Below are 72089 nucleotides of genomic sequence, written 5' to 3'. Positions count from 1 at the left end.
TGTATTATATCTTTTATGACAAGAAGTTAGAATTGATCTGAGTTTTGTATAAAATCTGTACTTTTCGTTTCGAGCTTTAGTTTGGTAAATTATTTCAATAGAAAAGAACAGAAAGTAGTTCTTTGTACAAATATATACGGTTTATACATGTTCTTATATTAGGGTGTGTGTGTATTTTACTTTTTTAGATAGTATGTAAGAGACATGTATATAGATATATGTCAGATGGGGAAAAATATATATATATATATATATATATATATATATATATATATATATATATATATATATATTTTCCCCATCTGACATATCCAGCAGACAACCAATCTCTTCAACCACTCCTCTGCTGAATGTGCTTCTTTTTTAATCCTAAAAACAAAATTTGATAGATTCCCCATCTAAAAAACTTTTGAATTGAGAAAAAAACAAATTCGCTGGGTTTTGCAAATCAGAATTTCTGCATTCTACGCTTGTTGAATTTCTTTGAATTTTGGAACGTGGACTCTCCACGAGATGGGTAAACAGGAAGCACTTTGACTCTCTCTCTCAGATTCACGGTTCAAAAGTGGTATTGTGTCACCAGTGGTATTGTGCCAAGGGTCTTAGCATGGCATAAAGTTCCATACAAAACCTTTGATCTAGAATTTATCAGGGGACCCTAAAACATGATCTCCAGCAAAAAAAAAAAACATTTTTGAGATTTTTTTTTACCCGAAAGAGTCAACCTTTGCAATGGGAACACACAAAATGTATAATTAAAGGAACATTTATTAAGACACTTGAAGGCAAATTAATATTTTATTTCCGGTTCCAAACAAACACCCCCCATAAAAAAAAACATCCCTAGCATAATATTGCTTATGCTTGAAATCCTCCTCGACACCATTGATGGTTTCAAATAATTAATGCATAATCTGGACCAGTCATTAGAAATGCTGCACAAGCCAAAGTAGTCCATGGTTTCCCCATTTGACATATCTGGCAGACCACATATCTCTTCAAACGCTCCACTGCTGAATGTGCTTCTTTTTTAATCCTAAAAACAAAATTATATATATTAATATATTACTATTATAACTGCGTTGAGCTGTTGTTCAATAGAGAAAATAAGGAACAAAGGGGTATGAAAGAGAGAATGATAAATGATGTAGTTGTATCAGTATAAAATAGCTGTACTTATCTTTTTTTGGATGAATGTATGACCTTTCGAATATCCAAGTTGTCCTTCTTTGTAGTCCTAGTCTGGGACTGGCAGAGCAAGGTCATCTAGGCTCACAGATTTCCAAAATGTCCCTTGTCCTTGGTAAGTTCTTCCATGGAAAGCTTTGGATGAATCTCTTTACTTTTTCTTCATCTGGATTTTCATTTTTCAGAAGGCCTAGTATGCGGGCTGAAGATGATAGAGGAAGATAATTATTATGTATTGATATGGAAACAGATACAAACATCTCTATTTGATAATTCAAGATCCAGAAATCCAGAGACTTACCAGCAACAAAATCCACTCTAATTGTGTTCTGCTGTTTCCTCCACCGATCATAGCAATAATGGCCATACTCGAGGGAAAAAGCTAACCCTGCCTTTAGGCAAGGAGGGCTAGCATAAAGGGTGACTGGTCACGTCTTTTTTAATTTCTTGAAAGATTCTTCCTTCTTTACTCGAGAGACCAGTGGTGCTTCTTTTCCATCGTCCGGCTTGGCACCTGTTAAATTGATAATGAAAAAGTAACTGGTTAAAAGCTGAAACAGTACTACAGTTGGTAAGAATGTAAGCATCTACCAATATACCCCTGATGGCCAGAGTATCTAAGAAGATATAACAAAAAATGGAATTTGCAGACCAGATGTCTAAACTTACCTCTTATGAAGCCGACGAATGTTGCTTGTCACTTTATGTATGGGTTTGCCCGTTGAAGAGATAAAAAAATTCTTAGGATTTTCTTTTTCTTCTTTTTCTTTTTCAAACTTTTTGGTCACAGACTGTGTCCTCCTGCACCACTCTTCAACCTACAATAAATAAGACACAACGATTGGTAAAATGACAAACAGTGCAATATAACAGTGAGAAACAGAACACAAAAAGCATGGCAGTGGAAGAATGCAAAGTGGATACTCTCAGACATATTCACAACAACTCCTGGTCGCTGGAGGTGCTTTAGAACAATCAGGGCTTCAAGGTAATAAAGGACACAGTAATTCATGGTAATCTTCGTATCATTCAGGAATGAGAATAATGCCTTGGAGGGGTCTGCAAAGTATAGGAATCTGGCAACATTGCCAACCTAAAATTAGACATAAGAAAGAAATTGTTAAAAAAAAGAAATGTGCAGATCAGCAAAATAACAGAGTAAAACAACAATCACTACATACACAGGTGTGAATCTGACCTGTTGTGACCATCTTTTAATTCTTAATTCAAGATGCAGATATTTTTGGAAAGCGGACAGAATTTCGCAGTCAAATGAATTTTTTGTACATTCCTGCAGCTTTCATTCTTTTCTTAAGCTTAACGATATCTGAATCAGTCTCGTTCTAAGTCCAAAAAAAAATACATTTAGAAATTATTAAAATATGTACAAGTATTACAGCGCAGACAGGAGAACCTTAAATATGCTAATGTAAACAAACTTACTGGTCCATCTTTTCATCATTTTTCATCATGTTCATCAATGGGGTCTGAATTTGTCTCCTTATCTGATTCATTGGAGCTATAATAAAAATCAACCAAAGTTTATATTGAAAAATGCAAACATATTAAGATGTAGACATGTGTAGTTTAGATTAGCATTACATATGTCAACTATACTTACAGGTCCATCTCTAGCTCAGGTCATTTCAGGTTTCCAAATAACACACAATCTAATTATAGTATTAATAAGGCTGTGCGACCTCGTTAGCTCTTCTTTGCAGCTCCTTGGTTTTTGGTACAAATTCATGTTCATTTTTAAGAGCTGTCTGCACGTCTAATATTAAAGGACTTCTAAACAGTGGTGATGGGTGGTTAGAAGGTGCAGAAAAACCAAAAAACCCAATTTGTAATTTTCCTTTTAGGTTTAACAAAACCCTGAACGGGGATAAACCTTCATTTCCAGCACATAGCTCCTCATCACCACTATTATCTTACTACATCCATCTAGACCAGATAAACATGTCCTCTTTACAATCCCGCATTGGAAAATAGGAGGGTAAAATGTTAGAAACCTTTTCTCGGGATAAAACTGATTCCCAATTACAATCTGATCAGACACTAATGACATTGTTAAATGAATATCGGGGAGATAATGTTAAATTTCTAAAAGCTTGGTGGAATAAATCCACCTAAATGAAATACCTGGAGGATCAGATTATTCCCAGGGGCCTAAGAGTCAAATTATTCCCGGCCTTCATTACCAATGCACCCACTTTCAAACAAAGATGGGAGGATATCTTATCTAAATGTTCCTTTGAACTGATAAAATTGCTCAGCGAACATGAGGACACAATGGTCAATGAGCTCACAGAAAAAATTAAAAATGAAGAAGTCTTGTTACAAGAGTATAAAGATTGCCTAGAAGATACCTCTTTCATCCACAAGATGGATGAACACTTGGATAAATTAGAACAAGAAACGATTGCCAAGAAAAGACAGAAATTTATGAGAGATGTACATGATTTCAAAACAGGTAACATTTATAGATGGGGAAAAGAAAAGTGAAAGATACACACAATTGATCGTATTCTGAACATGATCTAACAGGCACAGATACACATCTGATGTAGAAACAAATGAAAACATTAAAGCTAATTCTGACCATCCAATTGATTCCCAATCCACCGATGATTCTACTTCTAACACAAACAGTTTTTTAGGCCTAGGAGACACAAGCGGACCAGAAGGGGATATAAGAAGGTTAAGAAACAGAGACAGATGGGGTTATCTCAGACAGAATATGTGGGAGAGAAACAGAGGGAGGGATCATTGGAAATACAAGAGACATCAGAACTAAGTGTTTATTAATTTAAGTGAACATGTATTGACAGACACACAAAAGGAGGTTCTTCAAAAAGGTCTGTCTTTTTCACCGAGTTCTAATGTCGATAAATTTACACTATACAAAGACTTATTTCTATTTTGCTGAAAATTATTGCTAAAGAAACATTTCTCCTCCAGTAATAATTCTAGAACCAATGAATTCAATCCCATATCACAATTATAAAGATGGGACAACCTATTTGATTCTCATACTGCACAACAAATACTCAATGAAGAAGACATGATGTTTGATTGTGCCTTACACGATCTATGCTCCTTACTTAATGAGGACAATGTACCCCAGAGACAGTTTAAAGCACAAAGCACCTTTACTCCCACTGGCCAAATATGTCCTGCTATACAAATATTTGGGGAATTGGTAATGAAAGACTTCAGCCTTTTACCCGATAAAGGTATTCACAATAATTTATCTCATGCGGAGAGATGTGAAATCAACCAAATCAGTGAATGGGATGATGTTGTTATAAAGGGCGCTGACAAAGGGGGAAATATAGTCATATGGCCAAAAAACATTTATATGGCTGAGGCCTTAAAACAACTGAGTGACAATATCTGCGATGAGAAACTTCATTACGACCCTACAGATGTATTTAGCAAAAAATATCACAAATTATTAAAAGATGCTAAAGATTCTGGAGTGCTAAATTTGAACCCGAGGATACCCACTTTCTACATTTTGCCAAAAATACATAAAAACAAAGATAAACCTCCAGGCCGACCAATTATATCTGGTAATGGCAACTTATGTGAAGTTGCCAGCCAATTCATCGATACAAAATGATGTCCCTTCATTTCATCACTGCCCTCCTATGTCAGACACAGGAGATGTCCTGCGAAAACTAAGACATCAGAGTAAGCAAAGAAACTATATTGGCAACTTGCGATGTTACATCGCTATATACCTGTATCGACCACAAAATAGGTATCAAAGCAGTTAATGCTTTTCTCGAAAGTGAAAGTGATTTTGGCATAGACTTCAGAACTTTTCTTTCAGACTTATTACATTTTTGTCTTAGACACAATTATTTTGTCTTCAATGACAGATACTACTTACAAACACAGGGGACCGCCCTTTGCGCCCACCTATGTCAATTTATTTTTGGGATGGTGGGAAAAGTATTGTGTTTTCTCTGAAAACACAGACCAAAGGACCTGTAGCATCAATCAATGGATATGCTATATTGATGATCTGCTTATCATATGGGACGGATCACATGAATCTCTACAGCAGTTCATCACTTTTTTGAATGACAAATTTATTTCAAATTAACCTTTTGTAGCTGATCTGCACCAAATTGACTTTTTGGACATTACTATAATAAAGGATAAAAGTGGTTTCTTACAAATAGATATATACAGAAAGGAAACGGAAACAAACTCCACATTACATTTCTCCAGCCACCTTGCATATAATGTAAAGAAGGCCATCCCAATAGTGGATAGGCCCACCCTTGGTAATTCCAACCAGAGAAGCATGGGATTTCCATCACCTGAGATACCTGTTTATATACATCTACATTAAAAGGGCACTGAAGCAGGATGTGGTCCATAGTCTCCACCATTCCCACACATTCCTCACATGGACAACCACGATCATTATACGATCATGTACTTCAGATTCCAATTAACATAGAGCTTTCCATGGAAAGAACGCCAAACGATATCCCTGAACTTATTAGGGACCCTCTGGGAATTAACTACAGAGAGCCTTGATCTTACCATCTCGTTTGGACAATCCTTTAAGGCTAGTGGTGCATGAAAGTAGGAAGACAAAACTCTCCAGTCTCTCCCTCCTATGAGCAGTTCTAATCTCCCCAACAGTCACACACCACCTCCTAAGGATTTTCAAGCCCACTGCAACATAAAGCGGGATAGTGCCACGAAGAACACGTACACTCTTTACCAAGCCACCATCTAACCAATCTTTAAGGAAAAGAGAAACCTTGAAGATCTCTACCCACAAAGGAGCCTTCTCATCTAAGAGGTTAGAAAAACTGTACTTATCAAAGGTGTTTACAAAAAACACCACAGGGTTAATCATACTAAGACCCCCCTCGCTCCTTTGCAGATAAGTAACGTTACGTTTGATGAGGTTGGACCTGTTTGCCCATAACAGTTGAAAAAACAGACCATTGATCTTTCCATAGAGAGACTCAGGCAAAAGACATATATAGCTGACATAAAGAAAGACCGGGACCAGGTAAGTTTTAATTAGATCAACCTTTTCTCTCAGGGTATATTTCAACCCCTTCCAGCGGCTAACCAAGGACAAAGCTCTCCCCATACATTTCTCCCAATTTAGCTTGGCATAATCACCATGGTCGAAAGTGATACCTAAGATCTTAATTTGAGATTGGGCCTCAGGGGAAAACATCCAAGAGGACAAAGGCAGGGTCCCCCTTCCCCAACCAAAAAGCTTCACACTTGTTCCTGTTTATCAAGGACCCTAAGGCCCTCGAATAGTCCTCTAGCACAGGAACCACGGTTTCAGCTTCCCCATCACTGGAGACTACCGTGACATCATCTGCATAGGCAGCAATCTTTAGAGCCTTACCAGGAGACAAGGGGACCCCCATCAACACGCCACCATCTAACCCCCTCAAGAGGGGATCAATAGCAAATGCATACAGCAGGGGGCTCAAAGGACACCCCTGCCTCAGCCCCGATAAGACTCCAAAGGAGCCCCCAGACCAGCTGTTCACAAGAGGGAAGCTTATAGCCCCATTGTACAAGATCTTAAACCAATTTATGAATTTCCCTGGGAGGCCGTATTTTTCAAGGAGTAACCAGTGATGATTGACTCTATCAAAAGCTTTAGACTGACCCAATGCCAGCAAGTACTTACCCCATTCACAAGCCTTACACTGCTGTAATACCTCCCAGATGCCAAGGACAGCTGAAAAACAGCTTCGGCCTTCAACCGTGCAATGCTGAGAAGGGGACAGAAGCCTCTCTGAAAAAGAAAAAAGGTGATTAAACATGACTTTTGCCAAAAGGGCTATGGGGCGCCAATTCTCAACCTTAGTCTGATCCAGACCCTTGGACAGCAAGATTAGGGCCGAGCGTCTCATAGAGGAAGGGAGTTAGACCCTCTTTCAGGGAGCTATTAAAAACCTCTATGAGATGAGGAGCCAAGAGGTCAACAAACTCCTTATAAAATTCGGCTGTTAAGACATCAGGCCCTGGAGTCTTTTTTAAATTTAGACTATCAACCGCCTTGACCTCATCCACCATTATCACACTGCCCAACTCATCAAAGGCACCCCTCACATCTCCAATTCCTGGAGTTCCACCTAGAAAAGAAGACATATTAGATCTGGAAAGTTCTTGCCCTTTTAAGAATTCAGCATAGTAATTTTTAACAATTCTGAGAATGCTAGTGGCCGAAGTCTCAAGCACCCCATCCTTCTTCCACAAGCCTTGTACAGACTTACGAACAGAAGCTTCCTGGCAATTCTGAAAAGGGTCAGGAAAGTGGTATTTATCCCTTTCCTGAACCAAGGAAGACAATTTGTCATACTGGTATTTTCTCATCAGGACCCAAACTTTGGCATCCTTCCCACCAGGGCCCCCATCAGACACTAACCTGTCCAATTTTCTCCTCAGAGATTGGTAGACACGTTCGCTATCAATCTGGATCATATTTGCTAGGCCTCGAAAGAGTCTTACTGCCTTTCAATCAGTAATTTACACACCTGTAAGCGTAGTGTAGCTAGTCCGACTGCCTCTCAGGTGCTCCGTCCATACACCTACATATACCAATGTAAATTCAAATAGGAGGACAGAAGGACAATATGCAGGATGACTGCTAATGTGCAATTTATTGCTTATCCACACGACATGTTTCGGGCGTCACAGGCCCTTTTTCAAGAGTCTTACTGCCCTCTTCTTGACCATCTCCCACCACTCAGCTTTAGTGTTGCAAAACCCCACTAAAGACACCTGGGCTTGATAGAAGTCCAAAAAGGATTGCTTGACAAATTCCTTCCCCAGAAGTGTCGAATTAAGACGCCAAAGCCCTTTACCTCTCTGAGCTGCCTGAGAGACATTTAGCAACACCCTCTCCATACAGTGATCTGAGAACTCTACCGGAATCACCTCAGGAGGCGACACCACAGAGCCATCCTTAACAAAAAAACCTATCTATCCTACTTCTACAAGTTCCCCTAAAAAAAGTGAAAGCTGTGTGGTTGGGACTGTGTCGAATGTGCACATCCTCCAATCCTGCTTCCCTAACTATGTTATTTCAGGAGATGCTATCATAACCCAACCGGCCAGCCATTCCTCCCCTATCCATGGGCCTTGAAATCACCGCTAAAAATAACCGGCTGGGCTGTAAAAAGAAAGGGCTTAATCCTGTTAAAAAGCTCTTTCCTCGCCCCTTTGGTCTGTGGACCATACACATTTATGAGGCGAAGATTTTGCCCATTCAACAGGACGTCTAAGACCATACATCTCCCCTGCTCTACCTCAACCACCCATTTGGCTGTAACCTTATTGGTCTTAAAAAGGACCACCACTCCACTATAAGGTTCGGCCACTAGAGACTATAAGGATGGCCCGCAAATCAGTTTTTTCGCTTGATGGAGCTCGGGCAGATGACACAATCTGGTCTCTTGCAAAAATAAAACATCTGCCTCAACTCGGGAGAGAAAAAATATGGCCGCATTCTTAGCACTTACAGACTTCATACTCAGCAACATTAATGGTCACGAGGCTAATTGGAGGGGGTACAGCCATTTATAGGGTGTTTAAGATGCAGCAGCTTCTGCCCTCCTCTTTATCCTCCTGTCATCCTCTGAGAATTCCCTTTTAGCGGACATGCCAGAAGGCATGCACTCCGCCTCCTCTAGGCCAATATCCTCCAAGCTCTGAATCCGAGGAACCAGGCACACAGGAATCTATATCCTCTTCACACAGATGCCTTTACTACTCTCGTGTTTCGTCCCGACTCTCCTCCTCTAAATCTACCCTCTCCCCCCATGATAGAGGCCCATATCTATATGAGGTATCAACTGATAAAGCCTCATCCCTTCTCCTACAGACCTCACTACCTCTTGAAGGGTCCAGACTCCCTTTCTTCCCCACCTTGACCCACTCACCAAGGGTAGTCTTCCCACTCCTTTCCACTCTCCTAATTCTCTCCTTGCTTGACAAACCACCTGTTGCTGGAAAGGAGCCGGGCTTACCTACAACCTTTTTCAATATCCTGTTTGTGTCAGGCTGAGAGGATCCTGATCTCAAAGGACCCTGAGACCCTCTTCCACTGAAGAGTAGGCCTCCCTCTCTGACATCCTCCTCCTCTTCCTCTCTGAGGCACCCCGATAGGGTCCCGGCCTGAAAAAGAAGAAAATAGGGGAGAAAGAAGGGGTACAGGGGAGACAAAAGCCGGCCCTAGATCTTCCTCATCTGCCTCTGAGCCTGACTGCTTAGACAACTGTGTTTCTTCAACAACCTCAACTACCCCTGCTGATAGAACAACTTCTTCCACTTGAGCTTCATCCCCTTGAGCACGAAACTCCTTATCTATCTTGTGCCAAGATGAGGGGCAAGAGCCGTAAACATGGCAAAGTTCTCTGCACAAATTACAATGTATACTCTTGGGACAAGTCTTAGCCACATGGTTCTACATCAAGGCACACTTAAGCACATCACAACTAATGCTTAAATGTCTGGTTGACCCGCATTTCCAGAACTCCCTTGGCTGGCCTGGGTAAGAGCAACAGATCAAATCTCTGCCAATGTACGCGGAATTGGGGATATGCTGAGTTACATGTCCTACCACCTTAAGGCGCATTCGCGCCCACCATCCTCCAGTCCACACACCCTTATACCCTGTCTTTTTCAAGATCTTCTACCACTTTCCCATATCTACTTAGCAAAACCTTAAGGTCTGAGGGAGGGATGGACTCATTTTCTAAGATTATGTTGACCTTAACCACCAAGGGTCTAGACATTGTCACTGTCTCAAACCCTTTAAAAGAACCGACTAACTCCATTTGCTTAAAAATGAACCAAAATGTATCCAACTCCTGTGGTCTAACAACTTATGGAGTAATCTCTAAATACACTGTTATGGACAAAGCAGTTGAGATCTTCAGCTGTAAAACCCATTTCCAGTACTTTATGCATAACTACCCTTGTAGCAGGAGGCAAGACTTCCCCTACCCACCTAAGCTGTACCGCATTCCTGCGCCTGCCAGGGTCAACTGGGTACACTCTACTTCTTCTCTGGTAACCAATCTGACCCACGCGACCATGAACTGTTGCGGAAGTCCCCAGGCGCACATTCACCCCTACATCATGCCCTTCCACATGACTCCCATGATCCACATTCCCAATTTACAGCCCCAGCATAGGCTAAACGCTTTACTTAAGCTCTAGATACAGAGCCTGCTACCGTTCTGGGCAGAACTTCCACACCATCCACATTGTCTTTAATAGCATTCCCTTCTGCCAATGCAGCAGCATCTAAGGGGACTCCCAACACACTTTCTTGAGGCGCTTCTTTATGGGACACTCTCACATCCACATCCCCCTCTCTACCACCACTGGCACATTCCTCATTCCCAGCAATTTTCAGCTGTGGACCAGCATTACCTCATGCATTCTCTCCCCCCAAAGTATTCATAGCCACAGACTGTTCAGACATAACCAAATTTACTCCAGAAACATCACTTACCCCACTCATATGAACTACTGTGTCCTCCAATGGACCACCCCCCCTATGCATCTGAAATTCAACCTCCATACCCACAAGCATACCCCCTTCCTCCGCACCTGCCTCAGGCAAACATTCTATAACTTTAGGGAGCACATCCCCCCCTTCCAACTTTCAAAAGACAATATTATTTCTGAATCAGGGGTTACAATATTAGCAACATTAACTACCACTTGATTAGCAGAATGCTGGGCAACATATGTCTTATCTGCCATATCGTTAGATGAAACAGCTGATGTTTTAGACATAGCAGGCTTAACAATCGGACCCTCAGATCTTCACAGACCCTCCTGCTCCTTAGCCTGCAACTCCTTATACTCCTCCGGACCCATATCTGGCCTTTGCGGGCTCCCCTCTCCACATACCCGCCTCTCCTTATACTCCAACCGACCCTGCAAAGAAAAAGATTCCTCCGCACCCTGAGCCATGGCCACGTCCACCACTGATGATGTCACTTCTGCGTTTTTCCTCTCTACGGTTCCGGACGCGGTTTCCCCTTAGGTTCCAGCAGAGACAGGAACTCTGCCTCTGAGGATGACAAGAATACTGAGCACCCATCATACTCTGACCTGGGGCTGAGACGCATGCTGCATCCCACCATCTTGGAGGCTTCCCTTGCTCCAGATGCTTTGAGCTCCTGCATCCTACTCTTAGGGGAAAGAATGGCTAAGAGGTTGGAGGAGTGTTTAAACTAGGCAAGGGGGGTGAGATAAAGAATTATGGGGAAGTTAGGGTAGACGGGGCAGTGGGGTTAGTAAGGGGTCATGGGGGAGGAGTGAGGGGGGCATACAGTTTACCAGCTAAGGCGGTCCCTCTGTTACAAGGAAAACAGAATAATACTAACTTAACGTATAATTCTTCACTAAGTAATGCAAATTTCAAAAGTAAAAGTGGCAACCTCCGTTGTATGCTGGCAAATGCACGGAGTTTGTCAGGTAAAATGGTATTCTGCCTATGACTAATTGCTGGGTAAGCATGAAACGCATCAGGCATTAGAGGGGATATTTCTCATGTTTTTTAACTATTGATGTAAATAAAGTATATTTTTTTACTTATCAGCATGCCTTGGAGAAATTATTGAGTATTTGGTTATACCTCTGTTTGGTCACTAGAGGTCTCTGGCATGCATACTAGTAATGTTTACTGATTCTACTCCCAATTTGACTCTAATAGGTAAAATGGGAGACCTAGAATTAATTGCATGCTCTAAAAATTATGATATAATTGGTATCACTGAGACCTGGTGGGATGAAACATGTGACTGGATTGTGAATTTAAATGTTTACACCCTTTTTAGGAGGGACAGAGGGATTAAAAATAGTGGAGGAGTGTGTTTGTATGTAAAGCCTGAATTAAAGCCATGCGCTAAAGAAATAACAATAGCTGGCACTGGTGAGGGTGTAGAATCACTCTGGGTAGAGATTTTGACTGGGCAAAAGGAAACAAAAAGAATTATCATTGGTGTATGCTATAAACCACCTCGTATAAGTGTCGAGTATGAAGCCCAGCTACTCTTGCAGATAAAAGCAGCTTCACAGCTGGGTCAAGTTGTTGCTATGGGTGACTTCAATTATCCAGACATTGACTGGGGTAATGGGGTTGCTAAGACAGAAAAAGCTAGTAGGTTTGAAAATATGCTGAATGACGACTTTTTATTTCAGCTCGTTCAAGAACCTACTAGGAATAACTCTCTTTTGGACCTTGTAATAACTAACAATACTGAACTCATCTCTAACATTTGTGTGGGTGAGCATTTAGGGAATAGTGATCATAACATGGTCTCCTTTGAGATTCTGTTGCAGAAGCAATTCTATAAGGGAGTAACTAAAACACTAAATTTCAGACGTGCAAACTTTGACGGTATAAGGGCAAACTAAAATTGCTATAGAAAAGGATATTGCAGCAAGCAGTAAAATAAAACCAAAATTATTTTTTAAATATGTTAATAGTAAAAAAATGAAGCAGGAAGGGGTGGGACCCTTACTATCAGAGGGGGGTCAGCTGGTTGATGAAAACAAAATAAAAGCGCAGATTCTGAACTCATATTTTTCATCTGTCTACACAAATGAGGAACCAGTAAGTGAAGGTTTCCTTCTTAACAGTCCCAATTCTAGTAATACAGCTAATGATGCATGGTTCACACATGAAGAAATTCAAAAGAGACTAGAACATGTTAAGATTAACAAAGGTCCAGGGCCAGATGGTATTCATCCCAGGGTAATTAGCGAGCTTAGCTCTGTGATTGCCAAACCTCTTTACTTAATTTTTCAGGATTCATTGAGATCTGGCATAGTGCCGAGAGACTGGCGAATTGCTAATGTGGTGTCTCTATTCAAAAAATGATCCCGTTCTCAGCCTCAAAACTATAGGCCAGTTAGTCTGACGTCAGTGGTAGGAAAGCTTTTCGAAGGGTTAATAAAGGATAAGATACTGGACTTCATAGCAAATCATAATACGCATAAAACCATGCTGGCACAAACTCATAGTAATAGATCTTGCCAGACTAACTTAATTTCTTTTTATGAGAATGTAAGTAGAGACCTCGATTCTGGCATGGCAGTGGATGTGATTTACTTAGACTTTGCTAAAGCATTTGATACAGTGCCACACAAAAGGTTACTGGTTAAATTAAGGAATGTTGGCCTGGAACATAGTATTTGTACCTGGATAGAGAACTGGCTAAAAGACTACAAAGAGGGGTGGTAAATGGAACATTTTCTAATTGGACCAGTGTTGTTAGTGGAGTACCGCAGGGCTCTGTACTAGGTCCCTTGCTTTTCAACTTTTTTTTTAATGACCTGGAGGTGGGCATTGAAAGTGCTGTTTCTATTTTTGCAGATGATACTAAATTGTGCAGAACTATAGGTTCCATGCAGGATGCTGCCACTTTGCAGAGTGATTTGTCTAAACTGGAAAACTGGGCAGCAAACTGGAAAAAGACTTGCCCTCCAATTTAAAGTGTACTCATTCCAATTACATGGCCTCGAAAGAGTCCTGTATTGTTATTTTTCGTCACTACCTCACCGCGTCGGGAGTGGGTAATTTGCGCTCCTGCTGCCTTCCTTGGATGTGGTAGCCATTTCTCAGGCTCCCTCTCTGGAATCGAACCCTGATTTCTCATTACCCGTGGTCACCATGGTAGGTGCAGAAAGTACCATCGAAAGTTGATAGGGCAGACATCCGAATGTATCGTCAAATCAATCTTGATATTGGCCTGATCAATTATTTCTATAAAATATTGGTGTGCTTTGGTTAGGACTTCCTGGCACTACCTTGGATTTGTCGCCTTTCTGAAAAAGAGAAATACAAAAGGTAAATTTAGTAAACAGGTTTACGATCTGCCTGTTTGGTCATTTCCTATACCATAACACCTACAGTTAACGAGACTCGCCTTCCCACAGATTTTTCCTTATTGTATGTTGACTTCTGGACCTCGGTCATACTCTTCAAGAATGATTTAACTGACCCACGCAGAGATGGATCCTCTTCCAACAGTTGAAGGTCTGAGGTGACATAACTTATAAATTTCTTGACTCCACCTCTATAGTTACGAGCTGTAGCCTTGCTGGCTGCCGAAGCTCCAATCTATTGAAAAAACTGCATGCTCCTCTCAATGTTATGTATGCAACTGACCGAAGCTTAGTTTGGGTTGACGAAATGCAGCCATCTTTATACATTATCAAGCTGAAAGTAGAAGGTTATAATAAGGTTATTTATCTGTGAATTCATCTGTCATTTAAAATTAAAATCAGTAACAACATTTCATTATTAATCAGTACCTCGTGTTTGATTCCGGATTTTGCATATATTTTCTCCAGGTACCCTCTGAATGCCTGGAGCAGTGGAGAATCAGTTGAATGTTTCTTGTGTAGTCCTGCCTCCTCCATAATCTTTTTTTGATGACATCTTGCTGGCAGATGTGCTATGAGAAAAAAAAGAGCGAGCCATGTAAATATGGTAGAATGCATGACCCTGACTAACTGCAAGAAAGAAGAACTGTTACAAACAGAGTCCACTAAGTCCTCTTACCTCAGCATAAGAAGTGGGTCCTCTATATCCATATCATCTTCATAATGATCCTCTTCATTCTCTTCACCATCAGGCACTGGGTTATCAATGGGATCCTCTGCTTCAACAGGCTTGTCACAAATCAAACAACCGTTGGACTCAAGAAAATTGATGAAAAAATGTAGTGACTTCTGTGAATCGGCTCCAGCCTTCAGCTGCTCATAATGGATGACGCTGAGGTTCTTCACCAACATCTTCATTTTGGACCTTGATTCCTCTACAAGGGCCATAATCTCTGCATCAGTTGACTTGACTGTAACCTTATTGGTCTTAAAAAGGACCGCCACTCCACTATAAGGCTCGGCCGTAAGAGACCAAAAGGATGGCCCGCAAATCCATTGTTTTTTCGCTTGATGGAGCTCGGGCAGATGACACAATCTGGTCTCTTGCAAAAATAAAACATCTGCATCAACTCGGGAGAGAAAAAATATGGCCACATTCCTAGCACTTACAGACTTTACACTCGCAACATTAATAGTCACGAGGCTAATTGGAGGGAGTACCGCCATTTATAGGGTGTTTAAGATGCAGCAGCTTCCACTCTCCTCTTTATCCTCCTGTCAACCTCTGAGCATTCCCTTTTAGCGGACATGCCAGAAGGCATGCACTCCGCCTCCTCTAGGCCAATATCCTCAAACTCTGAATCCGAGGAACCTGGCACACAGGAATCTATATCCTCTTCAAACATACGCCTTAACTCCTCTCGTGTTTCGTCCTGACTCTCCTCCTCTAACTCTACCCTCTCCTCCTCTAACTCTACCCTCTCCCTCCATGACAGAGGCCCATGTCTATTTGAGGTATCAACTGATAAAGCCTCGTCCCTTCTCCTACAGACCTCACTACCTCTTGAAGGGTCCAGACTCCCTTTCTTCCCCACCTTGACCCACTCACCAAGGGTAGTCTTCACACTCCTTTCCACTCTCCTAATTCTCTCCTTGCTTGACAAACCACAGTCACTGGAAAGGAGCCGGGCTTACCTACAACCTTTTTCTTTATCCTATTTGTGTCAGGCTGAGAGGATCCTGATCTCAAAGGACCCTGAGACCCTCTTTTCCACTGAGGAGTAGGCCTCCCTCTCTGACATCCTCCTCCTCTTCCTCTCTGAGGCACCCCGATAGGGTCCCGGCCTGAAAAAGAAGAAAATAGGGGAGAAAGAAGGGGTACAGGGGAGACAAAAGCCGGCCCTAGATCTTCCTCATCTGCCTCTGAGCCTGACTGCTTAGACAACTGTGTTTCTTCAACAACCTCAACTACCCCTGCTGATAGAACAACTTCTTCCACTTGAGCTTCATCCCCTTGAGCACGAAACTCCTTATCTATCTTGTGCCAAGATGAGGGGCAAGAGCCGTAAACATGGCAAAGTTCTCTGCACAAATTACAATGTATACTCTTGGGACAAGTCTTAGCCACATGGTTCTACATCAAGGCACACTTAAGCACATCACAACTAATGCTTAAATGTCTGGTTGACCCGCATTTCCAGAACTCCCTTGGCTGGCCTGGGTAAGAGCAACAGATCAAATCTCTGCCAATGTATGCAGAATTGGGGATATGCTGAGTTACATGTCCTACCACCTTAAGGCGCATTCGCGTCCACCATCCTCCAGTCCACACACCCTTATACCGTATGTATTTTTCAAGATCTTCTACCACTTTCCCATATCTACTTAGCCAAACCTTAAGGTCTGAGGGAGGGATCGACTCATTTTCTAAGATTATGTTGACCTTAACCACTGAGGGGCTGTCACTGCCTCAAACCCTTTAAAAGAACCGACTAACTCCATTTGCTTAAAAATGAACCAAAATTTATCTAACTCCTGTGGTCTAACAAAACTTATGGAGTAATCTCTAAATACACTGTTATGGACAAAGCCGTTGAGATCTTCGGCTGTAAAACCCATTTCCAGTACATTATCCATAACTACCATTGTATCAGGAGGCAAGCCTTCCCCTACCCACCTAAGCCGTACCACATTCCTGCGCCTGCCAGGGTCAACTGGGTACACTCTACTTCTTCTCTGGGAACCAATTTGACCCACGCGACCATGATGAACTGTTGCGGAAGTCCCACATTCACCCCCACATCATGGACTCCCACGATCCACATTCCCTATTACAGCCCCAGCATAGTCTAAATGCTGTACTTTATCTCTAGATACAGAGCCTGCTACCCTTCCGGGCAGAACTTCCACACCATCCACATTCTCTTTAATAGCATTCCCTTCTGCCAACGCAGCAGCAGCATCTAAGGGGACACCCCACACACTTTATTGAGGCGCTTTTATACAGGACACTCTCACATCCACATCCCCCTCTCTACCACCACTGGCACATTCCTCATTCCCAGCAATTTTCAGCTGCGCACCAGCATTACCTCCTGCATTCTCCCCCCCCCACAGGATTCATAGCCACAGGCTGTTCAGACATAACCAAATTTACTCCAGAAACATCATTTACCCCTCTCATATGAACTACAGTGTCCTCCAATGGACCACACCCCTGATGCATCTGAAATTCAACCTCCATACCCGCAAGCATACCCCCTTCCTACGCACTTGCCTCAGGCAAACATTCTATAACTTTAGGGAGCACATCCCCCCCCCCTTCCCACTTTCAAAAGACAATATTATTTTTGAATCAGGGGTTACAATATTAGCAACATTAACAACCACTTGATCAGCAGCATGCTCGGTAACATATGTCTTACCCACCATATCGTTGGATGAAACAGCTGATGTTTTAGACTTAGTGGGCTTAACAATCGGACTCTCAGATCTTCACAGACCCTCCTGCTCCTTAGCCTGCAACTCCTTATACTCCTCCGGACCCATATCTGGCCTTCGCGGGCTCCCCTCTCCACATACCCACCTCTCCTTATACTCCGACCGACCCTGCAAAGAAAAAGATTCCTCCGCACCCTGAGCCGCGGCCGCGTCCACCACTGATGATGTCACTTCTGCCTTACTGCCGGTTCTACCTCTCTCCGGTTCCGGTTGCGGAGGATGACAAGAATACTGAGCACCCATCATACTCTGACCCGCGACGAGTTTGCTTGACATGCAGGTGGCTGAGACGCACGCTGCATGACGCCATCTTGGAGGCTTCCCTTGCTCCAGACGCTTTGATCTCCTGCATCCCACTCTTTGCAATCACTTCACCATGAACAAACCTCAAACTGCCAGCCAACTTCTGCTGCTTTACTATCTTCTTTTCTTTGCATTTCTCATTCATTCCAACATTCATCCGCACCTGTCCTGCTTCTCAACACATTTTCTTTCTCCCTTTTCCTTTTTTCTAGCAGAGAGAAGTGATCTGCATTAATATATCGCTCGCGAATAGCCCCGATTCCTTAGCTTAGTACTTCCAAATCTTCCTCTTGTTCTTTTAGGTCGGCCTGGAGGTCAAGGATTTCCTGCTTTTTCCCAAGAATTGCCTGACTATTAAGGCGAGAAATCACTTTTTTCTTGCTTTTAATAAAAGCTTTAAGTTTATCGATTTCTTTTGTTTTTTTATCCAACATTGTGATGCCTTTTGCCAGGTTATGAGCAAAACCCTACTCCCCTGGTTTTAAATCGGGAATAAAGACACTCACAGAGTTAATGGAATCCATAGGCCCCTTAGATGGAAAATGGGCCCCTTTGCTAGTTCCAACCAATGCCTCAGATGAAGGCAAATCCTCCTCCAGGCCTCCAGCCAAGGCCCCAGGCATATCTTCTGGGGGCCTCCCCAAGCTCGCACCCCGAGGAGGTACCCCCCCTCCTGGGCTACTCAGGCTCATTCCACCGCTCTGTCAAAAATAGGCCAGAAAGAGCACACTGCAGACACAACCTCACACCGCGGCTGCTGGCACCAGACTTGCCCTACAATAGATCCTTGTTAAAGGATTTAAAGTGTACTCATTCCAATTACAGGGCTTCGAAAGAGTCCTGTATTGTTATTTTTAGTCACTACCTCCCCTCGTCGGGAGTGGGTAATTTGCGCGCCTGCTGCCTTCCTTGGATGTGGTAGCCGTTTCTCAGGCTCCCTCTCCGGAATCGAACCCTGATTCCCCGTTACCCGTGGTCACCATGGTAGGCGCAGAAAGTACCATCGAAAGTTGATAGGGCAGACATCCGAATGTATCGTCGCCATCACGGGGACGTGCAATCGGCCCGAGGCTATCTAGAGTCACCAAAGCACCGGGGCGCAGGGGCCACCGGATTGGTTTTGGTCTGATAAATGCACGCATCCCTGGGGGTCAGCGCTCGTCGGCATGTATTAGCTCTAGAATTACCACAGTTATCCTAGTAACAGATGGAGCAATCAAAGGAACTATAACTGATTTAATGAGCCATTCACAGGCACACAGGGAATGGTATAGAGTCTTTCAACTCTGCTAACTCAAAAGGAACATGGTGAATATGCACTTAAACATGTCCTCTCTTACAGTGCTCCAATAGGCCCTTCCAACCACTGCTTCTTTTGGTCCTAGTATTTCCCACAAGTTAAGGCCCTAACTAAGTACTTGGCCTCTCTGTGCTGGACATGCCAAGACCTTTACCAAGTGCCCTGTGTAGGCATCTATCTACTGAGAAAAAGAAGACATAGGTATTTACATAAATATTTAATAGACACATATACCCATGCTCCAAAAAGTTAAAAATATAATCAAAATTTATTCCATGAAAATTAAACTGTAAACAAATAATTATTTTAGCAACAAATAAATAGTTCAGTTTTAAAATGTCACTGTAAAGATGGGTGTTACTTAGGAATGGAACTGTTGTAAAGAGTTTAAAGTCTGTTTAGATACTTGAATGATGTGCCAAAAGTGCAAAGTCCTGCATGCCAAAGTTCGTGCACATGTACAAAGTTTTAACTTCAGAGGATCTACTCATCAATCCAGGGAAGATCTGCCCCCTCACCAGAGAATGACTTTCTTGTGACTCCGTAATCGAACAGGAGTTCTGTTCCAGCATCAATGTCCTCGTTTGCAGAAAACAATATGTACAGTCTCGTCATTTGAGAAATATTTGACTGGTGGGTCTGAGGTTTGGCCTTTTACGGGAATGGTTAATTTTCCTCCCGTAAGTTGTCGGTAGGTCACTGTGACAGGAGCAAGGGACATTCTGGGCATAGATACAGAGTCTTTTATTCCCTCTGTCCAAGAAGAAATATAAGTATCCCATTTCATTCTGCTCCATCGACCTCATCAGCCGATCCCCTTCCTTTGCAGAAATGACCGGCCCATGGTAGTCACAAATGTAGTCACCTTTTTTAAAGTCCTGGAGAGTCACAACTTTTTCTCCTTTGACTGGGTCATCCACAACAGCCACTGCTGAGTGTTGATAAGACATTGTATTCTTCTGTCTGTGGCATCACTTTTCGGCTTTTCACTGGTCTCCCAGTGCAGCAGGATGTCCTCCACAGTTGGGGCTTGTTTAAGCCACCTTTGCCGATTCAGGTAGCTCTAGACTTGGCTGGGGGTTGGCTTTTCAAACTTCTAATGTGCTGAAATAAAATTAAAGAAAAAAGTTTAGTACCATTGCAGCAAAAAGACTCTTAGAAAAAGACACAAAGACACTTGAATGAATCTTACCAATAATGACATCCATACGGATCTGTTTCTGCTGCCTCCTCCATCTGTTGTAGCAGTATCTCCCGTGTAATTCTGAAACTGCCTGGCATTGTTTCAGTGTTGGGCCATTGGTGTCAGGGCCCACTGGAAATTTGTCCTCTATGTACTTGTATGATAATTCTTTTTCTGATGGCTTGTTTTGGTGTGTTGGATGTTCTCCCTCTCTGAAAAGCAAAATCAAGTTTACGTTATAGAAGAATTATTATTATTATTATTATTATTATTATTATTATTTATTATTATTATTTATTATTATTATTATTATTATTATTATTATGTATTTCTATAGTGCCAACATATTTTGTAGCGCTGTAACGTAAATGTGATTATACAACTAAATCACATGAATTACATACATAGAACATATGGAGTAACATACATCACAATAAATACTGGCACAGAAGGTGAGGAAGGCTCTGTGCAGAAAGAGCTTTCAATCTAAAGGGAAGGGAATGATACACAAGGTGTGGGAGTGGGCAAGATCAGAGTTAAGTGGGTGAGAGATGTGGTACTGTATGTGGTATTGCATTGGGTAGTTAATAGTGAAGGTAGGCTTCTCTAAATATGTGCATTTTAAGAGGTTTCTTGAAAGCAGAAAGGTTGGGAGAGATTTGGACATACCGTGGGAGAGAATTCCCGAGGATGGGTGCAGCCCTTGCAAAGTCTTGAATGTGAGCTTGTGTAGAGGTAATGAGAGAAAAGTTGAGTAATAAGAACAACAACTTAACAAGAAAAAGAAGAAAACTGAGAAAAAATCTTCAATCCTCCAATTGTTTTTGGGGGGGGGTCCCCATCACCCCAAACCATGCCTGTCACAAAAGACCTGAAGTGGGCCCCCACACTTGTAGAATTTTGCTCACTTTCCTCCCCGGGTCTAGGGATGTAAAGTTAACATTGAAAATCCCATAGGCAGCCTCTCTGCTTTTAGCCGTAGGAATACATTGTCCACTTTCCTCCCTGGGTCTAGGGATGAAAAGTTAACATTGAAAATCCCATAGGGAAGCCTGGTTGATGCAGCATTAGAAACCATTGAAGCCCATTGACATCCTTTACTTAACACTGAAAATCTCATCCCCTCATCAGAAACCTTCCCCCCAGAACCCCCCCGGTTGAGCAGTTAGGAGGTGTACAGTCTGTAAACTGTTTGACCATTGTGGAAAGCTACAGGTAAACTACAACTACCATGATGCCCACTGCCTTCATTATAGCATGAATACTGCTGACAGATACAGGCCAGCACCTCCAGAAAGCATGATGGGAGTTGTATTCTTTCAGATGGTTAATTGGGATAGAGCTGTGAAGGAATGGGTCTTTCAATTGCTAATGAGCTAAGCACAAGCTGTTGTCAGCAAGCCAGCCAGCCAGCCTGCCCCCCTGCCCCCTTCCCCCCCACCCACCCTCCAGGTGAGCAGCTAGGAGGTGTACATTCTGTGGACTGCTAACCACTGTTCAGCTTGGATATGACTGGCAGTACCAGCCACACTGTTGTGACTGACTCAATATACTACCTATATTATGGCATGACAATTGCTACCATGGCACCATGGAAAGTAGAACTCTCAGTGTGACTGCAGCTTGAGGCAGCCTATCTTGCTGCTTGTATAGGCCCTGGACCATATGGGCCCATTGGTTATTGAGCCTGTCACAACTGCGTTGCTGGTACTGCCAACCATATCTGAGCTAAACAGTGGAATTCATGCCTGGCTGTGGGGGGGGGGACCTTTGGCGATTTTGTGTCACTGCTGCAGAAGGCCCCTTCATGTCCAAAGCACCTAGCACCCTTTCATTTGGGTTCAGAGAGCAATACCAGGGCCCAGAGGACAGCCTTGGATGGGCCAGTACTTTTCACTCATCTGGCATTCATGCCTGGCTGTTAGTGGGACCTTGGGCTCCTTTTCTGTCGCTGCTGCAAAAGGCTCAGGCATGTTTAAAGCACCTAGTGTTCCCTCCCTGGGCTTCATTGACATCCTATACTTAACACTGAAACTCTCATAGGTAGCCTGTTATTTCCCTGGGTCTAGAGATGAAAAGTTAACATTGAAAATCCCATAGGGAATCCTGGGTGGTGAAGCTTTAGAAACTATTGAAGCCCATTGACATCCTATACTTAACACTGAAAATCTCATAGGTAGCCTGTAAGCTCCCATAGGGGGAGCCTTGGTTGGTTCAGCATTAAAAACCACTGAAGATCACTGAGATGCCTTATTTAAACCTTTCAATATGTGTCTAATATTAAATGATGGATAAAACAACCTGAATGATTTTTTTTTTTTTACCACCTGGTAGTAAAAAAAGAATTGGGGACCACCTCTGCACCCCAAAATCATTTTCTAGCACCAAGATTGGGAAAAAGAAGAAAACTGAAAAAAAAATCTTCAATCCTCCACATGTTTTGGGGGGGTCCCCCATCACCCCAAAACCATGCCTGTCACAAAAGACCTGAAGTGGGCCCCCACACTTGTAGAACACTGCTCTGGTATTCATGCCACGCTGTAGGGGGATCTTTGGCAATTCAAAGCACCTGGAATCCCCTCTCTGGTCTATACTTGACATCCGATACTAAACACTGAAAATCTTATAGTTAGACTGTTAGTTCCATAGGGAGCCTAAATATGACCACTTTCCTCCCTGGGACTAGGGATGAAAAGTTAAAGGAAAACTATTCCCCCAAAATGAACACTTAAGCAACAGAGAGTTCATATCATATTAAGTGGCATATTAAATAATCTCACCAAACTGGAATATATATTTAAGTAAATATTGCCCTTTTACATCTCTTGCCTTGAGCCACCATTTCGTGATGGTCTTTGTGCTGCCTCAGAGATCACCTGACCAGAAAAACTCTAACTGTAACAGGAAGAAGTGTGGAAGCAAAAGACACAACTCTGTCTGTTAATTGGCTCATGTGACCTAACATGTATGGTTTGTTGGTATGTTTGTGAGTACAGTGAAACCTACGATCCCAGGGGGCGGCCCTTATTTTTTAAAATGGCAATTTTCTATTTATGATTACCCAATGGCACCTACTACTAGAAAAGTGTATTATTATGAAAATGGTTTATTTACATGAAGCAGGATTTTACATATGAGCTGTTTTATGCAATATCTTTTTATAGACACCTACATTGTTTGGGGTGTATAGTTTTCCTTTAACATTGAAAATCCCATAGGGAACCCTGGGTGGTGCAGCATTAGAAACCACTGAAGCCCACTGAGATGCCTTATTTAAACCTTTCAATATGTGTCTAATATTAAAAAATGGCTAAAACAACCTGAATGATTTTTTTTTTACCACCTGGCAGTAAAAAAAAATTGGGGACCATTTTCTAGCACCAAGATTGGGAAAAAGAAGAAAACTGAAAAAAAATCTTCAATCCTCCACTTATTTTTTTTGGGGGGGTCCCCCATCATCCCAAAACCATGCCTGACACAAAAGTCCTGAAGTGGGCCCCCACACTTGTAGAATTGTGCCCACTTTCCTCCCTGGGTCTAGGGATGTAAAGCTAACATTGAAAATCCCATAGGCAACCTCTGTGTTTTCAACCATAGGAATGCATTGTAACACCAGGGATGAGGCAAAGAAAGGCTTGAATCACCAGTGTTGAAGCAGAGTGATGCTTAAATCACCAGTGTTGCAAGAGTTGAAACACCAGTGATGCAAAAGAGATCCCCACAACACTGGTGATTCAACCCCGAGAGCTTTTTTCTAGAGACACACAGGGATCATCCTTGGGGGAAAAGAAATTTCTCTAAATTGATTTTTTTGCTGGAGAGCATGTTTTAGGGTCTCGCAATCAATTCTAGATAAGTTTTGTGAAATTTTCGCCATGCTAAACGCCGTATCCGGGTGCCATATGTGGTAACGCGTGGAAAAATTAAATTTTGAACTGTGAATCTAAGAGTTTGAGTCAAAGCACTTTCCGTTAACCCATCTCTATTTGGGGTTTCTCGAAAACGGTCCATGGTAGGAACGTGAAATTTTGCACACACATGTAGGGGAACACAAGCTATAAACATGTCAAGTTTCAAACTTCTGCATTTTAAGGATTAGCTTCTAGTGCGATTTTAGTGTGCGCGTTTTCGCAATTTTGCTTGTATATGGAAGTTTAGTAATTTATATTACGAAAACTATGCTTGTCAAAAATTTGAAATTATCAGGAGATGTTTAGGACATGATAAAAGTTTTGCACAAAAAAAATTGGACTGCTATGTTGCACGGAGGCTGAAAAAAATATTCCCAAAGTTCCATCCATTTTAAGATTTAAAATCAAAATGGAGGGCCCATTGGTTTAACATGGGCCATTGATTTCAATGGAGGAGTGATGTACATCTGATTTATGATTAAATTTCTAATTTTCCAAAGGAGGTGGAAACATGAAACTAGCCATGTACACTAAGGACATTGGGGTCTACTGTATTGCAAATTTGGGGTTCACTATTACATGCCATCTCAATGGAATATCCAGTCAAATTATGAACCCCAAAACAGTGCACCCCAATGTCAGAGGATCCCAAAACTCTGCAGGAGAGTTGGGGACAGTACAGAGTATATTTCCTGAACATTTGATGCTACTAGCTAAAAAGGCTAAGGGTCAGTGTGACTCAGAAAGTGTCTGTTCATTCATTGAATATTGCTTGGGAGAGATGCTAGAAACTGTGTGAGAACACTAGGATGTTCAGACCTGGACACACTGTACGACCCCTCACAATATCTGTGAATGGCAATTACAATGAGAGATGTAGAAAGCTGAAACAGTGATAATTATCATATTATGATGTGCCAGCACACCAATTTTGGAGATGATCCCGCATTATTTCTAGCGGCCATTTTAATTCATACTCTGAACCCCAAAACTGGATAACCACAAATCTCAGGAGCCTAAAATTGGGCAGGCATGCTAAGGGAGGACTAGACTGCTTTCCCTGAAAATTTTATGCTTGTACCTCTTGTGGTTAATGGTTTCAGGGGGTCATAATCATACATAGATGCTGAACCCTCAAAACGGTGCACCCCAAGATGCCAGGATCCCAAAACTCTGCAGGAATGTTTGGGATAGTATAGAGTGTTAGTCCTGAACATTTGGTGATACTAGCTCAAAAGGCTGGTGCTAAATGGGCATGTGAAAATGTCCATTTTTTCATTGAATATTGCTTGGGAGAGATCCTAGTAACTGTGTGAGAACACTAGGATGTTCCCACCTGGACACACTGTACGACCCCTCACAATATCTGTGAATGGCAATTACAATGAGAGATGTAGAAAGCTGATATCTCAGCAACCACAACAGATAGAAAGATGAAAATTACTCTAGTGATAAAGCATATCATGATGTGCCACCATACCAATTTTGGGGGCATTGCAGCCTACGGTCTGGTCACCATTTTGTTTTAAATTCTGAACCCCAAAACCGGGAACCGCAAAATCAAAGCAGCCCCAAAATTGTAAGGTATGCTGCTGGAGGACCAGTCTTCTTTCCCTGAAAATTTGGTGATGCTTACTCAAAAGGATCACAGTTAACAGGCTCTCAAACTTTCACATTGATCTCATTCTGAACTTTTGAGAAGTCACTAGCTGGTGTCACTGATGGTAACAACTAGTGACTTCTCTACAATACAAGTCAATGGGGTTTATAATTGGGGATATAGAAAGCACATATCTCTGCAACCTTAACAGATAGGAATAAGAAAATTTCCAGAGTGATAAAGCCCATCACAAGGTGCCACCATGCCAATTTTGGGGGCATTGCAGCCTACGGTCTGTAGCCATTTTGTTTTAAAGTCGGAACCCCAAAACCGGGAACTCCAAAATCAAAGGAGCCCAGAAATAGGTGGGAATGCTGCTGTAGCTCCAGTCTTCTTTCCCTATCAATTTGGCACTGCTATCTAATAGGGTTATGGAATTAAGTGTTCATAAATCCTCAAATTATAATCCAGGTTTCATAGCAATAACTCGGGAATGCAAACAGTCAGGGTCATGAAAATTGCCACAGTGATAAAGCCCATCATAAGGTGCCACCATCCCATTTTTGGGTGCATTGCATCCTACGGTCTGGTCGCTTTTTTGTTTTAAATTCTGAACACCAAAACCGGGAACCCCAAAATCAAAGCAGCCCCAAAATTGTAAGGTATGCTGCTGGACGTCCAGTCTTCTTTCCCTGAAAATTTGGTGATGCTTACTCAAAAAAATCATGGTGAACAGGCTCTTTAACAGCTGGTGCCACTGATGGAAACAACTAGTGACTTCTCTACAATACAAGTCAATGGGGTTTATAATTGGGGATTTGAAAGCACATATCTCTGCAACCTTAACAGATAGGAATAAGAAAATTTCCAAAGTGATAAAGCCCGTAACAAGGTGCCACCATACCAATTTTGGGGGCCGTGCAACCTACTGTCTGGCCGCCATTTTGTTTTAAAATCTGAACCCCAAAACTGGGAACCCCAAAATCAAAGCAGCCCTGAAATGGGTGGGAATGCTGATGGAGCTTCTTTCCCTATCAATTTGGCACTGCTATCTAATAGGGTGCTTTGATTTTGGGGTTCCAAAACCGGGAAAACAAGTCAATGTGGATTATAGTTGGGGATTAGAGAGCATAGATATCAATTACACATAATACCCAAAAACTTAAAAATAGAATCAAAATTTTTTAAACAAAAATGAAACTGTAAACATATTTATTTTAGCAACAAATAAACAATGCAGTTTTAAAATTTCACTATATAGATGAGTTTTTAATTAGTTATGGAACTCATGGATGGAAGTATTAAGTCTGTTTAGAGTCTTGATTGATGTGCCAACAAGTGTAGAGACTAGCATGTCAAAGTGTCACGGTCGGCACCCTAAACCAGAACAGATGCTCCTGGTCTCGGCTTCACCAGTAGTGTGACCGCCTTTGGCTTCGGGAGGAGCGCTCAGCTTACTCAGATGCCACCTGGACTTAACGAGAGGAACAGGGCGAGGAGTTCTGGCAGCAAAGGGGCACGACTGTTGTTTAAGTCATAAGAGTTATTTTCCTCACATCAAGTTTGATCACATGTACAAAGTTTGAGGGTATCTACTCATCAATCCATGGTAGATCTGCCCCCTCCCCAGAAAAGGACTTCTGTGTGACTCCATAATCAAACAGCAATTCTGTTCCAGCATCAATGGCCTTGTTTGCCGAAAACAAAATGTGCGGCCTTGTGTCATCCGGGAAATATTTTACCATAGGTTTAAGGTTTGGCCTTTTACGAGAGTGATTAATTTTTCTCCCGTAAGTTGTCGGTAGCTCACTGTGACAGGAGCAAGGGACATTTTGGGCATCGATACAGAGTCTTTTATTCCCTCTGTCCAAGAAGAAATATAAGTATCCCATTTCATTCTGTTCCACCGACCTCATCAGCCGTTCCCCTTCCTTTGCTGAAATGACCGGCCCATGGTAGTCACAAATGTAGTCTCCTTTTTTAAAGTCCTGGAGAGTTACTACTTTCTGTCCTTTGACAGGATCATCCACAACAGCTAATCCTGGCCACTGTTGAGTCTTGACAAAACTTTGTATTTTTCTTTCAATGGCATCAGGTTTTGGCTTTTCGCTGGCCTCCCAGTACAGCAGGATGTCTTCCACAGTTGGGGCATGCTTAAGCCACCCTTGCCGCTTCAGGTAGCTCTGGACTTGGCTGGGGGTTGGCTTTTCATGCTTGTAATGTGCTGGAATAAAATTAAACAAAAAAGGTTTGTACCGTTGCAAAAAAAAAAAAAAAAACGTAGAAAATGACACAAGACGCTTGAATGAATCTTACCAATGATGACATCCATACGGATCTGTTTCTGTCGCCTCCTCCATCTGTCGTAGCAGTATCTCCCGTGTAATTCTGAAACTGCCTGGCATTCTTTCAGTCTTGGGCCATCGGTGTCAGGCTCCACTGGATATATTTCCTCCAGGTTCTTGTATGCTTATTCTTTTTCTGATTGGTGTGCCGAATGCTCATCCGAATGCTCACCCTCTCTGGAAAAAAACAAGTTTATGTTATAAAAGAATTATATTATATACATACGGAGTAACATACATCACAATAAATAGGGAGTTGCATACATCACAATAAACACTGGTACAGAAGGTGAGTTAGGCTCTGTGCAGAAAGAGCTTACAATCTAAAGGGAAGGGAATGATACACAAGGTGTGGGAGAGGGCAAGATTAGAGTTAAGTGGGTGAGAGATGTGGTAGTGTATGTGGTATTGCATTGGGTAGTTAATAGTGAAGGTAGTGCATTTTAAGGGAATTCTTGAAAGCAGAAAGCTTGGGAGAAATTCGGACAGACTACTGCCAATGATGATGCTCACTCCATTAGCTAAACTTACCTTGAGTGTGAGGGTTCGACCCATGTCCTCTGCAGCTCACTCACTCTGATGGCAGCACGTATATAGTCGTTAATGCTGCTCTCATCCCGACTTGAATCTGCCTTCAGATATCTTTTAATGAGATCCTGGTCCCTCAAGTTGCTGTCACTGATGACTTTTGTAAAAATGTCCAGTGTTTCCTGCCCGCTGGCCAAACAAGCATCAAACCTACAGGGTAAAGAACATATTAGCGTGGTGCACTGGTAGACCATAATAATGTTATCACATGATAATAGTTACATAGTTACATAGTTACATTGGGTTGAAAAAAGACAAAGTCCATCAAGTTCAATCCCTCCAAATGAAAACCCAGCATCCATACACACCCCTCTATACTTTCACATAAATTATATATACCCATACCTATACTAACTATAGAGTTTAGTATCACAATAGCCTTTGATAATATGTCTATCCAAGAAATAATCCAAGCCTTAAAGGCATTAACAGAATCAGCCATCACAACATCACCCGGCAGTGCATTCCACAATCTCACTGTCCTGACTGTGAAGAACCCCCACGTTGCTTCAAATGAAAGTTATTTTCTTCTAGTTTAAAGGGGTGCCCTCTGGTACGGTGATCCACTTTATGGGTAAAAAGGTCTCCTGCTATTTGTCTATAGTGTCCTCTAATGTATTTGTAAAGTGTAATCATGTCCCCTCGCAAGCGCCTTTTTTCCAGAGAAAACAACCCCAACCTTGACAGTCTACCCTCATAATTTAAATCTTCCATCCCTCTAACCAGTTTAGTTGCACGTCTCTGTACTGTATCCAGCTCATTTATATCCCTCTTAAGGACTGGATTCCAAAACTGCACTGCATACTCCAGGTGAGGCCTCACCAGGGACATGAAAGACTATATTGACAGAAGAAAAATAACTTACCTTTCTTGAAATCTGCGGACATCGGATGTTGGGTTCTTGATTTTTGTCCTTTACTGGAGACAAAAAAATATTAGTTTTCTCCTTTCAAGCTTCTCTTGATAAAAATTGGTCGTACTCTTCTGAAGAAGGTGTCAAACCACATCTCTTCTGCTTCTTGAAGGACTACGATATGCTCTCTTTCAGCCTTCACCTTTATGACAGCTGCTACGCTGCCTGTAGCGTGTCCCTGGTAACGTGTCCTTTCCAGCCACTGTTGAACCTGTTGAAGAAAATGTGTTTAAACCAATTTGTTCAAACCAGTATAACTCTGCACTAGTGTAAGTAACTTTTGAAGTACTTACAGTCATGTTCAGAAGGACACTTGGCTTCTGTAGGTGCTGCAAAGTCAAGAGAGCCTCTAAGTAGAAGAGCACCAATGTCATGTCCCTCTCTTCTAAATCAGTCTTGACATTGGCCCGATCAATTACTGCCACAAAATATGGGTGTGCGTTGGTCAGAACTTCCTGGCACTCCTTTGGATTTGTCGCCTTTCTGTAAAAAGAGAAATACCAAAGTTAAATTTAGTAAACAGGTTTACTATCTACCTGTTTGGTAATTTCCTATACCATAACACCTCATGGTGTGGAGTGGACCTGAAGATGATTTGAAGGGATTCTTAAACTATGTTAATGATAATCCATATAACATAAGATTTACTATGCAACATCATACAAAGAGTATTGATTTTCTGGATTTAACTTTTTATGTGGAAAAATATGTGATTATGTCAAAATTATATAGGAAAGAAGTAGCAGGAAATACTATCTTACGGAAGGACTCAATTCCATATGCCCAACTGGTGAGAATATATATATAGTTTTGGAAATGCTTTAGAAATGTTCTGAATCCAAGCCACTGTTGGAGAATAGAAGGGAGATGTGATAAATTGTAGTTAAGACAGTGGCCCTGGAATCTGTGTGAATCAAACTACCTAAACTGGAATCGAGTCATTATAAATAGAAACCCAGTAATCAGTATAAATTAGATCTGTAAGTATTTAAGGGACAGGATTAGCACTATGCCACACCTCCTCTGATGAAGCGCACAGCTGCGCGAAATGCGTCAGGAGGGTGTGGCCTCACATAAGGTAGGCAAGCTGGGGGGCAGACACTGCACTGCACTGTGGTATATTGAATTGTATTTTGATATGTATTTTGATATGTGATTTGTGAAATTTAAAGCACTTATGTTTAAATGAGTACCTGCACATGTTTCATTAATTAGATATACCATAACACCTACAGTTAATGAGACTCACCTTCCCACAGATTTTTCCTTGTATGTTGTCCTCTGGACCTCCATCATACGTTTCAAGAATGACTCAATCGACCCACGCAGAGATGAATCCTCTTCCAACAGTTGAGGATCTGAGGTGACGTAACTTATAAATTTCTTGACTGCACCGATGTAGTTACGTAATGTCGCCTTGCTGGCTGCCGAAGCTCCAATTTCTTTAAAGCTCTTCTGCATGCTCCTCTCAATGTTGTGTATGCAGCTAACCGAAGCTTCGTTTGGGTTGACAAAATACAGCCACCTTGAAACATTTTGAACCTGAAAGCAGAAGGTTATAACAAGGTTATTTATCTTTAAATATGTAATTTAAAGTTAAAATCAGTAACACCATTTCAGTATTAAATGACATGTCAAACCCTTTTCACAAAAATGTAATCAATGAACAGCGTCTCTGAAATCTTTAGATAACTGCCACTCTGGTTGTTAAAAGGTTAACAGTAAGGCTGCAGTATCCCCTTAATCAGCTACAAATCCTTCTACTACATTAAACTACTCTGCCCCCCCCTCAGGAATTTTCTTTGGCTCTTGGCTCAGAGAGCATGCTCAGATCCTTTCAGCTCAGATTACATAACACACCCTCCAGACTAACAGCCAATGAAGAGAGAGCATCACTGGTTCCCACAGAAATTACAGTGCTCAAACCCAGCAGAACTTTTTTTTTTTTTTTATCAAAGTATGTTGTGCCTGTGTAAACCTGCATTCTGCATTACATGTCTTATTTCAGATGATAATGTATCAGAGGGAAAATGGCCGCCAGGTGAAAGCTGCTATTTGTTTTAGGAAAATGTGATGGCGCTGGCAAATAGAGGGGGTATGTGCAGTACAAATGATGCAGTTTGGGTGCCGAAGATATGCCCAACTTATATACAGGGTAGGAAAATGTAGGCCTTACATGCCCTTTTAACAGTACCTCGTGTTTGATTCCGGATTTTGCATATTTTTTCTCCAGGTACCTTCTGAACCCTACATAACAATGGCAACTGGCTTCAAAGGCCTAACCTTTGAAGGTGGCCAGTAGACAAGTTCTGAAGTACTGAATTAATCCCCCTGGTACCTGCATATGGATCAGCAATGGTGTGAAAGAATATTAAGATGTAGTAGATGGTTAAACACAATGGCAACTGGAATCTAGTGTGAAGGTGGCCAGCAGACAGAGCATGTTGATTGTACAGACATGACAAACTCTGAATGAAACACACTCATATCTTTAAAAGTGGGGGCCGTGCAACCTACTGTCTGGCCGCCATTTTGTTTTAAAATCTGAACCCCAAAACTGGGAACCCCAAAATCAAAGCAGCCCTGAAATGGGTGGGAATGCTGATGGAGCTTGCGTCTTCTTTCCCTATCAATTTGGCACTGCTATCTAATAGGGTGCTTTGATTTTGGGGTTCCAAAACCGGGAAAACAAGTCAATGTGGATTATAGTTGGGGATTAGAGAGCATAGATATCAATTACACATAATACCCAAAACTTAAACATAGAATCAAAATTTTTTAAACAAAAATGAAACTGTAAACATATTTATTTTAGCAACAAATAAACAATGCAGTTTTAAAATTTCACTATATAGATGAGTTTTTAATTAGTTATGGAACTCATGGATGGAAGTATTAAGTCTGTTTAGAGTCTTGATTGATGTGCCAACAAGTGTAGAGACTAGCATGTCAAAGTGTCACGGTCGGCACCCTAAACCAGAACAGATGCTCCTGGTCTCGGCTTCACCAGTAGTGTGACCGCCTTTGGCTTCGGGAGGAGCGCTCAGCTTACTCAGATGCCACCTGGACTTAACGAGAGGAACAGGGCGAGGAGTTCTGGCAGCAAAGGGGCACGACTGTTGTTTAAGTCATAAGAGTTATTTTCCTCACATCAAGTTTGATCACATGTACAAAGTTTGAGGGTATCTACTCATCAATCCATGGTAGATCTGCCCCCTCCCCAGAAAAGGACTTCCGTGTGACTCCATAATCAAACAGCAATTCTGTTCCAGCATCAATGGCCTTGTTTGCCGAAAACAAAATGTGCGGCCTTGTGTCATCCGGGAAATATTTTACCATAGGTTTAAGGTTTGGCCTTTTACGAGAGTGATTAATTTTTCTCCCGTAAGTTGTCGGTAGCTCACTGTGACAGGAGCAAGGGACATTTTGGGCATCGATACAGAGTCTTTTATTCCCTCTGTCCAAGAAGAAATATAAGTATCCCATTTCATTCTGTTCCACCGACCTCATCAGCCGTTCCCCTTCCTTTGCTGAAATGACCGGCCCATGGTAGTCACAAATGTAGTCTCCTTTTTTAAAGTCCTGGAGAGTTACTACTTTCTGTCCTTTGACAGGATCATCCACAACAGCTAATCCTGGCCACTGTTGAGTCTTGACAAAACTTTGTATTTTTCTTTCAATGGCATCAGGTTTTGGCTTTTCGCTGGCCTCCCAGTACAGCAGGATGTCTTCCACAGTTGGGGCATGCTTAAGCCACCCTTGCCGCTTCAGGTAGCTCTGGACTTGGCTGGGGGTTGGCTTTTCATGCTTGTAATGTGCTGCAATAAAATTAAACAAAAAAGGTTTGTACCGTTGCAAAAAAAAAAAAAAAAACGTAGAAAATGACACAAAGACGCTTGAATGAATCTTACCAATGATGACATCCATACGGATCTGTTTCTGTCGCCTCCTCCATCTGTCGTAGCAGTATCTCCCGTGTAATTCTGAAACTGCCTGGCATTCTTTCAGTCTTGGGCCATCGGTGTCAGGCTCCACTGGATATATTTCCTCCAGGTTCTTGTATGCTTATTCTTTTTCTGATTGGTGTGCCGAATGCTCACCCTCTCTGGAAAAAAACAAGTTTATGTTATAAAAGAATTATATTATATACATACGGAGTAACATACATCACAATAAATAGGGAGTTGCATACATCACAATAAACACTGGTACAGAAGGTGAGTTAGGCTCTGTGCAGAAAGAGCTTACAATCTAAAGGGAAGGGAATGATACACAAGGTGTGGGAGAGGGCAAGATTAGAGTTAAGTGGGTGAGAGATGTGGTAGTGTATGTGGTATTGCATTGGGTAGTTAATAGTGAAGGTAGTGCATTTTAAGGGAATTCTTGAAAGCAGAAAGCTTGGGAGAAATTCGGACAGACTACTGCCAATGATGATGCTCACTCCATTAGCTAAACTTACCTTGAGTGTGAGGGTTCGACCCATGTCCTCTGCAGCTCACTCACTCTGATGGCAGCACGTATATAGTCGTTAATGCTGCTCTCATCCCGACTTGAATCTGCCTTCAGATATCTTTTAATGAGATCCTGGTCCCTCAAGTTGCTGTCACTGATGACTTTTGTAAAAATGTCCAGTGTTTCCTGCCCGCTGGCCAAACAAGCATCAAACCTACAGGGTAAAGAACATATTAGCGTGGTGCACTGGTAGACCATAATAATGTTATCACATGATAATAGTTACATAGTTACATTGGGTTGAAAAAAGACAAAGTCCATCAAGTTCAATCCCTCCAAATGAAAACCCAGCATCCATACACACCCCTCTATACTTTCACATAAATTATATATACCCATACCTATACTAACTATAGAGTTTAGTATCACAATAGCCTTTGATAATATGTCTATCCAAGAAATAATCCAAGCCTTAAAGGCATTAACAGAATCAGCCATCACAACATCACCCGGCAGTGCATTCCACAATCTCACTGTCCTGACTGTGAAGAACCCCCACGTTGCTTCAAATGAAAGTTATTTTCTTCTAGTTTAAAGGGGTGCCCTCTGGTACGGTGATCCACTTTATGGGTAAAAAGGTCTCCTGCTATTTGTCTATAGTGTCCTCTAATGTATTTGTAAAGTGTAATCATGTCCCCTCGCAAGCGCCTTTTTTCCAGAGAAAACAACCCCAACCTTGACAGTCTACCCTCATAATTTAAATCTTCCATCCCTCTAACCAGTTTAGTTGCACGTCTCTGTACTGTATCCAGCTCATTTATATCCCTCTTAAGGACTGGATTCCAAAACTGCACTGCATACTCCAGGTGAGGCCTCACCAGGGACATGAAAGACTATATTGACAGAAGAAAAATAACTTACCTTTCTTGAAATCTGCGGACATCGGATGTTGGGTTCTTGATTTTTTGTCCTTTACTGGAGACAAAAAAATATTAGTTTTCTCCTTTCAAGCTTCTCTTGATAAAAATTGGTCGTACTCTTCTGAAGAAGGTGTCAAACCACATCTCTTCTGCTTCTTGAAGGACTACGATATGCTCTCTTTCAGCCTTCACCTTTATGACAGCTGCTACGCTGCCTGTAGCGTGTCCCTGGTAACGTGTCCTTTCCAGCCACTGTTGAACCTGTTGAAGAAAATGTGTTTAAACCAATTTGTTCAAACCAGTATAACTCTGCACTAGTGTAAGTAACTTTTGAAGTACTTACAGTCATGTTCAGAAGGACACTTGGCTTCTGTAGGTGCTGCAAAGTCAAGAGAGCCTCTAAGTAGAAGAGCACCAATGTCATGTCCCTCTCTTCTAAATCAGTCTTGACATTGGCCCGATCAATTACTGCCACAAAATATGGGTGTGCGTTGGTCAGAACTTCCTGGCACTCCTTTGGATTTGTCGCCTTTCTGTAAAAAGAGAAATACCAAAGTTAAATTTAGTAAACAGGTTTACTATCTACCTGTTTGGTAATTTCCTATACCATAACACCTCATGGTGTGGAGTGGACCTGAAGATGATTTGAAGGGATTCTTAAACTATGTTAATGATAATCCATATAACATAAGATTTACTATGCAACATCATACAAAGAGTATTGATTTTCTGGATTTAACTTTTTATGTGGAAAAATATGTGATTATGTCAAAATTATATAGGAAAGAAGTAGCAGGAAATACTATCTTACGGAAGGACTCAATTCCATATGCCCAACTGGTGAGAATATATATATAGTTTTGGAAATGCTTTAGAAATGTTCTGAATCCAAGCCACTGTTGGAGAATAGAAGGGAGATGTGATAAATTGTAGTTAAGACAGTGGCCCTGGAATCTGTGTGAATCAAACTACCTAAACTGGAATCGAGTCATTATAAATAGAAACCCAGTAATCAGTATAAATTAGATCTGTAAGTATTTAAGGGACAGGATTAGCACTATGCCACACCTCCTCTGATGAAGCGCACAGCTGCGCGAAATGCGTCAGGAGGGTGTGGCCTCACATAAGGTAGGCAAGCTGGGGGGCAGACACTGCACTGCACTGTGGTATATTGAATTGTATTTTGATATGTATTTTGATATGTGATTTGTGAAATTTAAAGCACTTATGTTTAAATGAGTACCTGCACATGTTTCATTAATTAGATATACCATAACACCTACAGTTAATGAGACTCACCTTCCCACAGATTTTTCCTTGTATGTTGTCCTCTGGACCTCCATCATACGTTTCAAGAATGACTCAATCGACCCACGCAGAGATGAATCCTCTTCCAACAGTTGAGGATCTGAGGTGACGTAACTTATAAATTTCTTGACTGCACCGATGTAGTTACGTAATGTCGCCTTGCTGGCTGCCGAAGCTCCAATTTCTTTAAAGCTCTTCTGCATGCTCCTCTCAATGTTGTGTATGCAGCTAACCGAAGCTTCGTTTGGGTTGACAAAATACAGCCACCTTGAAACATTTTGAACCTGAAAGCAGAAGGTTATAACAAGGTTATTTATCTTTAAATATGTAATTTAAAGTTAAAATCAGTAACACCATTTCAGTATTAAATGACATGTCAAACCCTTTTCACAAAAATGTAATCAATGAACAGCGTCTCTGAAATCTTTAGATAACTGCCACTCTGGTTGTTAAAAGGTTAACAGTAAGGCTGCAGTATCCCCTTAATCAGCTACAAATCCTTCTACTACATTAAACTACTCTGCCCCCCCCTCAGGAATTTTCTTTGGCTCTTGGCTCAGAGAGCATGCTCAGATCCTTTCAGCTCAGATTACATAACACACCCTCCAGACTAACAGCCAATGAAGAGAGAGCATCACTGGTTCCCACAGAAATTACAGTGCTCAAACCCAGCAGAACTTTTTTTTTTTTTTTATCAAAGTATGTTGTGCCTGTGTAAACCTGCATTCTGCATTACATGTCTTATTTCAGATGATAATGTATCAGAGGGAAAATGGCCGCCAGGTGAAAGCTGCTATTTGTTTTAGGAAAATGTGATGGCGCTGGCAAATAGAGGGGGTATGTGCAGTACAAATGATGCAGTTTGGGTGCCGAAGATATGCCCAACTTATATACAGGGTAGGAAAATGTAGGCCTTACATGCCCTTTTAACAGTACCTCGTGTTTGATTCCGGATTTTGCATATTTTTTCTCCAGGTACCTTCTGAACCCTACATAACAATGGCAACTGGCTTCAAAGGCCTAACCTTTGAAGGTGGCCAGTAGACAAGTTCTGAAGTACTGAATTAATCCCCCTGGTACCTGCATATGGATCAGCAATGGTGTGAAAGAATATTAAGATGTAGTAGATGGTTAAACACAATGGCAACTGGAATCTAGTGTGAAGGTGGCCAGCAGACAGAGCATGTTGATTGTACAGACATGACAAACTCTGAATGAAACACACTCATATCTTTAAAAGTGGGGGCCGTGCAACCTACTGTCTGGCCGCCATTTTGTTTTAAAATCTGAACCCCAAAACTGGGAACCCCAAAATCAAAGCAGCCCTGAAATGGGTGGGAATGCTGATGGAGCTTGCGTCTTCTTTCCCTATCAATTTGGCACTGCTATCTAATAGGGTGCTTTGATTTTGGGGTTCCAAAACCGGGAAAACAAGTCAATGTGGATTATAGTTGGGGATTAGAGAGCATAGATATCAATTACACATAATACCCAAAAACTTAAACATAGAATCAAAATTTTTTAAACAAAAATGAAACTGTAAACATATTTATTTTAGCAACAAATAAACAATGCAGTTTTAAAATTTCACTATATAGATGAGTTTTTAATTAGTTATGGAACTCATGGATGGAAGTATTAAGTCTGTTTAGAGTCTTGATTGATGTGCCAACAAGTGTAGAGACTAGCATGTCAAAGTGTCACGGTCGGCACCCTAAACCAGAACAGATGCTCCTGGTCTCGGCTTCACCAGTAGTGTGACCGCCTTTGGCTTCGGGAGGAGCGCTCAGCTTACTCAGATGCCACCTGGACTTAACGAGAGGAACAGGGCGAGGAGTTCTGGCAGCAAAGGGGCACGACTGTTGTTTAAGTCATAAGAGTTATTTTCCTCACATCAAGTTTGATCACATGTACAAAGTTTGAGGGTATCTACTCATCAATCCATGGTAGATCTGCCCCCTCCCCAGAAAAGGACTTCCGTGTGACTCCATAATCAAACAGCAATTCTGTTCCAGCATCAATGGCCTTGTTTGCCGAAAACAAAATGTGCGGCCTTGTGTCATCCGGGAAATATTTTACCATAGGTTTAAGGTTTGGCCTTTTACGAGAGTGATTAATTTTTCTCCCGTAAGTTGTCGGTAGCTCACTGTGACAGGAGCAAGGGACATTTTGGGCATCGATACAGAGTCTTTTATTCCCTCTGTCCAAGAAGAAATATAAGTATCCCATTTCATTCTGTTCCACCGACCTCATCAGCCGTTCCCCTTCCTTTGCTGAAATGACCGGCCCATGGTAGTCACAAATGTAGTCTCCTTTTTTAAAGTCCTGGAGAGTTACTACTTTCTGTCCTTTGACAGGATCATCCACAACAGCTAATCCTGGCCACTGTTGAGTCTTGACAAAACTTTGTATTTTTCTTTCAATGGCATCAGGTTTTGGCTTTTCGCTGGCCTCCCAGTACAGCAGGATGTCTTCCACAGTTGGGGCATGCTTAAGCCACCCTTGCCGCTTCAGGTAGCTCTGGACTTGGCTGGGGGTTGGCTTTTCATGCTTGTAATGTGCTGGAATAAAATTAAACAAAAAAGGTTTGTACCGTTGCAAAAAAAAAAAAAAAAACGTAGAAAATGACACAAAGACGCTTGAATGAATCTTACCAATGATGACATCCATACGGATCTGTTTCTGTCGCCTCCTCCATCTGTCGTAGCAGTATCTCCCGTGTAATTCTGAAACTGCCTGGCATTCTTTCAGTCTTGGGCCATCGGTGTCAGGCTCCACTGGATATATTTCCTCCAGGTTCTTGTATGCTTATTCTTTTTCTGATTGGTGTGCCGAATGCTCACCCGAATGCTCACCCTCTCTGGAAAAAAACAAGTTTATGTTATAAAAGAATTATATTATATACATACGGAGTAACATACATCACAATAAATAGGGAGTTGCATACATCACAATAAACACTGGTACAGAAGGTGAGTTAGGCTCTGTGCAGAAAGAGCTTACAATCTAAAGGGAAGGGAATGATACACAAGGTGTGGGAGAGGGCAAGATTAGAGTTAAGTGGGTGAGAGATGTGGTAGTGTATGTGGTATTGCATTGGGTAGTTAATAGTGAAGGTAGTGCATTTTAAGGGAATTCTTGAAAGCAGAAAGCTTGGGAGAAATTCGGACAGACTACTGCCAATGATGATGCTCACTCCATTAGCTAAACTTACCTTGAGTGTGAGGGTTCGACCCATGTCCTCTGCAGCTCACTCACTCTGATGGCAGCACGTATATAGTCGTTAATGCTGCTCTCATCCCGACTTGAATCTGCCTTCAGATATCTTTTAATGAGATCCTGGTCCCTCAAGTTGCTGTCACTGATGACTTTTGTAAAAATGTCCAGTGTTTCCTGCCCGCTGGCCAAACAAGCATCAAACCTACAGGGTAAAGAACATATTAGCGTGGTGCACTGGTAGACCATAATAATGTTATCACATGATAATAGTTACATAGTTACATAGTTACATTGGGTTGAAAAAAGACAAAGTCCATCAAGTTCAATCCCTCCAAATGAAAACCCAGCATCCATACACACCCCTCTATACTTTCACATAAATTATATATACCCATACCTATACTAACTATAGAGTTTAGTATCACAATAGCCTTTGATAATATGTCTATCCAAGAAATAATCCAAGCCTTAAAGGCATTAACAGAATCAGCCATCACAACATCACCCGGCAGTGCATTCCACAATCTCACTGTCCTGACTGTGAAGAACCCCCACGTTGCTTCAAATGAAAGTTATTTTCTTCTAGTTTAAAGGGGTGCCCTCTGGTACGGTGATCCACTTTATGGGTAAAAAGGTCTCCTGCCATTTGTCTATAGTGTCCTCTAATGTATTTGTAAAGTGTAATCATGTCCCCTCGCAAGTAGAGATGTCGCGAACTGTTCGCCGGCGAACTTGTTCGCGCGAACATCGGGTGTTCGCGCTCGCCGGAAGTTCGCGAACGTCGCGCGACGTTCGCCATTTTGGGTTCGCCATTGTTGGCGCTTTTTTTTGCCCTCTCACCCCAGACAAGCAGGTACATGGCAGCCAATCAGGAAGCTCTCCCCTGGACCACTCCCCTTCCCTATAAAAACCGAAGCCCTGCAGCGTTTTTTCACTCTGCCTGTGTGTGCTGAAGAGATAGTGTAGGGAGAGAGCTGCTGCCTGTTAGTGATTTCAGGGACAGTTGAAAGTTTGCTGGCTAGTAATCGTTTTGATACTGCTCTGTTATTGGAGGGACAGAAGTCTGCAGGGGTTTGAGGGACATTTAAGCTTAGGTAGCTTTGCTGGCTAGTAATCTACCTTCTACTGCAGTGCTCTGTATGTAGCTGCAGTGGGCAGCTGTCCTGCTTCTGATCTCATCTGCTGACTGCTGCAATAACAGTAGTCCTTGTAAGGACTGCTTTTATTTATTTTTTTGTTGTTTTACTACTACTACTATAAGAGCCCAGTGCTATTAGTCTAGCAGTGTTGGGGAGTGGGACTGGTGTGCTAATCTGCTGCTCCTAGTAGTTCAGCAGCACCAACTTTAATTTTTTTTTTTAATATTCATTTTTTTTTATTTTACTTTTTTTTATTTTACTACCGCTGTAGTAGTGTATAAGTTGACCTTTTAGGCATTATTTGCCCTGTAGGCATTATTTGCACACTGTTTTCTTCAACCCGCCATCGAGCTGTGTGACCTTGTTCCCATTCTGTCTAAATATCCATAATATTACCGTCTCCAGAAAAAACACCGGAGTCACTTTTTTCAAGCAGCATTCATATATTTTACGTAATCCGTATCCACCGCTGTAGTAGTGTATACGTTGGCCTTGTAGGCATTATTTGCACACTGTTTTCTTCAACCCGCCATCGAGCTGTGTGACCTTGTTCCCATTCTGTCTAAATATCCATAATATTACCGTCTCCAGAAAAAACACCGGAGTCACTTTTTTCAAGCAGCATTCATATATTTTACGTAATCCGTATCCATCGCTGTAGTAGTGTATACGTTGGCCTTGTAGGCATTATTTGCACACTGTTTTCTTCAACCCGCCATCGAGCTGTGTGACCTTGTTCCCATTCTGTCTAAATATCCATAATATTACCGTCTCCAGAAAAAACACCGGAGTCACTTTTTTCAAGCAGCATTCATATATTTTACGTAATCCGTATCCACCGCTGTAGTAGTGTATACGTTGGCCTTGTAGGCATTATTTGCACAGTGTTTTCTTCAACCCGCCATCGAGCTGTGTGAGCTTGTTCACATTTTGTCTAAATATTGATAATATTATCGTCTCTAGAAAAACCACTTGAGTTACTTTTTTTCAAGCAGCATTCATATATTTTACGTAATCCGTATCCACCGCTGTAGTAGTGTATACGTTGACCTTGTAGGCATTATTTGCACACTGTTTTCTTCAACCCGCCATCGAGCTGTGTGACCTTGTTCCCATTCTGTCTAAATATCCATAATATTACCGTCTCCAGAAAAAACACCGGAGTCACTTTTTTCAAGCAGCATTCATATATTTTACGTAATCCGTATCCACCGCTGTAGTAGTGTATACGTTGGCCTTGTAGGCATTATTTGCACACTGTTTTCTTCAACCCGCCATCGAGCTGTGTGACCTTGTTCACATTTTGTCTAAATATTGATAATATTATCGTCTCTAGAAAAACCACTTGAGTTACTTTTTTTCAAGCAGCATTCATATATTTTACGTAATCCGTATCCACCGCTGTAGTAGTGTATACGTTGACTTTGTAGGCATTATTTGCACAGTGTTTTCTTCAACCCGCCATCTAGCTGTGTGTATTATCGTTTCCAGAAAAACCAACTGAGTTTTTGTTGTTGTTGTTGTTTTTTTAAAAATAATGCCAGGCAAAGGCAGGCCGCCACGCAGAGGCCGTGCTAGGGGCCGTGCTGCTATGCAATCCTGTGGCCCTAGCAAATTGCCCAGTTTTAAAAAGCCAATGACCCTGAACTCCCAAAATGCTGAAGAGGTAGTTGACTGGCTTACACAGCACACCCCATCCTCTACCGTTTCTAACTTTACCACAACATCCTCCTCATCCTCCACTGCTATGGCCACCCCACATAACACTTCCTCCACCACCGGTGCCCCTTCTTCACTGGGGTCAGAGGAGTTATTTTCCAATGAGTTTCTTGAACTGAGTAATGCGCAACCATTATTGCCAGAAGAAGATGAAGGAGATGAGGACCTTACACCAGATTTAATTCTGGCAGAGAACACGATAGAGATGGACATAATGAGTGATGAGGAGGAGGTCCCCGCTGCTGCTTCCTTCTGTGATGTGTCAGAAGAAATTGATGCATCTGAGGAGAATGATGATGAGGAGATTGATGTTTTGTGGGTGCCTAGTAGAAGAGAGCAAGAGGAGGGTAGTTCAGATGGAGAGACGGAGAGTCAGAGAGGCAGTAGGAGAATAAGACTTAGAAGAAGCAGGGAGGACAGCCCGCAGGGATCAGCAGGGCAACAACATGTATCGGCACCTGTGTTCAGCCGGCCAACGCACCCGCCATTGCCGCCAATACCGCCAACTCCGCCAACTTCTACTGTTACCGCCAGATCGCACACTTCCAAAAAGTCAGCAGTGTGGGATTTTTTTAATGTGTGTGCCTCTGACAAAAGCATTGTAATTTGCAATGAGTGCAGTCAGAAACTGAGCCTTGGTAAGCCCAACAGCCACATAGGTACAACTTCTATGCGAAGGCACATGAGCGGCAAGCACAAAGCACTTTGGGAGCAACACCTCAAAGGCAACAGGCAAACTAAAAGCCACACTCCTTCTGGTCCAGCATCTTACTGCTCTACCTCTGCTCTCCTTGACCCGTCTGAACCACCCTCCACTCCGCCTTCCACCTTGACCACCTGTTCCCATTCCCAGTCATCTGCCACCAGCCAAGTTTCTGTGAAGGCCATGTTTGAGCGTAAGAAGCCAATGTCTGACTGTCACCCCCTTGCCCGGCGTCTGACAGCTGGCTTGTCTGCACTCTTAGCCCGCCAGCTTTTACCATACCAGCTGGTGGACTCTGAGGCCTTCCGCAAATTTGTAGCAATTGGGACACCGCAGTGGAAGGTACCCAGCCGCAATTTTTTTTCTAAAAAGGGAATACCACACCTGTACCAACATGTGCAGAGCCAAGTTACCGCATCTCTGTCACTTAGTGTTGGGCCAAAGGTCCATATGACTACTGACGCATGGTCCTCCAAGCATGGTCAGGGCAGGTATGTCACCTACACTGCCCACTGGGTGAACTTGGTAATGGCTGGGAAGCAGGGAATGGGTAGCTCAACAACAACAGTGGAGTTGGTGTCACCGCCACGGATTGCACGCGGTTCTGCCACCACCTCTACTCCTCCATCGCTCTCTACCTCGTCTTCTTCTTCTTCTTACTCTGCTGCTGGGTCCTCCTTCTCCTCCTCCACACCTGTGCACCCCCAGCTCCCCCTAGGCTATTCGACGTGCCAGGTACGCCGTTGTCACGCTGTCTTGGGGATGACGTGCCTGGAAAGCAAAAACCATACCGGATCTGTACTCCTGTCATCTCTGCAGTCACAGGCCGATCGGTGGCTGACCCCACACCAACTGCAGATCGGAAAAGTGGTGTGTGACAATGGAAGCAATCTGTTGGCAGCGTTGAGACTAGGCAATTTAACACATGTGCCCTGCATGGCACATGTGTTAAATTTAATAGTCCAACGTTTTGTCTCCAAGTACCCAGGATTCCAGGACGTTCTCACCCAGTCCAGAAAGGTGTCGGCCCATTTCAGACGTTCCTACACAGCCATGGCACGCCTTGCTGACATTCAGCAGCGCTACAACATGCCAGTCAGGCGTTTGATTTCTGACAGCCAGACTCGCTGGAATTCAACGCTCCTTATGTTGGAACGTCTGCTGCAACAACAAAGGGCCGTCAACGAGTACCTTTTTGAACTGGGTGGTAGGACTGGATCTGCACAGCTGGGGATTTTTTTCCCCCGTTACTGGGTGCTTATGCACGATGCCTGCAGGCTCATGCGACCTTTTGAAGAGGTGACAAATATGGTCAGTCGCACCGAAGGCACCATCAGCGACCTAATACCCTTCGCTTTCTTCCTGGAGCGTGCCGTGCGACGAGTGACAGATGAGGCTGTAGACCAGCGTGACGAGGAGCTGGAAGCGCACGATTTCTGGTCGGAATCACCAGAACGAACCCAGGCACCTGCTGCAACGCAGGGAGAGGTGCCAGAAGTGGAGTCAGAGGAGGAAGGTGGCTTTGTGGAGGAGGAGGAGGAGGACCAACAGGAGCAGGCTTCCCAGGGGGCTAGTGGTGACCTTTTGGGGACCCCTGGTCTTGTACGTGGCTGGGGGGAGGAGACCGTGGATGATGCAGTCCTTGATAATGAGGAAGCGGAGATGGATAGCTCTGCATCCAACCTTGTGAGAATGGGGTCTTTCATGCTGTCATGCCTGTTGAAGGACCCCCGTATCAAGAGGCTTAAGGAGAAGGACCTGTACTGGGTCGCAACGCTACTAGACCCTCGGTACAAGCATAAAGTGTCAGAAATGTTACCAACATACCACAAGTCCGAAAAGATGCGGCATTTACAAACCAGCCTGCAAAACATGTTGTACAATGCTTTTAAGGGTGATGTCACTTCAGGAACTCATCAACATTCCAGGGGCAGAGGTGCCAGTAATCCTGCCACGAGCACACCTGCAAGGACAAAGCCCTTTGGCCAGTCTGTAACGTCAGACATGCAAATGTTTTTCTGTCCAAGGCAGCGCCACAACCCTTCTGGATCCACCCTCAAAGAACGCCTCGACCGGCAGGTAGCGGACTACCTGGCATTAACTGCAGATATCGACACTCTGAGGAGCGATGAACCCCTGGACTACTGGGTGCGCAGGCTTGATCTGTGGCCAGAGCTGTCACAATTTGCCATGAACCTCTTGTCTTGCCCAGCCTCAAGTGTGCTCTCAGAAAGGACCTTCAGTGCAGCAGGAGGGATTGTAACTGAGAAGAGAACTCGCCTAGGTCACAAAAGTGTCGATTACCTGACCTTTATTAAAATGAATGAGGGGTGGATCTCGGAGGGTTACTGCACGCCGGAAGACTTGTTCTGACTTCTATGCAGCTGTCCTTCTCTTCAAGCCTCATGACTCCACACACAGCTGTCCTTTAGCGTCCTCCTCCTCCCTCCGCCACCGTTACAAACTAGGGTGCAAACCCTACTGGTTTAATTTTTTCTGGCCTCTGTGCTTCAGTGGCTGCAACCAAAAAAACTGGGCAAACAATGTCTACAAGGTCAACGTATGGCGAAAAATGACTATTTTCAGCATTTATATGGCATATTTTTTCTGGCAACTGTGCTTCAGTGGCTGCGTCCAAAAAAACTGGGCAAACAATGCCTACAAGGTCAACGTATGGCAGTTGTTTAAAGAGAACAGTAGATTACTAGCCAGCAAAGCTACCTAAGCTAAAATGTCCCTCAAATCCCTGCAGACTTCTGTCCCTCCAATACAGAGCAGTATCAAGCAGATTACTAGCCAGCAAACTTACTATCATCTGTCCCTGAAATCACTAACAGCTCTCCCCCTACACTATCTCTTCCAAGCACACACAGGCAGATTTTTCAGATACATTTTTGCCCTTGATCCCCCTCTGGCATGCCACTGTCCAGGTCGTTGCACCCTTTAAACAACTTTAAAATCATTTTTCTGGCCAGAAATGTCTTTTCTAGATGTTAAAGTTCGCCTTCCCATTGAAGTCTATGGGGTTCGCGAACCGTTCGCGAACCGCTCGCGTTTTTGCGCAAGTTCGCGAATATGTTCGCGAACTTTTTTTCCGACGTTCGCTACATCCCTACTCGCAAGCGCCTTTTTTCCAGAGAAAACAACCCCAACCTTGACAGTCTACCCTCATAATTTAAATCTTCCATCCCTCTAACCAGTTTAGTTGCACGTCTCTGTACTGTATCCAGCTCATTTATATCCCTCTTAAGGACTGGATTCCAAAACTGCACTGCATACTCCAGGTGAGGCCTCACCAGGGACATGAAAGACTATATTGACAGAAGAAAAATAACTTACCTTTCTTGAAATCTGCGGACATCGGATGTTGGGTTCTTGATTTTTTGTCCTTTACTGGAGACAAAAAAATATTAGTTTTCTCCTTTCAAGCTTCTCTTGATAAAAATTGGTCGTACTCTTCTGAAGAAGGTGTCAAACCACATCTCTTCTGCTTCTTGAAGGACTACGATATGCTCTCTTTCAGCCTTCACCTTTATGACAGCTGCTACGCTGCCTGTAGCGTGTCCCTGGTAACGTGTCCTTTCCAGCCACTGTTGAACCTGTTGAAGAAAATGTGTTTAAACCAATTTGTTCAAACCAGTATAACTCTGCACTAGTGTAAGTAACTTTTGAAGTACTTACAGTCATGTTCAGAAGGACACTTGGCTTCTGTAGGTGCTGCAAAGTCAAGAGAGCCTCTAAGTAGAAGAGCACCAATGTCATGTCCCTCTCTTCTAAATCAGTCTTGACATTGGCCCGATCAATTACTGCCACAAAATATGGGTGTGCGTTGGTCAGAACTTCCTGGCACTCCTTTGGATTTGTCGCCTTTCTGTAAAAAGAGAAATACCAAAGTTAAATTTAGTAAACAGGTTTACTATCTACCTGTTTGGTAATTTCCTATACCATAACACCTCATGGTGTGGAGTGGACCTGAAGATGATTTGAAGGGATTCTTAAACTATGTTAATGATAATCCATATAACATAAGATTTACTATGCAACATCATACAAAGAGTATTGATTTTCTGGATTTAACTTTTTATGTGGAAAAATATGTGATTATGTCAAAATTATATAGGAAAGAAGTAGCAGGAAATACTATCTTACGGAAGGACTCAATTCCATATGCCCAACTGGTGAGAATATATATATAGTTTTGGAAATGCTTTAGAAATGTTCTGAATCCAAGCCACTGTTGGAGAATAGAAGGGAGATGTGATAAATTGTAGTTAAGACAGTGGCCCTGGAATCTGTGTGAATCAAACTACCTAAACTGGAATCGAGTCATTATAAATAGAAACCCAGTAATCAGTATAAATTAGATCTGTAAGTATTTAAGGGACAGGATTAGCACTATGCCACACCTCCTCTGATGAAGCGCACAGCTGCGCGAAATGCGTCAGGAGGGTGTGGCCTCACATAAGGTAGGCAAGCTGGGGGGCAGACACTGCACTGCACTGTGGTATATTGAATTGTATTTTGATATGTATTTTGATATGTGATTTGTGAAATTTAAAGCACTTATGTTTAAATGAGTACCTGCACATGTTTCATTAATTAGATATACCATAACACCTACAGTTAATGAGACTCACCTTCCCACAGATTTTTCCTTGTATGTTGTCCTCTGGACCTCCATCATACGTTTCAAGAATGACTCAATCGACCCACGCAGAGATGAATCCTCTTCCAACAGTTGAGGATCTGAGGTGACGTAACTTATAAATTTCTTGACTGCACCGATGTAGTTACGTAATGTCGCCTTGCTGGCTGCCGAAGCTCCAATTTCTTTAAAGCTCTTCTGCATGCTCCTCTCAATGTTGTGTATGCAGCTAACCGAAGCTTCGTTTGGGGTTGACAAAATACAGCCACCTTGAAACATTTTGAACCTGAAAGCAGAAGGTTATAACAAGGTTATTTATCTTTAAATATGTAATTTAAAGTTAAAATCAGTAACACCATTTCAGTATTAAATGACATGTCAAACCCTTTTCACAAAAATGTAATCAATGAACAGCGTCTCTGAAATCTTTAGATAACTGCCACTCTGGTTGTTAAAAGGTTAACAGTAAGGCTGCAGTATCCCCTTAATCAGCTACAAATCCTTCTACTACATTAAACTACTCTGCCCCCCCCTCAGGAATTTTCTTTGGCTCTTGGCTCAGAGAGCATGCTCAGATCCTTTCAGCTCAGATTACATAACACACCCTCCAGACTAACAGCCAATGAAGAGAGAGCATCACTGGTTCCCACAGAAATTACAGTGCTCAAACCCAGCAGAACTTTTTTTTTTTTTTTATCAAAGTATGTTGTGCCTGTGTAAACCTGCATTCTGCATTACATGTCTTATTTCAGATGATAATGTATCAGAGGGAAAATGGCCGCCAGGTGAAAGCTGCTATTTGTTTTAGGAAAATGTGATGGCGCTGGCAAATAGAGGGGGTATGTGCAGTACAAATGATGCAGTTTGGGTGCCGAAGATATGCCCAACTTATATACAGGGTAGGAAAATGTAGGCCTTACATGCCCTTTTAACAGTACCTCGTGTTTGATTCCGGATTTTGCATATTTTTTCTCCAGGTACCTTCTGAACCCTACATAACAATGGCAACTGGCTTCAAAGGCCTAACCTTTGAAGGTGGCCAGTAGACAAGTTCTGAAGTACTGAATTAATCCCCCTGGTACCTGCATATGGATCAGCAATGGTGTGAAAGAATATTAAGATGTAGTAGATGGTTAAACACAATGGCAACTGGAATCTAGTGTGAAGGTGGCCAGCAGACAGAGCATGTTGATTGTACAGACATGACAAACTCTGAATGAAACACACTCATATCTTTAAAAGTGGGGGCCGTGCAACCTACTGTCTGGCCGCCATTTTGTTTTAAAATCTGAACCCCAAAACTGGGAACCCCAAAATCAAAGCAGCCCTGAAATGGGTGGGAATGCTGATGGAGCTTGCGTCTTCTTTCCCTATCAATTTGGCACTGCTATCTAATAGGGTGCTTTGATTTTGGGGTTCCAAAACCGGGAAAACAAGTCAATGTGGATTATAGTTGGGGATTAGAGAGCATAGATATCAATTACACATAATACCCAAAAACTTAAACATAGAATCAAAATTTTTTAAACAAAAATGAAACTGTAAACATATTTATTTTAGCAACAAATAAACAATGCAGTTTTAAAATTTCACTATATAGATGAGTTTTTAATTAGTTATGGAACTCATGGATGGAAGTATTAAGTCTGTTTAGAGTCTTGATTGATGTGCCAACAAGTGTAGAGACTAGCATGTCAAAGTGTCACGGTCGGCACCCTAAACCAGAACAGATGCTCCTGGTCTCGGCTTCACCAGTAGTGTGACCGCCTTTGGCTTCGGGAGGAGCGCTCAGCTTACTCAGATGCCACCTGGACTTAACGAGAGGAACAGGGCGAGGAGTTCTGGCAGCAAAGGGGCACGACTGTTGTTTAAGTCATAAGAGTTATTTTCCTCACATCAAGTTTGATCACATGTACAAAGTTTGAGGGTATCTACTCATCAATCCATGGTAGATCTGCCCCCTCCCCAGAAAAGGACTTCCGTGTGACTCCATAATCAAACAGCAATTCTGTTCCAGCATCAATGGCCTTGTTTGCCGAAAACAAAATGTGCGGCCTTGTGTCATCCGGGAAATATTTTACCATAGGTTTAAGGTTTGGCCTTTTACGAGAGTGATTAATTTTTCTCCCGTAAGTTGTCGGTAGCTCACTGTGACAGGAGCAAGGGACATTTTGGGCATCGATACAGAGTCTTTTATTCCCTCTGTCCAAGAAGAAATATAAGTATCCCATTTCATTCTGTTCCACCGACCTCATCAGCCGTTCCCCTTCCTTTGCTGAAATGACCGGCCCATGGTAGTCACAAATGTAGTCTCCTTTTTTAAAGTCCTGGAGAGTTACTACTTTCTGTCCTTTGACAGGATCATCCACAACAGCTAATCCTGGCCACTGTTGAGTCTTGACAAAACTTTGTATTTTTCTTTCAATGGCATCAGGTTTTGGCTTTTCGCTGGCCTCCCAGTACAGCAGGATGTCTTCCACAGTTGGGGCATGCTTAAGCCACCCTTGCCGCTTCAGGTAGCTCTGGACTTGGCTGGGGGTTGGCTTTTCATGCTTGTAATGTGCTGGAATAAAATTAAACAAAAAAGGTTTGTACCGTTGCAAAAAAAAAAAAAAAAAACGTAGAAAATGACACAAAGACGCTTGAATGAATCTTACCAATGATGACATCCATACGGATCTGTTTCTGTCGCCTCCTCCATCTGTCGTAGCAGTATCTCCCGTGTAATTCTGAAACTGCCTGGCATTCTTTCAGTCTTGGGCCATCGGTGTCAGGCTCCACTGGATATATTTCCTCCAGGTTCTTGTATGCTTATTCTTTTTCTGATTGGTGTGCCGAATGCTCACCCTCTCTGGAAAAAAACAAGTTTATGTTATAAAAGAATTATATTATATACATACGGAGTAACATACATCACAATAAATAGGGAGTTGCATACATCACAATAAACACTGGTACAGAAGGTGAGTTAGGCTCTGTGCAGAAAGAGCTTACAATCTAAAGGGAAGGGAATGATACACAAGGTGTGGGAGAGGGCAAGATTAGAGTTAAGTGGGTGAGAGATGTGGTAGTGTATGTGGTATTGCATTGGGTAGTTAATAGTGAAGGTAGTGCATTTTAAGGGAATTCTTGAAAGCAGAAAGCTTGGGAGAAATTCGGACAGACTACTGCCAATGATGATGCTCACTCCATTAGCTAAACTTACCTTGAGTGTGAGGGTTCGACCCATGTCCTCTGCAGCTCACTCACTCTGATGGCAGCACGTATATAGTCGTTAATGCTGCTCTCATCCCGACTTGAATCTGCCTTCAGATATCTTTTAATGAGATCCTGGTCCCTCAAGTTGCTGTCACTGATGACTTTTGTAAAAATGTCCAGTGTTTCCTGCCCGCTGGCCAAACAAGCATCAAACCTACAGGGTAAAGAACATATTAGCGTGGTGCACTGGTAGACCATAATAATGTTATCACATGATAATAGTTACATAGTTACATTGGGTTGAAAAAAGACAAAGTCCATCAAGTTCAATCCCTCCAAATGAAAACCCAGCATCCATACACACCCCTCTATACTTTCACATAAATTATATATACCCATACCTATACTAACTATAGAGTTTAGTATCACAATAGCCTTTGATAATATGTCTATCCAAGAAATAATCCAAGCCTTAAAGGCATTAACAGAATCAGCCATCACAACATCACCCGGCAGTGCATTCCACAATCTCACTGTCCTGACTGTGAAGAACCCCCACGTTGCTTCAAATGAAAGTTATTTTCTTCTAGTTTAAAGGGGTGCCCTCTGGTACGGTGATCCACTTTATGGGTAAAAAGGTCTCCTGCTATTTGTCTATAGTGTCCTCTAATGTATTTGTAAAGTGTAATCATGTCCCCTCGCAAGCGCCTTTTTTCCAGAGAAAACAACCCCAACCTTGACAGTCTACCCTCATAATTTAAATCTTCCATCCCTCTAACCAGTTTAGTTGCACGTCTCTGTACTGTATCCAGCTCATTTATATCCCTCTTAAGGACTGGATTCCAAAACTGCACTGCATACTCCAGGTGAGGCCTCACCAGGGACATGAAAGACTATATTGACAGAAGAAAAATAACTTACCTTTCTTGAAATCTGCGGACATCGGATGTTGGGTTCTTGATTTTTTGTCCTTTACTGGAGACAAAAAAATATTAGTTTTCTCCTTTCAAGCTTCTCTTGATAAAAATTGGTCGTACTCTTCTGAAGAAGGTGTCAAACCACATCTCTTCTGCTTCTTGAAGGACTACGATATGCTCTCTTTCAGCCTTCACCTTTATGACAGCTGCTACGCTGCCTGTAGCGTGTCCCTGGTAACGTGTCCTTTCCAGCCACTGTTGAACCTGTTGAAGAAAATGTGTTTAAACCAATTTGTTCAAACCAGTATAACTCTGCACTAGTGTAAGTAACTTTTGAAGTACTTACAGTCATGTTCAGAAGGACACTTGGCTTCTGTAGGTGCTGCAAAGTCAAGAGAGCCTCTAAGTAGAAGAGCACCAATGTCATGTCCCTCTCTTCTAAATCAGTCTTGACATTGGCCCGATCAATTACTGCCACAAAATATGGGTGTGCGTTGGTCAGAACTTCCTGGCACTCCTTTGGATTTGTCGCCTTTCTGTAAAAAGAGAAATACCAAAGTTAAATTTAGTAAACAGGTTTACTATCTACCTGTTTGGTAATTTCCTATACCATAACACCTCATGGTGTGGAGTGGACCTGAAGATGATTTGAAGGGATTCTTAAACTATGTTAATGATAATCCATATAACATAAGATTTACTATGCAACATCATACAAAGAGTATTGATTTTCTGGATTTAACTTTTTATGTGGAAAAATATGTGATTATGTCAAAATTATATAGGAAAGAAGTAGCAGGAAATACTATCTTACGGAAGGACTCAATTCCATATGCCCAACTGGTGAGAATATATATATAGTTTTGGAAATGCTTTAGAAATGTTCTGAATCCAAGCCACTGTTGGAGAATAGAAGGGAGATGTGATAAATTGTAGTTAAGACAGTGGCCCTGGAATCTGTGTGAATCAAACTACCTAAACTGGAATCGAGTCATTATAAATAGAAACCCAGTAATCAGTATAAATTAGATCTGTAAGTATTTAAGGGACAGGATTAGCACTATGCCACACCTCCTCTGATGAAGCGCACAGCTGCGCGAAATGCGTCAGGAGGGTGTGGCCTCACATAAGGTAGGCAAGCTGGGGGGCAGACACTGCACTGCACTGTGGTATATTGAATTGTATTTTGATATGTATTTTGATATGTGATTTGTGAAATTTAAAGCACTTATGTTTAAATGAGTACCTGCACATGTTTCATTAATTAGATATACCATAACACCTACAGTTAATGAGACTCACCTTCCCACAGATTTTTCCTTGTATGTTGTCCTCTGGACCTCCATCATACGTTTCAAGAATGACTCAATCGACCCACGCAGAGATGAATCCTCTTCCAACAGTTGAGGATCTGAGGTGACGTAACTTATAAATTTCTTGACTGCACCGATGTAGTTACGTAATGTCGCCTTGCTGGCTGCCGAAGCTCCAATTTCTTTAAAGCTCTTCTGCATGCTCCTCTCAATGTTGTGTATGCAGCTAACCGAAGCTTCGTTTGGGTTGACAAAATACAGCCACCTTGAAACATTTTGAACCTGAAAGCAGAAGGTTATAACAAGGTTATTTATCTTTAAATATGTAATTTAAAGTTAAAATCAGTAACACCATTTCAGTATTAAATGACATGTCAAACCCTTTTCACAAAAATGTAATCAATGAACAGCGTCTCTGAAATCTTTAGATAACTGCCACTCTGGTTGTTAAAAGGTTAACAGTAAGGCTGCAGTATCCCCTTAATCAGCTACAAATCCTTCTACTACATTAAACTACTCTGCCCCCCCCTCAGGAATTTTCTTTGGCTCTTGGCTCAGAGAGCATGCTCAGATCCTTTCAGCTCAGATTACATAACACACCCTCCAGACTAACAGCCAATGAAGAGAGAGCATCACTGGTTCCCACAGAAATTACAGTGCTCAAACCCAGCAGAACTTTTTTTTTTTTTTTATCAAAGTATGTTGTGCCTGTGTAAACCTGCATTCTGCATTACATGTCTTATTTCAGATGATAATGTATCAGAGGGAAAATGGCCGCCAGGTGAAAGCTGCTATTTGTTTTAGGAAAATGTGATGGCGCTGGCAAATAGAGGGGGTATGTGCAGTACAAATGATGCAGTTTGGGTGCCGAAGATATGCCCAACTTATATACAGGGTAGGAAAATGTAGGCCTTACATGCCCTTTTAACAGTACCTCGTGTTTGATTCCGGATTTTGCATATTTTTTCTCCAGGTACCTTCTGAACCCTACATAACAATGGCAACTGGCTTCAAAGGCCTAACCTTTGAAGGTGGCCAGTAGACAAGTTCTGAAGTACTGAATTAATCCCCCTGGTACCTGCATATGGATCAGCAATGGTGTGAAAGAATATTAAGATGGTTAAACACAATGGCAACTGGAATCTAGTGTGAAGGTGGCCAGCAGACAGAGCATGTTGATTGTACAGACATGACAAACTCTGAATGAAACACACTCATATCTTTAAAAGTGGGGGCCGTGCAACCTACTGTCTGGCCGCCATTTTGTTTTAAAATCTGAACCCCAAAACTGGGAACCCCAAAATCAAAGCAGCCCTGAAATGGGTGGGAATGCTGATGGAGCGTGCGTCTTCTTTCCCTATCAATTTGGCACTGCTATCTAATAGGGTGCTTTGATTTTGGGGTTCCAAAACCGGGAAAACAAGTCAATGTGGATTATAGTTGGGGATTAGAGAGCATAGATATCAATTACACATAATACCCAAAAACTTAAACATAGAATCAAAATTTTTTAAACAAAAATGAAACTGTAAACATATTTATTTTAGCAACAAATAAACAATGCAGTTTTAAAATTTCACTATATAGATGAGTTTTAATTAGTTATGGAACTCATGGATGGAAGTATTAAGTCTGTTTAGAGTCTTGATTGATGTGCCAACAAGTGTAGAGACTAGCATGTCAAAGTGTCACGGTCGGCACCCTAAACCAGAACAGATGCTCCTGGTCTCGGCTTCACCAGTAGTGTGACCGCCTTTGGCTTCGGGAGGAGCGCTCAGCTTACTCAGATGCCACCTGGACTTAACGAGAGGAACAGGGCGAGGAGTTCTGGCAGCAAAGGGGCACGACTGTTGTTTAAGTCATAAGAGTTATTTTCCTCACATCAAGTTTGATCACATGTACAAAGTTTGAGGGTATCTACTCATCAATCCATGGTAGATCTGCCCCCTCCCCAGAAAAGGACTTCCGTGTGACTCCATAATCAAACAGCAATTCTGTTCCAGCATCAATGGCCTTGTTTGCCGAAAACAAAATGTGCGGCCTTGTGTCATCCGGGAAATATTTTACCATAGGTTTAAGGTTTGGCCTTTTACGAGAGTGATTAATTTTTCTCCCGTAAGTTGTCGGTAGCTCACTGTGACAGGAGCAAGGGACATTTTGGGCATCGATACAGAGTCTTTTATTCCCTCTGTCCAAGAAGAAATATAAGTATCCCATTTCATTCTGTTCCACCGACCTCATCAGCCGTTCCCCTTCCTTTGCTGAAATGACCGGCCCATGGTAGTCACAAATGTAGTCTCCTTTTTTAAAGTCCTGGAGAGTTACTACTTTCTGTCCTTTGACAGGATCATCCACAACAGCTAATCCTGGCCACTGTTGAGTCTTGACAAAACTTTGTATTTTTCTTTCAATGGCATCAGGTTTTGGCTTTTCGCTGGCCTCCCAGTACAGCAGGATGTCTTCCACAGTTGGGGCATGCTTAAGCCACCCTTGCCGCTTCAGGTAGCTCTGGACTTGGCTGGGGGTTGGCTTTTCATGCTTGTAATGTGCTGGAATAAAATTAAACAAAAAAGGTTTGTACCGTTGCAAAAAAAATAAATAAAACGTAGAAAATAACACAAAGACGCTTGAATGAATCTTACCAATGATGACATCCATACGGATCTGTTTCTGTCGCCTCCTCCATCTGTCGTAGCAGTATCTCCCGTGTAATTCTGAAACTGCCTGGCATTCTTTCAGTCTTGGGCCATCGGTGTCAGGCTCCACTGGATATATTTCCTCCAGGTTCTTGTATGCTTATTCTTTTTCTGATTGGTGTGCCGAATGCTCACCCGAATGCTCACCCTCTCTGGAAAAAAACAAGTTTATGTTATAAAAGAATTATATTATATACATACGGAGTAACATACATCACAATAAATAGGGAGTTGCATACATCACAATAAACACTGGTACAGAAGGTGAGTTAGGCTCTGTGCAGAAAGAGCTTACAATCTAAAGGGAAGGGAATGATACACAAGGTGTGGGAGAGGGCAAGATTAGAGTTAAGTGGTTGAGAGATGTGGTAGTGTATGTGGTATTGCATTGGGTAGTTAATAGTGAAGGTAGTGCATTTTAAGGGAATTCTTGAAAGCAGAAAGCTTGGGAGAAATTCGGACAGACTACTGCCAATGATGATGCTCACTCCATTAGCTAAACTTACCTTGAGTGTGAGGGTTCGACCCATGTCCTCTGCAGCTCACTCACTCTGATGGCAGCACGTATATAGTCGTTAATGCTGCTCTCATCCCGACTTGAATCTGCCTTCAGATATCTTTTAATGAGATCCTGGTCCCTCAAGTTGCTGTCACTGATGACTTTTGTAAAAATGTCCAGTGTTTCCTGCCCGCTGGCCAAACAAGCATCAAACCTACAGGGTAAAGAACATATTAGCGTGGTGCACTGGTAGACCATAATAATGTTATCACATGATAATAGTTACATAGTTACATAGTTACATTGGGTTGAAAAAAGACAAAGTCCATCAAGTTCAATCCCTCCAAATGAAAACCCAGCATCCATACACACCCCTCTATACTTTCACATAAATTATATATACCCATACCTATACTAACTATAGAGTTTAGTATCACAATAGCCTTTGATAATATGTCTATCCAAGAAATAATCCAAGCCTTAAAGGCATTAACAGAATCAGCCATCACAACATCACCCGGCAGTGCATTCCACAATCTCACTGTCCTGACTGTGAAGAACCCCCACGTTGCTTCAAATGAAAGTTATTTTCTTCTAGTTTAAAGGGGTGCCCTCTGGTACGGTGATCCACTTTATGGGTAAAAAGGTCTCCTGCTATTTGTCTATAGTGTCCTCTAATGTATTTGTAAAGTGTAATCATGTCCCCTCGCAAGCGCCTTTTTTCCAGAGAAAACAACCCCAACCTTGACAGTCTACCCTCATAATTTAAATCTTCCATCCCTCTAACCAGTTTAGTTGCACGTCTCTGTACTGTATCCAGCTCATTTATATCCCTCTTAAGGACTGGATTCCAAAACTGCACTGCATACTCCAGGTGAGGCCTCACCAGGGACATGAAAGACTATATTGACAGAAGAAAAATAACTTACCTTTCTTGAAATCTGCGGACATCGGATGTTGGGTTCTTGATTTTTTGTCCTTTACTGGAGACAAAAAAATATTAGTTTTCTCCTTTCAAGCTTCTCTTGATAAAAATTGGTCGTACTCTTCTGAAGAAGGTGTCAAACCACATCTCTTCTGCTTCTTGAAGGACTACGATATGCTCTCTTTCAGCCTTCACCTTTATGACAGCTGCTACGCTGCCTGTAGCGTGTCCCTGGTAACGTGTCCTTTCCAGCCACTGTTGAACCTGTTGAAGAAAATGTGTTTAAACCAATTTGTTCAAACCAGTATAACTCTGCACTAGTGTAAGTAACTTTTGAAGTACTTACAGTCATGTTCAGAAGGACACTTGGCTTCTGTAGGTGCTGCAAAGTCAAGAGAGCCTCTAAGTAGAAGAGCACCAATGTCATGTCCCTCTCTTCTAAATCAGTCTTGACATTGGCCCGATCAATTACTGCCACAAAATATGGGTGTGCGTTGGTCAGAACTTCCTGGCACTCCTTTGGATTTGTCGCCTTTCTGTAAAAAGAGAAATACCAAAGTTAAATTTAGTAAACAGGTTTACTATCTACCTGTTTGGTAATTTCCTATACCATAACACCTCATGGTGTGGAGTGGACCTGAAGATGATTTGAAGGGATTCTTAAACTATGTTAATGATAATCCATATAACATAAGATTTACTATGCAACATCATACAAAGAGTATTGATTTTCTGGATTTAACTTTTTATGTGGAAAAATATGTGATTATGTCAAAATTATATAGGAAAGAAGTAGCAGGAAATACTATCTTACGGAAGGACTCAATTCCATATGCCCAACTGGTGAGAATATATATATAGTTTTGGAAATGCTTTAGAAATGTTCTGAATCCAAGCCACTGTTGGAGAATAGAAGGGAGATGTGATAAATTGTAGTTAAGACAGTGGCCCTGGAATCTGTGTGAATCAAACTACCTAAACTGGAATCGAGTCATTATAAATAGAAACCCAGTAATCAGTATAAATTAGATCTGTAAGTATTTAAGGGACAGGATTAGCACTATGCCACACCTCCTCTGATGAAGCGCACAGCTGCGCGAAATGCGTCAGGAGGGTGTGGCCTCACATAAGGTAGGCAAGCTGGGGGGCAGACACTGCACTGCACTGGGGTATATTGAATTGTATTTTGATATGTATTTTGATATGTGATTTGTGAAATTTAAAGCACTTATGTTTAAATGAGTACCTGCACATGTTTCATTAATTAGATATACCATAACACCTACAGTTAATGAGACTCACCTTCCCACAGATTTTTCCTTGTATGTTGTCCTCTGGACCTCCATCATACATTTCAAGAATGACTCAATCGACCCACGCACAGATGAATCCTCTTCCAACAGTTGAGGATCTGAGGTGACGTAACTTATAAATTTCTTGACTGCACCGATGTAGTTACATAATGTCGCCTTGCTGGCTGCCGAAGCTCCAATTTCTTTAAAGCTCTTCTGCATGCTCCTCTCAATGTTGTGTATGCAGCTAACCGAAGCTTTGTTTGGGTTGACAAAATACAGCCACCTTGAAACATTTTGAACCTGAAAGCAGAAGGTTATAACAAGGTTATTTATCTTTAAATATGTCATTTAAAGTTAAAATCAGTAACACCATTTCAGTATTAAATGACATGTCAAACCCTTTTCACAAAAATGTAATCAATGAACAGCGTCTCTGAAATCTTTAGATAACTGCCACTCTGGTTGTTAAAAGGTTAACAGTAAGGCTGCAGTATCCCCTTAATCAGCTACAAATCCTTCTACTACATTAAACTACTCTGCCCCCCCCTCAGGAATTTTCTTTGGCTCTTGGCTCAGAGAGCATGCTCAGATCCTTTCAGCTCAGATTACATAACACACCCTCCAGACTAACAGCCAATGAAGAGAGAGCATCACTGGTTCCCACAGAAATTACAGTGCTCAAACCCAGCAGAACTTTTTTTTTTTTTATCAAAGTATGTTGTGCCTGTGTAAACCTGCATTCTGCATTACATGTCTTATTTCAGATGATAATGTATCAGAGGGAAAATGGCCGCCAGGTGAAAGCTGCTATTTGTTTTAGGAAAATGTGATGGCGCTGGCAAATAGAGGGGGTATGTGCAGTACAAATGATGCAGTTTGGGTGCCGAAGATATGCCCAACTTATATACAGGGTAGGAAAATGTAGGCCTTACATGCCCTTTTAACAGTACCTCGTGTTTGATTCCGGATTTTGCATATTTTTTCTCCAGGTACCTTCTGAACCCTACATAACAATGGCAACTGGCTTCAAAGGCCTAACCTTTGAAGGTGGCCAGTAGACAAGTTCTGAAGTACTGAATTAATCCCCCTGGTACCTGCATATGGATCAGCAATGGTGTGAAAGAATATTAAGATGTAGTAGATGGTTAACACAATGGCAACTGGAATCTAGTGTGAAGGTGGCCAGCAGACAGAAGCATGTTGATTGTACAGACATGACAACTCTGAATGAACACACTCATATCTTAAAGTGGGGGCCGTGCAACCTACTGTCTGGCCGCCATTTGTTTTAAAATCTGAACCCAAAACTGGAACCCCAAAATCAAAGCAGCCCTGAAATGGGTGGGAATGCTGATGGAGCTTGCGTCTTCTTTCCCTATCAATTTGGGCACTGCTATCTAATAGGGTGCTTTGATTTTGGGGTTCCAAAACCGGGAAACAAGTCAATGTGGATTATAGTTGGGGATTAGAGAGCATAGATATCAATTACACATAATACCCAAAAACTTAAACATAGAATCAAAATTTTTTAAACAAAATGAAACTGTAAACATATTTATTTAGCAACAAATAAACAATGCAGTTTTAAAATTTCACTATATAGATGAGTTTTTAATTAGTTATGGAACTCATGGATGGAAGTATTAAGTCTGTTTAGAGTCTTGATTGATGTGCCAACAAGTGTAGAGACTAGCATGTCAAAGTGTCACGGTCGGCACCCTAAACCAGAACAGATGCTCCTGGTCTCGGCTTCACCGTAGTGTGACCGCCTTTGGTTCGGGAGGAGCGCTCGCTTACTCAGATGCCACCTGGACTTAACGAGAGGAACAGGGCGAGGAGTTCTGGCAGCAAAGGGGCACGACTGTTGTTTAAGTCATAAGAGTTATTTTCCTCACATCAAGTTTGATCACATGTACAAAGTTTGAGGGTATCTACTCATCAATCCATGGTAGATCTGCCCCCTCCCCAGAAAAGGACTTCCGTGTGACTCCATAATCAAACAGCAATTCTGTTCCAGCATCAATGGCCTTGTTTGCCGAAAACAAAATGTGCGGCCTTGTGTCATCCGGGAAATATTTTACCATAGGTTTAAGGTTTGGCCTTTTTACGAGAGTGATTAATTTTTCTCCCGTAAGTTGTGGTAGCTCATGTGACAGGAAGCAAGGGACATTTTGGGCATCGATACGAGTCTTTTATTCCTGCTGTCCAAGGAAGAATATAAGTCATCCATTTCATTCTGTTCCAATCCGACGCTCAACTCAGCCGTTCCCTTCCTTTGGCTGAAATGACCGGCCATGGTAGTCACAAATGTAGTCTCCTTTTTTAAAGTCTGGAGAGTTAACACTTTCTTGTCTTTGACGGATCATGCACACAGCTAATCCTGGCCACTGTTGAGTCTTGACAAAACCTTTGTATTTTTCTTTCAATGGCATCAGGTTTTGGCTTTTTGCTGGCCTGCAACCAGTACAGCAGGATGTCTTCCAACAGTTGGGGCATGCTTAAGCACCCTTGCCGGGCTTCAGTAGCTCTGACTTGGCTGGGGGTTGGCTTTTTCCATGCTTGTAATGTGCTGCAATAAAATTAACAAAAAAGGTTGTACGCGTTGCAAAAAAAAAAAAAAAAAAATGTATTACCATAGAAAATGACACAAAGACGCTTGAATGAATCTTAAGCAAATGATGACATCATACGGAATCTGTTTCTGTCGCCTCTCATCTGTCGTAGCAGTTCTCCCGTGTAAATTCTGAAACTGCTGGCATTCTTTTCAGTCGCTTGGGCCCTACGTGTGCAGGCTCGCACTGATATATTTCCTCCAGGTTTTGTATGCTTATTTCTTTTTCTGATTGGTGTGCCGAATGCTCACTCCGAATGACTCACGCCTGCTGCTGGAAAAAAACAAGTTTAATTGTTATAAAAAGAATTATATTAATATACATACGGAGTAACATACATCACAATAAATAGGGAGTTGCATCACATCACATAAAACACTGGTACAGAAGGTGAGTTAGGGCTCTGTGCCTAGAAAGAGCCTTCACTAAAGGGAAGGGAATGAATACACAAGGTGTGGGAGAGGGCAAGATTAGAGTTAAGTGGAGTGAGAAGATGTGGTAGTGTATGTGGTATTTGCATTGGGTAGTTTTTAATAGTGAAGGTAGTGCTATTTTAAGGGAATTCTTGAAAGCAGAGAAGCTTGGGAGAAATTCCGGACAGGACTACTGCCAATGATGATGCTCACTCGGCTTAGCTAAACTTCCTTGAGTGTGAGGGTTCGACCATGTCTCTGCAGCTTCACTCCTCTGATGGCAGCACGTATATGTGTTAATGCTGCTCTCAATCCGGACTTGAATCTGCCTTCAGATATCTCTTTAATGAGATCCTGGTCCTCAAGTTGCTGTCACTGATGACTTTTGTAAAAAATGTCCAGTGTTTCCTGCCCGCTGGCCAAACAAGCATCAACCAACTACAGGGTAAAGAACATATAGCGTGGTGCAGCTGGTAGACATTAATAATGTTATCGACATGATAATAGTTACATAAGTTCATGTTAGCTTTGGGTTGAAAAAAGACAAGTCCATCAAGTTCAATCCTCCAAATGAAAAACCTAGGCATCCATACACGCACACCCCTCTATACGTTTCAAACAATAAATTATATATACCCTCATACTATATCTAACTTATAGAGTTTTCAGTATCTACAATAGCCTTTGATAATATGTCTATCCAGAAAATAATCCAAGCCTTAAAGGGCATTAACAGAATTCAGCATCTACAACATCACCCGGCAGTGGCATTCCAACAATCTCACTGTCGCTGACTTGTGCAGAACCCGCCACGTTTTGTTCAATGAAAGTTTTTTCTCTAGTTTAAAGGGGTGCCCTCCTGGTACGGTGATCCACTTTATGGGTAAAAAAGGTCTCCACTGCTATTTGTCTATAGTGTCCTGCTAATGGTATTTGTAAAGTGTAATCATGTCCTCGCAGCGCTTTTTTCCAGAGAAAACAAAACCCAACCTTGAAGTCTAACCTCATAATTTAAATGCTTCGCATCTCTAACGAGTTTAGTTTGCACGTCTCTGTACTGTATCCAGCTTTCATTTTATCCCTCTTAAGGACTGGATCAAAACGCACTGCATATCCAGGTGGGCTGCACCAGGGAGCATGGAAAGACTATATTGACAGAAAGAAAATAAACTTACTTTCTTTGAAATTGCGGACATGGATGTTTGGGTTCTTGATTTTTTGTGGCTTTTTAGCTGGAGACAAAAAAAATATTAGTTTTCTCTTTCAGCTCTCTTTGATAAAAATTGGTGCGTACTCTTCTGAAGAAGGTTGTCAAACCCATCTCTTCTGCTTCTGTGAAGGACTGACGATTTGCTTCTTTCAGCCTTCACCTTTTATGACAGCTGCTACGGCTGCTGTAGCGTGTCCCTTGGTAACGTGTCTCTTTCCAGCCACTGTTGACCTTGTTGAAGAAAATGTGTTTAAAAACAAATTTGTTTTTCAAACCAGTAATAACTCTGCACTAGTGTAAGTAACTTTTTGAAAGTACTTTACAGTCCCATGTTCAAGGGAAGGACAACTTGGCTTTCTGTAGGTGCCTGCAAAGTCAAGAGAGCCCCTCTAAGTAGAAGGAGTCACCAATGTCATGTCCCTCTCTTCTAAATGCAGTCTTGACATGGGCCCGATCATTACTCTTTACTCGCAACACAAATATGGGTGTGCGTTTGGTCAGAACTTCCTTGGCAACTCCTTTGGATTTGTCGCCTTTTGTAAAAAAGAGAAATACCAAAGTTAAATTTAGTAAACAGGTTTACTATTACCTGTTTGGTAATTTCTAATACGATAACACCTCATGTGTGGGGAGTTTTTTGGAACGCTGAAGATGATTTGAAGGGATTCTTAAACTATGTTAATGATAATCATTAAATATAAGATTTACTATGCAAGCATCATACAAAGGAGTATTGATTTTCTGGATTTAACTTTTTTATGTGGAAAAATATGTGAATTAATGTTCAAAATTATATAGGAAAGAAGTAGCAGGAATACTATCTTACGGAAGGACTCAATTCCATATGCCCAACTGGTGAGAATATATATTATTAGTTTTTGGAAATGGCTTTAGATGTTCTGAATCCAAGCCACCTGGTTGGAGCATAAGGAAGGGAGTATGTGATAAATTGTAGTTAAGGACAGTTGGCTGGAATCTGTGGTGATAAAACTACTAACTCGGATCTGAGGCATTATAACTAGAACCCAGTAATCAGTATACAATTTTAGATCTGTAAGTCATTTAAGGGACAGGATTAGCAACTATGCCACACTCCTATGAGTGAAACGCGCAACACAGCTGCGCGAAATGCGTCAGGAGGGCTGTGGCTCACATAAGGTAGGCCAAGCTGGGGGGCATAGCAGATGCTGCACTGACACTGAGTGGTTATATTGATTGTATTTTGATATGTATTTTGATATGTGATTTGTGAAATTTAAAGCACTTATGTTTAAATGAGTTACTGCACATGTTTCATTATTAGATATACGCATACACACCTACAGTTAATGAGACTGCACCTTCCCACAGATTTTTCCTTGTATGTTGTCTCTGGACCTCCATCATACGGTTTCAAGAAATGACTCAATGCGACACCACGCAGAGATGAATCCTCTTCAACAGTTGAGGATCTGAGGTGACGTAACTTATAAATTTTCTTGAACTGCACCATGTAGTTACGTAATGTCGCTTGCTGGCTCCGAAGTCTGACAATTTCTTTAAAGCTCTTCTGCATGCTCCTCTCAATGTTGTGTATGAGCTAACGAAGCTTCGTTTGGGTTGACAAAATACAGCCAGCCTTTGAACATTTTTGAACCTGAAAGCAGAAGGTTATAACAAGGTTATTTTCTTTAAATAGATGTAATTTAAGTAAAATCAGTAACACCATTTCAAGTATTAAAATGACATGTCAAACCCTTTTTCAGCAAAATGTATCAATGACAGCGTCTCTGAATCTTTAGATAACTGCACTCTGGTTGTTAAAGGTTAACAGTAAGGTGAGCAGTATCCGCTTAATCAGCTACAATCCTTCTACTACATTAAACTACTGCGCTGCCCCCCTCAGGAGATTTTCTTTGGCTTCTTGGCTCAGAGAAGCATGCTCAGATCCTTTCAAGCTCAGATTACATAACTAACATCCCTCACAGACTAACAGCCAATGAAGAGAGAGCATCCTGGTTCCCACAGAAATTAGCAGTGCTCAAACCGCAGCAGAACTTTTTTTTTTTTTTTTATCAAGTATGTGTGGCCGCTGTGTAACCTGCATTCTGCATTACATGTCTTATTTCAGATGATAGATGTATCCAGAGGGAAAAATGGCCGGGCTGAAAAGCTGCTATTTTGTTTTTAGGAAATGTGAATGGCGCTGGCAAAGAGGGGGTATGTGCAGTAACAAATGATGCAGTTTGGGTGCCGAAGATATGCCCAATTATATACAGGGTGGAAATGTAGGCCTTACATGCCCTTTTACAGTACATCGTGTTTGATTCGGATTTTGCATATTTTTTTCTCAGGTACCTTCTGAAGCCCTCTAACAATGGCAACTGGCTTCAAAGGGCTAACCTTTGAAGGTGCCAGTAGACAAGTTTCTGAAGTACTGAATTAATCCCCCTGGTACCTTGCATATGGATCAGCAATGTGTGAAAGAATATTAAGAATGTAGTTAGATTCGTTAATACACAATGGCCACGGAATCTAGTGTGAAGTGGCCAGCAGAACAGAGCATGTTGATTGTAGCAGACATGCACAAACTTGCTGAATGAAACACACTCATATCTTAAAAGTGGGGCGTGCAACGCTACTGTCTGCGTCGCCTTTTGTTTTAAAATCTAACCGCCAAATGGGAACCCCAAAATCAAAGCAGCCTGAAATGGTGGGAATGCTGATGGAGCTTGGTCTTCTTTCCTATCAATTTGGCACTGCTATTAATAGGGTGCTTGATTTTGGGGTTCCAAAACCGGGAAAACAGTCAATGTGGATTATAGTTGGGAGGATCTAGAGAGCCATAGATATCAATCTACACATATCCCAAAAACTTAACGCATAGAACAAAATTTTTAAACAAAATGAAACGTGTAACATATTTATTTTAGCAACAAATAAACAATGGCAGTTTTTAAATTTCACTATATAGATGAGTTTTTATTAGTTATGGAATCATGAGGAAGTAATTAGTTCTGTTAGAGTCTTGATTGATGTGCCCAACAGTGGTAGAGACTAGCATGTCAAAGTGTCAGGTCTGGCACCCTAACCAGAACAGATGCTCCTGGTCCTCGGACTTCACACAGTAGTGTGACCGCTTTGGCTTCGGAGGAGCGTCAGCTACTTCCGATGCCCCCTGGACTTGTAACGAGAGGAACAGGGCGAGGAGTTCTGGCAGCAAAAGGGGCAACTGACTGTTTTTTCAGTAACATAAGAGTTATTTTCTGCTCACATCAAGTTTGGATCACATGTACAAAGTTTGAGGGTATCTACTCTTGCAATCCATGGTAGATCTGCCCCCTCCAGAAAAGGATTCGTGTGACCTCCATAATCAAAACAGCAATTCTGTTCCAGCATCAATGCCTTGTTTGCCGAAAACAAAATGTGCGGCTTTGTGTCATCCGGGAATTATTTTTCCCATAGGTTTAAGGTTTTGGCCTTTTATCGCGAGTGATTATTTTTTCTCTCGTAACGTTGTCGGTAGCTCAGCTGTGACAGGAGCAAGGACATTTTGGGCATCGCTACAGGTCTTTTGATTCCCGATTGTCCAAGAAAAAATATAAGTATCCATTTCATTCTGTTCCCTTTGTAACGTCGACCTCATCAGCCGTTCCTTCCCTTTGCTGAAATGACGGCGCATGGTAGTCCACAATGTAGTCTCTTTTTAAAGTCGTGGAAGAGTTACTAACTTTCTTGTCGCTTTGACAGATCATCCACAAGCAGTATCCTGGCCACTGTTGAGTCTTGAAAAACTTTGTATTTTTCTTTTTTCCCAATGGGGGCCCATCAGGGTTTTGGCTTTTCGCTGCCTCCAGTATAGGCAGCGGATGTCTTCCACAGTTGGGGCATGCTTAAGCCACCTTGCCGCTTCAGGTAGTCTGGCTTGGCTGGGGGTTGGGCTTTTCATGATTGTAATGTGCCTGCAATAAAATTAACAAAAAAGGTTTGTACCGTTGCAAAAAAAAAAAAAAAAAGTAGAAAATGAACACAAAGACGCTGAATGAATCTTACCAATGAATGACATCCATACGGAATTGTTTCTGTCGGCCTCCTCATCTGTCGTAGTAAAAAAACAGTATCTCCGTGTAATTCTGAAACTGGCTGGCATTCTTTCAGTCTTGGGCATCGGTGGTCAGGGCTCCCATGGATTATATTTCCTGCCAGGTTCCTTGTATGCTTATTCTTTTTTATGATTGGTGTGTGTGGCCGAATGCTCAACCCGCGAATGCTACCCTCTTCTGGAAAAACAAGTTTATGTTATAAAAGAATTATATTTACTCATACGGAGTACATACATACAATAATAGGGAAGTTGCATTACATCACAATTCAACACTGGTACAGGAAGGTGAGTTAGGCTCTGTGCAGAAAGAGCTTACAATTAAAGGGAAAGGGAATGATACACAAGGTGTGGGAGAGGCAAGATTAGAGTTAAGTGGGTGAGAGATGTGGTAGTGTATGTGGTATTGCATTGGGTAGGTTAATAGTGAAGGTAGTGCAAATTTTAAGGGAATTCTTTGACAAGCAGAAAGCTTTGGGAGAAATTCGGACAGACTACTGCATAGACTGATCGCTCACGGTCCATTAGCTAAACTTACTTGAGTTGTGAGGGTTTGTCTGACCATGTCCTCTGCGCTCAGCTCACTCTGATGGCAGCAGTATATAGTGTTATGCTGCTCTCATCCCGATTGAATCTGCTTCAGGCTATCTTTTAATGAGATCTGGTCCTCAAGTTGGCTGTCACTGATGACTTTTGTAAAAATGTCCAGTGTTTCTGCCCGCTGGCCAAACAAGCATCAAGACCTACAGGGTAAAGAAATTTTAGCGTGTGGCACTGGTAGACCATAATAAATGTATACATGATAATAGTTACATAGTTACATAGTTACATTGGGTTGAAAAAAGACAAAGTCCATCAAGTTCAATCTGCAAATGAACCAGCATCCTACACACCCCTCTATACTTCACATAAATATATATACCCATAGCCTATACTAACTAATAGATTTAGTATCACAATAGCCTTTGATACATATGTCTATCCAGAATAATCGCAAGCTTAAGGCATTAACAGAACAGGGCCATCACAACATCACCCGGGCAGTGCATTCACAATCTCACTGTCCTGACTGTGGAAGGAACCCCAGCGTTGCTTCAAATGAAAAGTTATTTTCTTCTAGTTTTAAAGGGGTGCCCTCTGGTACGGTGATCCACTTTAATGGGTAAAAGGTTCTCCTGCTATTTGTCTATAGTGTCCTCTAATGTATTTGTAAAGTTGTAATCATGTCGCCTCGAGCGCCTTTTTTCTAAGAAGAAAATCAACCACTAATCGCTTGACATGTCTACCCTCCATAATTTTAAATCTTCGCATTCCCTCTAACCAGCTTTTAGTTGGCACGTTTTTGTACTGTATCTCAGCTCATTTATATCCCTCTTAGGACTGGGATTCCAACAACTGCAACTGCATACTCCAGGTTGAGGCCTCACCAAGGGGACATGAAAGACTATATTGACAGGAAAGGAAAAATACTTACCTTTCTTGAATCTGCGGACATTCGATGTTGGGTTGCTTGATTTTTTGGTCCTTTACTGGAGACAAAAAAATATTAGTTTTTCCTTTCAAGTTCTCTGATAAAAATTGGTCGTACTCTTCTGAAGAAGGTGTCAAACGCACATCTCTTCTGCTTCTTTGAAGGGACTACGATATGCTCTTTTCGCCCTTCACCTTTATGACAGCTGCTACGGCTGCTGTGCGTGTCCTGGTAACGTGTCCTTGTCCAGCCCATGTTGACCTGTTGAAGAAATGTGTTTAAACATTTGTTCAAACGTATAACTCTGCACTTAGTGTAAGTAGCTTTTTGAAGTACTTACGTCATGTCAGAAGGACACTTGGCTTCTGTAGGTGCTGCAAGTCAAGAGAGCCTCTAGTAGAAGAGGCAGTCCAAATGTCATGATGTACCTCTCTTCTAAATCAGTCTTGACATTGCCGGATCAATTACTGCCAACAAAATATGGGGTGTGCGTTGGTCAGAAACTTCTGGCATGGCATCCTTTGGGATTTGTCGCCTTCTGTAAAGAGAATACCAAAGTTAAAATTTAAGTAACAGGTTTACTATCTACTGTTTGGTAATTTCCTATACCAATAACAACCTCATGGTGCTGGATGGACGCTGAAGATGATTTTGAAGGGATTCTTAAACTATGTTAATGATAATCCATATAACATAAGATTTACTATGCACTCATACAAGAGTATTGATTTTCCTGGATTATAAAGCTTTTTATGTGGAAAAATATGTGATTATGTCAAAATTATATAGGAAAGAAGTTAGCAGGAAATACTATCTTACGGAAGGATCATTCCATATGCCCACTGGTGAGAATATATATATAGTTTTGGAAATGCTTTAGAATGTTCTGATCCAAGCACTGTTGGAGAATAGAAGGGAGATGTGATAAATTGTAGTTTAAGAAGTGGCCGCTGGATCTGTGTGAAAATCAAACACCTAAACTGGAATGCGAGTCCATTATAAATAGAAACCCAGTATTCCAGTATAATTAGATCTGTAAGTATTTTAAGGGACAGGATTTAGCACTATGCCCACACCTCCTCTGATGAGCGCAAGCTGCCGCGAAATGCGTCAGGAGGGTGTGGCCTCAATAAGGTAGGCAAGCTGGGGGGCAGACGACTGCACTGCACTGTGGTATATTGAATTGTATTTTGATATGTATTTGATATGTGATTTGTTGAAATTTTAAAGCACTTATGTTTAAATGAGTACTGCACATGGTTTTTCCATTAATTAGATATACGATAACACTACAGTTAATGATGACTCACCTTTCGCCCAGATTTTTCCTTGTATGTTGTCTCTGGACCTCCACATACGGTTTCAGAATGATCATCGACGCCAACGCAGAGATGAATCCTCTTCCAACAGTTGAGGATCTGAGGTGACGTAACTCTATAAATTTTCTTGACTGCACCGATGTAGTTACGTATATGTCGCCTTTGCTGGCTGCCGAAGCTCAATTTCTTTAAAGGCTCTTTCTGCATGCTCCTGCTCAACTGTTGTGTATGCAGCTAACGAAGCTTCGTTTGGGTTGACCAAAATAACAGCACTTGAAACATTTTGAACTGAAGCAGAAGGTTATAAAAGGTTTATTTTATCTTTAAATATGTAATTTAAAGTTAAAATCAGTAGCACCATTTCAGTATTAAATGACATGTCAAACGCTTTTCACAAAAATGTAATCAATGAAACAAGCGTCTTGAATCTTTAAGATAACTGCCACTCTGGTTGTTAAAGGTTAACGTAAGGCTGCAGTATCGCTTAATAGCTACAGATAATCCTTCTACTAACATTAAACTATCTGCCCCCATTGGATCCTCAGGAATTTTCTTTGGCTGTTGGCTCAGAGAGCTGCTGCAGATCCTTTCAGCTCAGATTATCATAACACACCTCGGCAGACTAAAACGCAAATGAAGAGAGAGCTCAGCTGGTTCCATCAGAATTACAGTGCTCACCAGCAGAACTTTTTTTTTTTATCAAGTAGTTGTGCTGTGTAAACCTGCATTCTGCATTACATGTCTTATTTCAGATGATATGTATCAGAGGGAAAATGGCCGCCAGGTGAAAGCTGCTTTTGTTTTAGGAAATGTGAATGGCGCTGGCAAATAGGGGGGTTTATGTGCAAGTAAAATGATGCAGTTTGGTGCCGAGATATTGCCAACTTATATAAGGGTAGGATAAATGTGGCTACATGCCCTTTTAACAGTACCATTCGGTGTTTGATTCCGGATTTTGCAATATTTTTTTCTCAGGTACCTTCTGTAAAACTAACATAACAATGGCAACTGGCTTAAAGGCCTAACTTTGAAGGTGGCCAGTTAGACAAGTTCTGAGTCTGAATTAATCCCTGGTAGCCTGCATATGGCTCAGCAAATGGGTGAAAAGGAATATTAAGATGTAGTAGATGGTTAAACACGATGCAACTCGATCTAGTGTGGAAGGTTGGCAGAGACAGAGCATGTTGCTTGTAGCAGACATGACAAACTCTGAATAACACACTCATATCTTTAAAAGTGGGGGCCGTGCACCTACTGTCTGGCCGATTTGTTTTAAAATCTGAAACCCAAAACTGGGAACCCCAAAATCAAAGCAGCCCTGAAAATGGGTGGGAATGCTGATGGAGCTTGCGTCTTCTTTCCTATCAATTTGGCAGCTGCTATCTTAATAGGGTGCTTTGATTTGGGGTTCCAAAACCGGTGAAAAACAAGTCAATGTGGATTATAGTTGGGGATTGAGAGCATAGATATCATTAACATAATCAAAACTTAAACATAGAAATCAAATTTTTTAAACAAAAATGAAACTGGTAAACATGATTTTATTTTAGCAACAAATAAAACATGCAGTTTTAAAATTTCACTATATAGATGAGTTTTTAATTGTTATGGAACTCATGGATGGAAGTATTAAGTTGGTTTAGAGTCTTGATTGTGTTGCAACAGTGTAGGATAGCATGTTCAAGTGTCACGGTCGTGGCACCACTAAACAGAAAAGATGCTGCCTGGTATCGGCTTCACCAGTAGTGTGACAACGCCTTTGGCTTCGGGAAGGAGCGCTCAGCTTCCTCAGATGCCACTGGATTAACGAGAGGAACAGGGCGGGAGTTCCTGGCAGCAAAGGGGCACGACTGTTGTTTAAGTCAATAAGAGTTATTTTCCTCCATCAAGTTTGGATCAATGTACAAGTTTGAAGGTATCTACTCATCAATCCATGGTAATTCTGCCCCTCCCAGAAAGGACTTCCGTGTGACTCCATAATCAAACAGCAATTCTTGTTCAGCATTCAATGGGCCTTGTTTGCCGAAAACCAAATGTGCGGGTCCTTGTGTCATCCGGAATATTTTTTACCATAGGTTTTAAGGTTTGGCCTTTTAGCGAGAGTGGATTAATTTTTCTCAAGCGTAAGTTTGTCGGTAGCTCACTGTGACAGGGCAAGGGACATTTTGGGCATCGATACAGAGTTTTTATTCCCTGTGTCAAGAAAAATAGTAAGTAATTCCCATTTCTTTCTGTTCCATCGACCCTCATGCAGCCGTTCCACTTCCTTTGCTGAAAATGACCGGCAT

The 72089-nt window shown here is 41.9% G+C and overlaps 3 protein-coding genes and 3 pseudogenes across 3 annotated transcripts; all 6 read right to left on the bottom strand.

Annotated features, from left to right (window-relative positions):
- Positions 1-26966: 26966 nt before the first annotated feature.
- Positions 26967-28422, bottom strand: LOC121401395 (histone-lysine N-methyltransferase set-1-like). The gene is made up of 2 exons (XM_041585998.1): positions 28218-28422; positions 26967-28125 (listed from the first exon to the last, which is right to left on the bottom strand). Exons 1-2 carry the CDS (start codon positions 28231-28233, stop codon positions 27494-27496), a joined length of 648 nt encoding a protein of 215 aa, XP_041441932.1. The 5' UTR covers positions 28234-28422; the 3' UTR covers positions 26967-27493.
- A 64-nt stretch (positions 28423-28486) lies between these two features.
- On the bottom strand, positions 28487-32482 carry LOC121401391. Its single transcript, XM_041585994.1, is given in 5 exon segments — positions 28487-28984; positions 29700-29745; positions 29748-29958; positions 30041-30230; positions 30997-32482. Coding segments are annotated over 5 exon segments (870 nt in total). The 5' UTR covers positions 31209-32482; the 3' UTR covers positions 28487-28773.
- A 64-nt stretch (positions 32483-32546) lies between these two features.
- Positions 32547-37919, bottom strand: LOC121401389 (annotated as a pseudogene).
- A 44-nt stretch (positions 37920-37963) lies between these two features.
- Positions 37964-50525, bottom strand: LOC121401213 (annotated as a pseudogene).
- LOC121401390 lies at positions 49389-54372 on the bottom strand (annotated as a pseudogene).
- A 506-nt stretch (positions 54373-54878) lies between these two features.
- LOC121401394 (histone-lysine N-methyltransferase set-1-like) lies at positions 54879-58780 on the bottom strand. Its single transcript, XM_041585997.1, has 6 exons — positions 58703-58780; positions 57747-57936; positions 57405-57664; positions 56483-56689; positions 55923-56128; positions 54879-55829 (listed from the first exon to the last, which is right to left on the bottom strand). The coding sequence occupies exons 5-6, from the start codon at positions 55936-55938 to the stop codon at positions 55198-55200; spliced, it is 648 nt and encodes a 215-aa protein (XP_041441931.1). The 5' UTR covers positions 55939-56128; positions 56483-56689; positions 57405-57664; positions 57747-57936; positions 58703-58780; the 3' UTR covers positions 54879-55197.
- Between the last annotated feature and the right edge of the window lie 13309 nt (positions 58781-72089).

The sequence above is a fragment of the Xenopus laevis genome, chromosome 3L, assembly GCF_017654675.1.
Source record: "Xenopus laevis strain J_2021 chromosome 3L, Xenopus_laevis_v10.1, whole genome shotgun sequence".
Lineage (NCBI taxonomy): Eukaryota > Metazoa > Chordata > Amphibia > Anura > Pipidae > Xenopus > Xenopus laevis.
The sequence above is the reverse complement of the archived record's forward strand: the minus strand, read 5'-3'. Positions and strand labels throughout refer to the sequence as shown.